This window comes from Triticum dicoccoides, chromosome 3B, assembly GCF_002162155.2.
Source record: "Triticum dicoccoides isolate Atlit2015 ecotype Zavitan chromosome 3B, WEW_v2.0, whole genome shotgun sequence".
NCBI lineage: Eukaryota > Viridiplantae > Streptophyta > Magnoliopsida > Poales > Poaceae > Triticum > Triticum dicoccoides.
The window spans coordinates 344,748,543-344,820,631 of record NC_041385.1 but is presented as its reverse complement, the minus strand read 5'-3'; the positions used below and the strand labels follow the sequence as shown (position 1 = coordinate 344,820,631).

Below are 72,089 nucleotides of genomic sequence, written 5' to 3'. Positions count from 1 at the left end.
CCCTGTACTGGGCTATATCACGACGCAGCTCGGATGAGCTTGGGCTGTTGTATTCGGCCTGGCCATATTTATCATGTCCAGCGTGACGGCTAGCGTCACGTGAAGCGGGGCGCCCATGCGATCTATAGATCGATCTTGTTTGCCTTGCCTTATTCTCCAATATGTTTCGCAGGTCTGTTGCGTCTCCCCGTACTCTGGTATGTTTTGAGCGGTGCCGGGGTGCGGCTTGGGTCGAGGGCCTGAAGGCCTCTCTATCGCGGCCACGGGGTGGCCGATCGGGCACATCATACGCCGGTGATGTAGGTTTAGTTGCTTCCTCCTCAAGTTGGGGTAGCAGCCTGCGCTTTGGGTATCTCTTGGAGGGGCGTTCGAGTTTATACTCTTCGGCCGCCAGGACTTCGGTCCATCTGTCGGCTAGCAAGTCTTGGTCAGCTCTAACTGCTGCTGTTTTTTCTTGAGGCTCCTTGCCGTGGCCATAAGCCTGCGTTTGAAACGCTCTTTTTCGACGGGATCCTCTGGCACGACGAATTCATCGTCGTCGGGGCTTGCCTCGTCTTCGGAGGGAGGCATATAGTTGTCGTCCTCAACCTCTCTGTCGGCCGCTCTCTCATGAGGGCTGGCTCCTTCGTCCTCCTGCATTGGATCCTGCTGGAGGGGGTTATCTTTGGCACTGTCCGGCGTGTTGTTATCTCCGGTGCCAGAATCGCTGTTTTTGCTTTGGCGGGACTTAGAGCGGCGCCGCTGACATCGGCGCTTGGGTTGCTTCTTGGAGGGGTCATCCTCCATTTTTTCCTCGCCATCCCCTGCTTTGGGGGTGTCCACCATGTATATGTCATATGATGAGGTGGCTTTCCAGTTCCCTATAGGTGCTGGTTCTTGGTCGTCTCCTTCATCGGCGTCCATACCGTCGATGTCTTCGGAGTCAAAGTCGAGCATGTCGGTTAAATCGTCGATAGTGGCTATGAGGTGGGTGGTGGGTGGGCCTCGAATTTCTTCGTCGTCCGCATCCCAACCATGCTGACCGTAATCCGGCCAGGGCTCTCCTGACAAAGAGAGAGACTATAGTGAATTCAGGATATCGCCAAGGGGCGAGTGCTAAAAGACGTCCGCGGCGGTGAATTCCATGATCGGAGCCCAATCGGGTTCAGTCGGAAGGGGTGCGGAAGATTCGGAGTCCGGAACGGAGTCCGGCACCTTGGAGTCACGGGCCTTGCAAAGGACTAGGCTGGTATTTGGCTCTATCGCCGTAGAGATTGCGGCTCCTGGGGCGGCGTCTAACCGTCTGTTCCTGGTTAGCGCAGTCGGCTCCGGGCTAATGGTCGGAGCGGACACCTGAGCGGCGCTCTGGGCGCTGTCCGGCGGCAGAGCTAGATCATGCCCATCGAAACAGTGCGGCACGCTCGGTCGTGGCTCGAATCCGTCGAAGATCAAGTCCCCGCGGATGTCGGCCGTGTAGTTTAAGCTTCCAAACCTGACCTGATGGCCAGGGGCATAGCTTTCGATCTGCTCCAGATGGCCAAGCGAGTTGGCCCGCAGTGCGAAGCCGCCGAATACGAAGATCTGTCCGGGGAGGAAAGTCTCACCCTGGATCGCGTCGTGATTGATGATCGAAGAAACCATCGGGCCTAAAGGTGATGACACAGAGGAACTCTCAATGAAAGCACCAATGTCGGTGTCAAAACCGGCGGATCTCGGGTAGGGGGTCCCGAACTGTGCGTCTAGGCGGATGGTAACAGGAGACAAGGGACACGATGTTTTTACCCAGGTTCGGGCCCTCTAGATGGAGGTAAAACCCTACTCCTTCTTGATTAATATTGATGATATGGGTAGTACAAGAGTGGATCTACCACGAGATCAGAGAGGCTAAACCATAGAAGCTAGCCTATGGTATGATTGTTGTTTGTCCTACGGACTAAAACTCTCCGGTTTATATAGACACCGAAGAGGGCTAGGATTACACAGAGTCGGTTACAATGGGAGGAGATCTTCATATCGTATCGCCAAGCTTGCCTTCCACGCCAAGGAAAGTCCCATCCAGACACGGGACGAAATCTTCAATCTTGTATCTTCATAGTCCGGGAGTCCGGCCAATGGTCATAGTCCGGCCATCCGGACACCCCCTAATCCAGGACTCCCTCACTCACCAAGTGGAATGATGAGATGGTGATGCAGTTCTACTCCACATAACATTTTTACCCAGATGGTAAAATTGTCTTGATGACTGAGAGTATCCGTAGTAGGTCCAAAATTTAAGAGGGGGGCAAAGTTTGTACTTTCCCCAAATTTCAAACAAGCGTGTCCCATCTGTTCAAAAAAGCCAAAAACAAGCGCGTCCCAGACCGAAACATGGTTCTCCCTTAGCTCCCCCCACCCCCGCCCACCCATATGATTCCCCATTCGTACTCCGTGGGCGCCAAAACTACCTCTCCACCAGCCGCAAAACCCCGGCGTCCTCCATCCGCCATCCCATCCCACCCATCAACCGCTGCCCTCCTCCATCACGCTGGAGCCGATACCCCGACATCGTCGTCCACCGCAACACCCTCCACGGCTATTAGTTGAAGCCGAGGCCGAGCCGTCCGTACCCGAGCCAGTTCAACCACGCCATCCTGCGCCTCACCGCTGCCGCTCCAACATCGCCACCGTCCACCGCACCGGAATTGTTCCTTCTACGCCGTCCTTTGCCGCCTCGGATCTTCTTTCCCTCCGCCGACATACGGCCACGGCAACACAATCAAGAATTTGGCCATGGGTTCATCCAAGGCTCCACCATCCTTCAAAATATTAGTTCCCCCGGCAAAAAGAAGAAGATCGACATGACATATGGAGGAGACCACATTGGCAACCGGAAATGGTATTCCTCTTCCCTTATTCGTGCAAATCTTACGTGTCTGCTTGCACGGTATTCATCTCACAGAAGACACTAGTTGACTGCTTCTTCTTGATACTAGATGTTCCTAGTAACTCGCGGTGCACAAGGTGTCTCCTCATATACTATTTCACCTTAGCTAGAGGTCCGTCGCCCCCTGGATTTCAATTCCTGGTCAGTTGATTCCCAATTAACAGAAGCATTCCCCGGTGTAACAGGAGCTAGTCCGCTTATTACACCGGGAAAGCAGCGCCTCGGTGTTTATCTTGCCGGCGCCCAATCTGGAGGTCGATCGGGATTAAAGGGATGGCCTCGGGGCGGTTCCAAGCACGGCGGTGGTGTGAGGTCGAGGGGAGGGTGGGGCGGCGGAGGCAGGGGTCTGGCCGGTGGTCGCTGGCGGTTTAAGAAAGATCGTCAACAGTGACTGGCGGGAGGTAGACGAAGGCCATTTGCCCGTTCCTTATAGGTCGGACGGTTCATAAAAAAATCGACTGACCTATTTAATTTCAGTCGACTGTTATCTTGATATGACCACATGTGGTGGTGTGCTGGAGGAGTACCTACATTTCCTGTGCTCATATATTACAAAATCATATGGATAGAATCTAATTTTGTTTGCCATGTGTCGGGGGTTGGGTACGACATATGCCAAAGGATGGCTTATCATGGTGGGAGCGAGTAGAACGTCGCCGGTGCCCGGAAGCGGGATGAGGCGAAGACATGCACGCCGGCGGATCTTACCCAACTTCAGGGCTCTCCGAGGATATAACACCCCTACTGCTGCTCTGCGGGGTCTCCGCATGATCACTATGGCAAAGTGACTACAAGGTTGCTCCTAGAGCTGTGTTCTGGAGGTAGGAGATGGCAAGGCTAGCTCCCTCCTTCCTATATGATCGGTCTAATACTAGAGAGGCTATCCCCCTTGCATGAGTGCCCCGGGGGGCTTATATAGGCCTGCCCCCCCCCCCAGGGATACAATGGTAATCCAGCTGGGCGCGGGTCCCAGCCGTCTGTCTCTCAGGCCGTCATCTTCTCCGCCGACTACCGGGGCCCGCCGACTGGCGGGCCTCGCAGACAGGCCTGGTACTGTAACGGTGCTCATGATGACGCTGGCTTGGTCATGAGGTCATGGCAACAATGCCACCGTCTGGCGGACGATCACTGTCACCATTCCCCGTCTTGTCTGATTAATGGCGTGCGGGGCCTGTGGGAGGGGTCGGTCGACTCCAGGGGGCCGACTCCCACGGGTCCGGCTTCGAGGCGCTCTTGCCGTCTTTTGTTCTCCCGCTGACAGGCGGTCCCGCCGTCTCCGGGCCGTACAGGTAGGCGTCGTGGGCACAGTGCGCCGCCCACTGAGGCTGAGGTCAGGGCCGGCATGGCAACAGTGCCGCGCCACGATGGAGATCTCCAACGATACGGCGCACTGTAGCCATGCCAGCCCCTCGTAGGCGGGGTAGAGACGGCCACGCAATGACCATACCCCGCCCCGCCATCGTGGCGAAGGCAGGAGAGGGTTGGAGTCGCGGGCCGACTCCCATAGTCGTCTTATCTTGAAGTCGTCAGCCAAGAGTCGGCTCATCTCGAAGTCGCCAGCCAAGAGTCGGCTTAACTTGAAGCCATCCCTGGGACTCAGCTGTGCGCGACAGTCGCCGCCGCCTCCCAGGAGGCGGCTCATCATTGTGGGGTCTTGAGGGGCGCAGTCGGCCCCGATGTTTCCAAAGGTTCTGGGGCTCGAGTTAGCCTACCCGTGGCCCATTACTCCGACAGTAGTCCCCGAAGCTGGTGAGGCGCCGCGGGAGACGCATCGGGGAGCCTCAACAGTTTCATCTCTCCGGGGTGGAATCTCGGCCTCGCTCGCCGTCTTCCTCTAGGCCGACTAGCTGGAGTCGGATTCGCAGAAGGCCGTCTTGCCTCTTAGAGGGTTTGAACATCGCGGCGGGGTCCAGGCGGCGTGCCTGATAAGCTTCCGGGCAGCCGCCCGTTGCGGGTCCGTCGCGTGGCGCCACGTGGCACGGTCAGTCTGCCCACCCACGCGCGCGACGGGACAGGATCTCAAGCGGGGCCCGCCACTACCGTGCCTCGGCACGCGAGCGGATTTGCTGCGGTCGTGCGGACGGTTGGGTTTCCCATGCCGTAACCTCACGCAGTTACTGCGTGTGGTAAATCGTGGGGGCGCGGGGGCAGGGGCGCAGTTAATCCCACGCCCGCCCCATCGGCTTCTCAGCCCTATGAGCCTATAAGTAGGTGGGAGGAAGGGAGCGGCGAAGCACGCGCGCCCATCTCCCCTACTCCCCTTGCTTCCTTCTTGCCTCTTCTTCCTCTTGCCGCCGCCGCACCGAGCTACGCCACGCTTGCGACGATGAGCTCTTCCTCCGCCGCCGCACCTGCTGCCGTGCGCTCTGGCGTGTGGGACGGCTCCGAGGTGGACAACCATGTCATCGAGTTCCTCCGCAAGACGCGTCGCCTCCCCGGCGCGGACCTAGTGCGAGCCCGTGCTGCGCCGGAGAGGGAAATCTTGCCGGCGCCGGAGGAGGGCGAGCGGGTCGTATTCTGCTCGCACCTCATGCGCGGCCTGGGGCTGCCGGCGAGCGGCTTCTTCCGCTTCTTGTTGGAGTTCCACGGGCTCCAGCCGCACCACCTCACCCCGAACACGGTGGTGCTGCTGGCTGCCTTCGCCACCTTGTGCGAAGGCTTCCTCGGTGTTCTCCCCACAATCGAACTGCGGGGAGAGTTCTTTCAGTCAAAGCTCGGCACGCACGTCGCCGGTGTGCCGGCCCATTGCGGGGCCTTTATCGCGATGCGGAGGTCGGTGGCTGACAATCCGTTCCCCGCCATCCCGCTGATCAAGTCGGTGAAGATGTGGCAGCGTTCTTACTTCTATGTGAAGAACGTCGCCGCAGACGGCGACTGGGTCAACCTGCCGCCTTTCGAAGCCGGCGCACTGGCTGGGAGGCTCCCCAATTGGTCCCACTGGGTCAAGACGCTGACTCCCGCTGGTGCCGCCGCCGTCGCGCGACTCCAAGTTCTGACGCAGTCGGAGGGCTTGACCGGGTCCGACTTGTTGGCCGCCTTCGTGGCGCGCCGAGTCCTCCCGCTTGAAGGCCTACCTCATCTGATCTGTCAGATGAGCGGCCACCGGGATCTGAGTCGGCTCTGCTCCAAGGACATGCCCCACGCGGAGGTGGCGGACATGGTGAACTATATCTCAAACTGCAACCTCGCGGCGACTTGGCAGTTCGGCAAGGAGCCGTACTCACGCGCCAACCCCCCGCTTGTCGTAAGTCGTCTTTCTTCTCCTTTTGTCTTCTTCGCAGCCAAATCCGACTTCTAATCTTTTTGGTTTTTTTGAGTCAGAACCCCCTCATCCAGCCTTCAGCCAGCACCGCGGGCTCGGCCCGCCAGTTCGTCCCCAATCGAGCGGAGAGCGACATCAACGACCCGGACTTGGGGGCCGCGGCGATGGAGGCCGATGCCGAAGGAGGAGGAGGAGGAGGCTTCAGGCCATCGGCCACCTTTGCCGACTGGCCTGATGACGATGCCAAGGGGTAAGTCGCCCCACGCCACCAATCAAGGGCCGGTTAGCTGAGCGCGAGTTCCGCCGCCGGCTTGGGTGGTCAAGGCGGCGTGAAGAGGCGCCGGGCCAGGCCAAGCTTTCTTGGTGGCCGGCCGAAGAAGCTCAAGCGGGCGGCCGCCATGACCCAGAGGGAGGAGGCGATCGCGAAGGCCAACCGCTTCCGCAAGGAGGTGAAGAAGCCGCCACTGGTCTCCGCGTAAGTGCCTCCGTTCTTGACTTGTTTGTTTTTGGTGGATTTTTGTCCAAAACTTTTACATGCTTTCTTCGCCTCAAGGCTCCCCTCACCTTCGAGAGGGTCGCCGCCGCCTCCGTCATGGGATCGGCAGAGACCTCCGCCAGTACTCGGCGGATAGATCCCGCCGCCGACCATCGAGAGGCGACGGAGCGGAACGCGTGGGAGAAGCGCGACGAGGACGAAGCCGCCCATCTGGAGAAGGCGGAGGCCGAGAAGGCGGCTGCCTCCGCCCAGAGGAAACTAGACGAGGCTGAAGCCGCCGTGGCGGCAAGGCGGCAAGCTGAGGAGGCGGCGCTCCTCCAGTCGGCATTGCTCGTCACCCCGCTAAACTCCGCGCAGCCTCCCCTGGAGTTCACGGGGCAGACTGGGGAAGCCGGCGGTGAGAACCCCGTCATGGAGAGGGAGAGCGGCGACGGCTCTATGTCAGACACAATCGTGCCGCCACCGCCGCCTCCGCCGCCGTCTGAGGGTGCGCAAGATAAACAGCCGGCAGGCCCGCCGGTGCCGCCGACTGAGGACAAGTCCGTGGCGAGGCTGCTCCTTCAGGTCGCCTCGCCAGTGCGCCGCCGCCTCGAGAAGGCGACTTCGGTGCCATGCCCGCTGGAGACCGGCGCCGCCAGCTCGGCCATCCCAGATGCCGAGGCGACGAGCGCCGCGCCCGTTGGGTGGGTGCGAGGAGGCGGCACGGGCCCACTGAACCAGGCGCTTCTGGACGTCCAGGCGAAGCTGCGAGCCGAAGGCGACGCCATCCAGAGCTGCACCAAGGCGCATCTGGTGTCGCGCGTAGCCGTCCGGGTATGCTTCATTTTTTACTTTGCTTTTCTTTGTTCTTCTCTGTGGCGGCGCCCAGCGCACCCACTGGGTGTAGTCCCCGAGTTTGGGGCCGGCTGCTGAGCAGGCGGCTCGGAACTCCTTCTGGCGAGTTCCGATACTTATCTTCGTCTAAAAATTCTTATTGCAGGAGTACCACAACCTCCGCATCACTGCCTTCAACTGCAATGTTGAGGAGATGAGCAAGCGGACTGCCGACATGTCAGAGAGTCGGAGTGAGTCCTCCTTCTTCTTCGTGGGGGCGCGCTGGCGCACCCGCGGGCTGTAGTCCCCGAGATTCGGGCCGACTGCTGCGCAGTCGGGCCGGATCTTCTCAGCGACTTTCTTGTTGATGACTTAATGTCTTTCTTTTTTATTCTTCAGAGGCCAACACCATTCTTCAGCAGCAGTTGGGCGAGGCCAACACCGCCTTGTGCGCCAAGGGGGAGGAGTGCGACAAGCTCACCGCGGAGCGTGATCTACTGGCTGCGCAGCTGGCGGAGCAAAAGGAGCTGCTGAAGAAGGCGCAGGAGGAGGCAGAGAAGAAAGAGGCTGCGCTCCTGGCCGAGTTCGAGAGCGAGCGCTCCTCCTGGACCGACAAGGAGGCGCAGCTGACTTCCGGTTTTCATGAGATTGAGGACATCGTCGACGGTAAGTTTCTTTACTTTCTTTGAGCCGCCGACTGCGGGTCGGGCGACTCCTGATTCTGACTTGCTTCTTTTTTGTCTTGGTAGACTTCTTCCCTGGCCACTCGCAGGCGGCCACTCAAGCCATCGAGGCAGATTGCAAGGTGTGGAGGGCAGATGGTGGGAGATTGCCGCCAACGCCCCCTGGACCCTTGACGAGCAGCTTCTGAGCATCGAGGCTCGTCTGTGACCGGCCCATCGGATGCTGCGCCGGCTTCAGCGTGCCGGCGCCCAGGCCATTGCCGCCCTGTGGCCGGACATGCCGGTTTTGCACACTGCCAGTCGGACTGCCGACTGGCTGGAGGTCGCAACCGGTCGTCTTAAGGCTTGGAAGGGTTCCTCGGCCCGGGCTGGAGCGCGCCGGGCCTTGGAATTCGTCAAGGCGTGGTATCCAGGGCTGGACCTAGACCGTCTGGCCGCGTTCTGGTCAGAGGCCCAGGCGGAGCTGGTAGCTGTGGAAGATGCCCTCGTTACTTGTGCTGCGATGATCACCGACTACGCCAACACCAGCATCTTCGTCCCTGATCGGGCTGAAGACGGCAGGGAGGCGCCGCCGGAGTGGTTCGGGATGAACCCTTATTACGACGAGGACTCGGTGGAGGTGATTGCTTCCAGCGCTGAGGAGGAAGGCGAGGCGGAGGACGAAGGTGAGACGGAGGCGCCAGAAGACGGAACGGGCGACCAGCCTCAGCTCGACCGCGCCTCCAGCAACGAGCCGCGTCCGGAGAAGGCGGCTGCCGCCGGAGACGATCAAGCCAAGACTGCCCAGCCGGCCGCCCCGGCGCCTGACAACGCCATCTCCTCCGACCCTCCGAACCCGGATGCCGCCTCCTAGGCTGCCGTCTCTATCTTCATTTTATCTGCCTTAGTAGTCTTTGAAGAACTTTGTTAATTCGAACAATTCCACCAGCGGGGTGTATTTTGAACTTCTACTAGAAGATTCGGCCAAGGGCCTATGTTATGTAAATATATATCTGAGTTCTATCTTTCCTTGCTCATTGCTCTTTTGCCTTTTTCCTTTGCTGCCTTCCCTTAGTCGCCGCCTTGCCAGCCAGACAACCGCTCTGCGGACTGCCACTGGATCAAACGCTTGGCTACTATGGGAAGGTAAGTACTTGGCCATTTTAGAGTCTGCTCGTAGGAGAAGGCCGGCAACCAGTTGGACTTGCCGCCTTTCTATCGCTTGGTCAGAGGCTGCCCCTCCGGTTGTTGGTCTTCGACTGTCGCCACTTGCCGGCTGTTGGAAGCCGGCTGTGGGGCCTTGCGCTTGTGATCGCTTTGCTGCTGCCGCCGACTGGTGTCCCCAGCCGGAGTTCTTGGAGCCTGAGGGGCTACTTTGCCAGTCGCACTAACTTGAATCTCCGCCTTCATGGAGGAGTCGGCCGTGGCGTACTTGTCTGCTGTGACCAGCAGCTCGTCGAGGGTTTCTGGCTCGTCGCAGAGGAGCTTGTGCTTGAGGAGGGTGCCCTCTCTGCACCCGGCAGTAAAGTATTCGATAGCCTGCACCTCGTGCACGCCCTCGCAAGAGTTCCGAAGCTCGGCCCAGCGCGTGAGGTAGTCGCGAGTGGACTCGTCGGGGCCTTGCACGCACAAGGAGAGTTGGCGAGGCTTGGGAGGTCGCTTGTACATGCTCGTGAAGTTGCGGACGAAGGCCTCGGTGAAGTCGACCCAGCTGTTGATGCTGCGGGGCTTCAAGCTGTTCAACCATGTCCGGGCCATGCCCTGGAGCATGAGCGGAACATATCTTACGGCAACACGCTTGTTGCCGTTCGCTATATTGACGGCTGTGGAGTAATCAATCAGCCAGTCCTCCGGCTTCACGGTGCCGGTGTACTTGGGCGTGTCTCGGGGGAGCGTGAACGCTTTGGGAAAAGGCTCATCTCGTATGCGGGGTCCGAAACAGGGAGGACCCAACTCGTCTTCTTCTTCCAGTGCCAGGGATCGGTGGAGTCGGTCGATCCGGTGGCGGGCGTCATTCTCTCCGACTCCCTCTCGGCAGCCAAGGCGGTCACCGGGAGTCGGATGCTCTACGGGTGGTGGGGAGACTCGCCTTTCTCTGCGAGGAGGGGGAGGCAGATAGTTGTCCTGCCGTTCCACCGCTTTGGAGCAGCCGTCTTGGTCGTGCTCGATGGTGATGCGAGTCCGACTGTGGCTGACAGCCGGCTCCTTGTCTTTCTTTCCGCGGACTCCGCCAGTCGGTGTCCAAGACGTCGCGCCTTGATCTCGACGGGGTGGCGGGTCGTCGTTTTGTCACCGCGGCGCCTCTGTGCAGCAGCCGGCTTCGTTCTGCGCGGCAGCCACGTCGAGGAGCTGCTGAACTCGCTCCGTCATCAGGCGGCGCTCTTTGCCCTCGAAGTTGTCGAGCTCGTCCGCCGCCGCCTGGGCGACGCGGATGTTCTCCGCAGGCGTGGCATACACAGGGCGATCGGCCCCGAACAGATTGGCGATTGCCACGCCGCGTTGCCGGACCGCGCCTAGGCGGCTAGGCCCAGTCGGAGCCGACGAGCCACCCACGGCGCGATCCATCTCACGTTGGTAGGCTTATGACAAGCGTCGCATGCTTGCCAGCTTCTTCGCGCCCTCGATGAGCTGAAGGCAGCGCGCCTCCAGCGTCTCGGCGTCAGCGTCTCCCGGAATCGGTGCGGATAGGTCTCGCAGAGCCGCGTCGAGCGGGTCGTGAACACCTTCGTCGGAGCGCTCGCCGTGGTCAAGGACGAGAACCTCTGTGACGGTGCTTCCGCCGCTCCCTGCGCAAGGGAGCGGCTCGTCGTAGACCACCACATCGGTGGGGAACGCGTCGAGCGACGCGGTGTCGGAGTCGACCAGCATCGGGTCGGTGGAGCCTATGGACTCCAGGTCTACAGCAGGCTCGCTGGCGACGTGGAGTTGGTCGAGGAGGCCCGCGAGGAGGCTCTCGGGGCCACCCATGCCTGCGTCGGATGCAGGCTCGTCGGAGAGGCGAACCTCGTCGGAGAGGCGATCTCAGCGCCGTGCAGCGCGTCGGTGCAGACTCCGTCTGGCATGCCGGGCTGGCTGTGCTCGCCAGGGAGGAACATGGTTCCCGTCTAGAGCAGGTCTCCGGACGACGGTGCACCTCGCCCCACGGTGGGCGCCAAATGTCGGGGGTTGGGTATGACATATGCCAAAGGATGGCTTATCATGGTGGGAGCGAGTAGAACGTCGCTGGTGCCCGGAAGCGAGATGAGGCGAAGACATGCACGCCGGCGGATCTTACCCAGCTTCAGGGCTCTCCGAGGAGATAACACCCCTACTGCCGCTCTGCGGGGTCTCCGCATGATCACTATGGCAAAGTGACTACAAGGTTGCTCCTAGAGCTGTGTTCTGGAGGTAGGAGAGGGCAAGGCTAGCTCCCTCCTTCCTATATGATTGGTCTAATACTAGAGAGGCTATCCCCCTTGCATGGGTGCCCCGGGGGGCTTATATAGGCCTGCCCCCCCCCCCAGGGATACAATGGTAATCCGGCTACGCGCGGGTCCCAACCGTCTGTCTCTCAGGCCGTCGTCTTCTCCGCCGACTGGCGGGCCTCGCAGACAGACCTGGTACTGTAGCGGTGCTCATGATGATGCTGGCTTGGTCATGAGGTCATGGCAACAGTGCCGCCGTCTGGCAGACGATCACTGTCGCCATTCCCCGTCTTGTCTGATTAATGGCGTGAGGGGCCCGTGGGAGGGGCCGGCCGACTCCAGGGGGCCGACTCCCATGGGTCCGGCTTCGAGGCGCTCTTGCCGTCTTCTGTTCTCCCGCTGACAGGCGGTCCCGCCGTCTTCGGGCCGTACAGGTAGGCGTCGTGGTCACAGTGCGCCGCCCACTGAGGCTGAGGTCAGGGCCGGCATGGCAACAATGTCGCGCCACGATGGAGATCTCCAACGATACGGCGCACTGTAGCCATGCCAGCCCCTCATAGGCGGGGTAGAGACGGCCACGCAATGACCATACCCCGCCCCGCCATTGTGGCGAAGGAAGGAGAGGGTTGGAGTCGCGGGCCGACTCCCATAGTCGTCTTACCTTGAAGTCGCCAGCTAAGAGTCGGCTCGTCTCGAAGTCGCCAGCCAAGAGTCGGCTTAAATCGAAGCTGTTCCTGGGACTCGGCTGTGCGCGACAGTCGCCGCCGCCTCCCAGGAGGTGGCTCTTCATTGTGGGGTCTTGAGGGGCGCAGTCGGCCCCGATGTTTCGAAAGGTTCTGGGGCTCGGGTTAGCCTACCCGTGGCCCATTACTCCGACACCATGCAATGTTGTAGAGCTATCATATGTCTCCTGTCATTTTTTTTCAGCCACCTGCTATCTGCTATTTTTACAGTGCACTAGTTCTGCACACACTTCACCCTTACTCTCACTATTGTGTTTTTATGCAAGGGTATTTTAGACTCTACTGCCATGAGAGAAGCAAAAAAGAAAAGAGAGATGTCGCTCCAGCGTCGTACGCGGATAGGCCAGACATGTTTCACCCTTATAAAGGGTGCAATGTCAGCAGATGGAGACGGTAAACATAGCTCTGGAGTTGATGACCTCGCTCGCAATGAACCACCATCCCAGGTGCTTGCTTTAACTTAGCGGTGTCATATGTGGTTGCATGTTCCATATGGTGTCTAGCTTGTATTCGAAAGGCTGAAGTCGGTCCTTACTAAGATAAGGAAAGATATTTTTTACATGAACCACCATCCTGTGAGCACCAGAAGACAAATAGTTAGTCAGGGCACTGGCTGAGCCAGTGACAAGCTCAGCACAGATAGGCATCACCTGGAAGCCAACTAAAAAGCCACGATGGTGGCGAAGCATCCCGCCTCACACTAGGCTCTCGGGTCCTAGATGATCATGCACACCACTCCAGCAGGATGTCTAGCTTGTATTGCTTCCAATTTGGTTAAATTCCATCTGCTTAGCTTACACATTATACCTTTGAATATGACATGCCTTCCTGTTTTTGGTACATACTAATACATATGTCTATTAACCATGTTCTTACATCAAACTAATGTTCTTGTGTATACCTCATCAATCACTTATGATGAGGCAGTCAGGCCAGTGGACTACTGTGAGTAAAGATCCTCATTTAAAGAATGTAGCATCAGCCTCCCGACATGATTCTCGAGAAACAGCAAGGCTAGATGAAGATAGTGAACGTAGCTCTGTAGTTGATTACCGCATTTCCCCTACACTAGCATCGCAGGTGCTTGCTCTAACTTGGCAGCGTGATATGTGGTTGCATGTGGCATATGGTATCTAGATTGTAATTCTTCCAATTTGGTTAAATTGCATGTGCTATTCTGCTTATTTTATACATTATACCTATTAATGTGACATGCCTTCCTGTTAGTACATAGTACATCTGTCTATTAAGCATGTCCTTGCATAAAACTATTGTTTTTTTGTATCCCGCATCAATCAATATGACGAGACACCTTTAGTATATGCAGTGTGATATTAGTTGCATCTTTCATATGATTTATAGCATGCGCTGCTTCTAATTTGTTGAAATGTCATTTATGATGGGACGCTTTTAACTTAGCAGAGTCATATTGGTTGCATCTTTCATGTGGTGTCTAGCTTGCATTGCTTCTTATTTGTTGGAATGGTTTCTGCTTAGTTTACACAAACAGTTGTGAATATGCCATGTCGTCCTGTTTTTCATACATATTCCATCATGGTATCATGTGTTTGCCTTACATCAAAGTAGTGATTGCTAGTATCATGCATGAATGAGTTCTGAAGAGAGAATTTTATTGCCTTTTCTTGTCGGTTTTACTTGACAATTCAAAATCAATAAAGCGGAAGTAAGTTAGCAAGGCAGCAGATAAAGGTGCTCCTTCCAAACGGAGGGCCTCTACAGATTCTACTCCTCCACCCCCCCAAGATGATTTGCAAGACAACACATGCATAGACACTCAACGTTGTTATGTTGATGATGAGCATGTCTCCCCTAGTGCACCATCACAGGTGCTCCCTCTAACTTCGCATTGTTATATGTGGTTGCATGTTATGTATGATGTCTAGCTTGTATTGCTTCTAATTTTGTTGAATTCCATCTGCTTACTTTACACATTATACTTGTGAATAAGACACATGTTCCTGTTTCTAGAACATACAATATCTGTCTATCACACAATGTTCTTACATCAAAGTACTACTGTTGTGTAACCTGTAACAATCACTTATCATAAGACACGTTTGACTTGGAGTGTGATATAGGTTACATCTCGCATTCTTTTCTAGCTTGTACTACTTCTAATTTTTTGAAATGGCACTTATGATGAGACAGTTTTAACTTGGTAGAGTGATATTCGTTGCATCTTTCATATGGTGTCTAGCTTTCATTGCTTCTAATTTGTTGAGATGCCTTCTCCATAATTTACACATCATAAGCTATGAATATGCAATGGCGCTAATGACGAGAGACCCTTAACTTGGTAATGTGATGTCGTTTGCATCTTGCATATGATTTATTTCTTGTACTACTTCTAATTTGTTTAAACGCCACTTATGATGAGACACTGTTAACTTGACAAAGCGATATTTGTAGCATCTTTCATATGGTGTCTACCTTCCATTGCATTGCTTCTAATTTAGTGAAATGTCTTCTGCTTAGTTTACACATCATAGTTCTGGTTATCTCATGCCGTCCTGTTTTTCTTACATATTACATCCTCCTATCATGTGGTTGTCTAACATCAAAGTTCAGTTCGTCAGTATCACACATCAATTTGTTCTGAAGAACTAAATTGTTATTCATTTTTCTTGTCGGCTTGACTTAACATGACACAGACAAAGAGGAAGCAACACAGAATGACAGGGAATGGGAAGCGGAAGAATCCTTCAAATTCTGTTGGTACTGATGGTGCAATAGAATGTCAAAATCCAGCGGAAAATTCTACAAATAGGGTATCCTGTGCTACCCGAGCTGCAGAACAAGCCAAACAGAAACAAATAGCTGCCGCCAAACAAGAAGAGACAACCCTAGTTGTTGCAACACCTTCCACAGTACCACCAGCTGCACGAGTTACTCGTTGGTCAACTCAGCTAGCAGCACATTCCCAAGCTCCCTTGCCACCTGACACTACTTCCGAAGCACTCTTGACACAAAATGAGTTGGCAAGATCAGATGAACTTTGTGAGCTTCAACAGCAAGAAGGTAGTTGCTGGAGTCAAGTTATAGTTGCATGCTTCTTTATATGTAGTCTCAAAGTTTGATATACACTAACACTTCCTATGTTCGTTGTTGTACTAGCACCTAGGCGCAAGAGGAAACAAACATCAGGGATAATGCTCGATAGGTTAACTAAATCTAGAGGAGGAAAAATGGAGATCCATTTTGAGGCGGGTTTAAAAAGGCCACGTGATGCTATAGAGTCAGCCAAGTTAGTATTAGAGGCAATGGTTGCCGTTAGGTGTCATGTACGTATCCTCCCAACATAGATTCTGTATAGGAATGACAAAGACGAAACCCAGCTCAACACCTTCCTCGACCATTTATCTGTAAGTACGGTTATGTATGGAAACTAGTAATATCGTCTTGCTCTGTCCCATACTTTCTACGTTGCTGATAATGAGACTCCCATAATTTTCAACGGATGAGGTTCAAGTTGGATATCCAAGATGATGCAACCATCTTGCACCCATGTTTTCAAGTCTGCTCTGTGACAGTATCGGTATAACTTGAGGAAAACTCACTTTGAAGGCAAGGCTAACAGTGAACTTGCCCAAACATCTCCAGAGGAAAATATATCTGATGAAGACTGGGGAGGCCTTGTTAAACACTAGTCTGATCCGAAGTATCAGGTACATTATATATATGTGATCAGATCACATGTTGAAGTCCTATTTATGCATGTGCCACACAAATCTATCTTCTTGTAGGTGAACTGTTTAAAGAAAAAGGCCAACCATACGAAAGTGAAATTCCAACAGACGACAGGATCTCGTAGATATATTGCGCACTGTGAGGCTCTTGTAATTAGCTGTTGTTTCACTCTTTTTGCTATACCATATTATTAGATCTATATTGACTTGTTCCAAATGCAGAGGAAAGCCCGCAAGGACTAAACAGTACCTGAACCAAATGTTGTGGAAATCTTCAAGGACTGTCACACCAGCAATAAGAAGGGCACGACTACACCAGTCAAAGCCATTGTTGTAAGTCCTTAATCCTCATGCCTTTTAACTACTACTTACTCTGAATTGTGCCTTGAACTGCATGGTTTGCAGCCAATGTCTATTACTCTTTTCAATTTTATACACAATTGTCTTAGCGTATCATTCCACCTTACAAGGTTTAAAAGAGAGGAGTGATGTTCCTTTGATCTTGACCTGTAATCCAGTTTCGTGCTGGACTTGCCCACTGTAACGACCAGAACCTAATAAGATTCGATGTCTCTGTGCTCACTTTGCTAGTCCCTGGATCGACTCGCTAGCACACACAGTACATATGAAGATCAAATAACAAGTGCATCATTTACTATAACGTATGATCCAGAATTTATAAAGTATTACAAACTGAATAGCACATGACTAACTTATTCAATAATAATAGCGGAAAGGTAGCATAATAAACGATGAGTCCATCAATGCCCACTGGAGAACATGTTGAGTGAAGACTCGCGACCCTACTGTATCTCACTGATCATCTGAAAATCCTGCAACATGATAAGTTGCAGCCACAAAGGGTCAATACATTGAATGTATTGGCAAATCACACAATATGATATAGCAAACCTACATCCACAAGTAAAGTATGACAAACAAAACACTCAAATTAATTTAGAAAAGAAAGTCTTCACCTACCTGAACTCACAACCTTCTCTACTTTACTCGCCCAAGATAACCCAAAGATTCTAAATAAACATGACAAGAACTTCAGAAGTATCTCAAGTGCGCTCTGTCAATGGCACATTCTCTAGGAACAATAGAGCGCTCTGCCAAGGACCCGTCCACCTGATTTACCTTCCGAAAAATATACCTCGCCTCAAGTGCGCTCTGTCAATGGCGCATTCTCTAGGGACAATAGAGCGCTCTGTCTGTGACAGATTCACCTGGTTAATTATCCCGAGTCTACGGCTATAAACACTCACCACTTTCATGGATCACTCGACACATGCCCGCGTCTACCATATCAAGTTGATCACACCATCACATAACACAATCAATAACAAAACATGGCAACACTGAATACACATATCAGGCCAAGCATATATCATAGCATCAAAACCACACTTGCATAGCAGAATATAGGATGAGCAAAACCAAAAGTGCAAACTTGCCTTGAACTCTGTTGAAGTACTCTAACGATTAATTCTGATCAGCTTCACACTCCAGACAATCTATATGATAACGAAGGCATCGGTAAATAAACCGTACTCACATAACCCACAATAAAGTAAACATAAAATTATTCCAATAAAACTGAAATAACAGAACATATCAGTAGGTATATATTATCTACATGCTAATAGGATCACAATGCAAAAAGAATCAACTAATTTGGATCAACGGTTTAAAAGATATGGCCTCCGGAAGTTTGAATTGAAATTTGATCAAATTCAAATTTGAAAAGTGCAAACATGTGAAAGTTTTGCTCTACAGTATTCTCCTGGTCACTACGAGTACACAGGAAAAACAATCTATGAATTTGGAGTTACAGACTAAACGATATACCTAAATAAAAATTTGGTATGAAATCTACCCAAAATAAATTGTGCCAAAACTGATTTCTGGAAGAACTGTTGCAGTACAGTGGATGGGCCATGTGGCACTTTTTCAGTGGATGTTAACCTTTCGCTGCGGTGGCTAAAGAGCAGACGGCCACAACATAACAGATAACGGTTCGGCTAAAAACAACACATATCTAATCTTGGCCGTTTACAGAAGATCGGGCGGTTGTCGTTTGCTCACCGGAGAAGGAGGGCTTGGTGGCCACTAGAGTTGAGGAAGACAGCGTGGCGTGACTCGGACTTGGAGCGTACGCTCTCTAGAGAGGCCTCCCAAGCTCGGGGACAAAGGGACGATGTGCGGAGAGAGGCGGAGAACTCGAAACCATCCTCGGCAATGGCCGGGGTTTCTGCTAACCTCGGTGAGGTCCGACTGGAGCGGCGACGGTGGCTTCTGCTTCGGGCGGAGGTCCTAGTGCTCATTCTAGTGCTCCTCTGCGAGAACTAGTAGGTGAGGGAGCGAGAGGAGGTCAAGGCGAAAACAACCAAGGGTAAGGGGCGCTGGGAACCTCCTGCGTCGAGGGAACCGACCGGCGAAGGAGCTTCTGCGGCGGAACTCCGGCGAGATCTGGGCGCCATTCTAGGGCACGAGAGGTGGCGATTTTGGCAAAAATCGGTTGAGAAGAATGATAAGAATATTTATAAGAAGTCGTGCATGGACGAGAGGTGTAGAGTCGATCGAATCAAGCGAAGGAGGGAGCGGAGTCCGTGAAGAACACGTCCAGAGGAACGGGATGACCAGGGGAGCCCAGGTGTGAGCGGCAGAGAGATGAAAGAGAAAAAAATAGGAAAATGCTGCGGAGTGGGCTGAGGGTGTGCGGAAATGGGCCAGCCTGCTGTGTGCACACATGCCGGCCTACTGCTGCAGCTTGCGCTGACTGGGCGCGCGAGCGAGGGATAACGGCTGCTGTGCGCTGAGGCCCGATGTGCAGTAAAAGCTGGGAACTAATAACATTACCACCGAGAAGAATTAATGTGGCGCCAAAGATCAAGGATTGAGTGGCTGGCATCAGGAGACAAAAATAATAGATTTTTTCACTTGCGTGCAAGTATGAGAAGAAAAAGAATATGATTAAAGCCTTGGCAAACTCATTGGGAGTTCACGTTCAGGATCCGGTGGAGCTAAGGGACATGGTTACCGGTTTTTATAGAAACTTGTACACAATGGAGGGAGTGACTGACATGGACCGTGTGCTCCAACATGTTCCCAGGAAAGTAACGACGCACATGAACGAGATGCTAACGTCTCCGTACACAAAAGATGAGGTTAAGAAGGCACTTTTCCAGATGGGTCCTACAAAGTCACCGGGACCGGATGGCTTCCCAGCTCATTTTTATCAGAGGCACTGGGATATATGTGGTGACGAAGTGACGGAAGCTGTCTTTCGTATAATCAGAGGGGAGGAGAGTGCGGCGTGTGTTAATGACACAGTACTTGTGCTTATTCCTAAGGTGATGAACCCCACTCTCCTTACCCAATTCCGGCCTATCAGTTTATGCAATGTGATATACAAAATTGCCTCCAAAGTAGTTGCAAACAGGTTAAAAATTATCTTGCCTGGCATTATATCAAAGGAGCAGTCCGCTTTTGTTCCAGACCGGCTTATAACTGACAATATTATTTGTGCTTACGAGTGCTTATATTTTATGAAGAGGAGCAGGTCTAGGTCAAACAGCCACTGTGCTCTGAAACTGGACATGATGAAAGCATATGACAGAGTGGAATGGGAGTATCTCAAGGCAATGATGATCAAGCTTGGTTTTGCACAACAGTGGGTTGACATCATCATGAGTATGATCAGTTCAGACTTATTCTCAGTTTTATTTAATGGAGAGAAACTTGAGTCTTTTACACCATCACGAGGTATTCGACAGGGAGATCCGATATCCCCCTACCTCTTCTTGATCGCAGCAGAGGGCCTTTCGTGCCTACTTAAAACCAGTTCTCAGTCATCTGTGTTGGGTGGGATCAAGGTGGCAACTTCAGCTCCGGCTGTAAATCACCTCCTATTTGCGGATGATAGCCTGTTGTTGTTCAAATCGAGTAATGAGGGGGCTTTAGCGGTTTCAAACCTATTGGATGTTTATTGTAAGGCATCGGGGCAGAAGATCAACCATGATAAATCTTCGATATTTTTTAGTAAGGGTTGTCCACAACAACTGAGAGAGATCATCAAGGCAACTCTGAATGTTCAGAATGAGTCTCTGAATGAGCGCTACTTGGGAATGCCAACTGATGTCGGCCAGTCAAAGATGGAAACTTTTAAGTACCTTAGAGATCGGGTGTGGGAGAAGGTGAGGGGATGGATGGAGAAGCTCCTATCGGCAGGGGGAAAGGAGGTGCTAATTAAGGCCGTGGCACAAGCACTGCCGGTTTACTCCATGGCCTGTTTCAGGATCCCAAGGGGACTCTGTGAGAACATAACATCTATTATTCGCCAATTTTGGTGGGGAAGTAAGGCCGGAAAACGAAAACCAGCATGGGTGGCATGGGATACTATGACTCGACCGAAGCATCTTGGGGGACTCGGCTTTAGGGATATGGAGGTTTTTAATCTAGCTCTACTCACAAGACAGGCCTGGAGAGTTTTGACAGAACCTACATCGCTGAGTGCATGAATTTTGAAGGCATTATATTTCACCGGGACCTCCATTCTTGAGGCAGAGCTTGGGGGCCGACCCTCGCAAATCTAGAGAGCTATTATGGACGGGAGGGATATGTTGAAGCTGGGTATAATCCGGCGAATTGGCAACGGGCAAACAACTGAAGTTTGGAAGCAAAACTGGATTCCAAGACCAGGAATGATGAGACTGGTGTCGCCGTTAGTTCAGAATCCGCTGCGCCTTGTGTCGCAGCTTATCAATATTCAGGAGGCTTCATGCAATGAGCAGCTGGTCTGGACTGTCTTTTTACCTGTCTATGCAGAAGGAATATTGTCTATACCTCTATGCATGCGCAACATGGAAGACTTCTGGGCATGGAGCGGCGAGAAGAAGGGTATTTTTTCTGTAAAATCTGCTTATAGACTGGTTGTGCAAGCAAGGTTAGAGGGAGAGCAGGGAAGTGGTGGTACCGCATCAGCATCTGGCAACACGGGTAATGAATGGTCTAAGTCATGGAGGACGTACGTGCCATCGAAGGTGAAGTTGTTCTTGTGGCGTTTTGCACGCAGCTCTATCCCAACAGCGGAACTACTCCACCATAGAAACATGTCGACTACACCAACATGTGTGCTTTGCAGTGCCAGAGATTCATGGAGGCATGCTTTCCTTGAGTGCCCGATGGCAAGCAGCGTGTGGGCTCTATCTGACGATTCTCTTGTCGAAAATATGAGTCAGCATGATGGTGAGAATGCAAGGGAATGGATTTTCGCACTGAAGGATGCTCTCTCGCATGAACATTTTGTGTGTATGACCGTTACCTTGTGGGCAGTGTGGGCTGCTAGAAGGAAAGCTATATACGAAGATATCTTCCAGAGCCCGTTCTCAACACACTCTTTTATTAACTCTTTCCTGAGTGATCTTCAAGTGGTCAAGAACATGAGCAGTGCTGTGGTGCAGGACAGAATGGCGCGACCGACTCAGTGGTTGCAGCCGCCATTGGGCATATCCAAAATAAATGTTGATGCGGCCTGCATGGGAAGTTCAAGTGTTGGCGCGGTAGCAGCAGTGTGCAGGAGCAGGGAAGGTCTTTTTCTGGGTGCGTCCACTGTTGTGTTCAAGGGTATCTCCGACCCTACAACACTTGAAGCGGAGTCAGAGAATCGATGGCACTAGCTGAGGATCTCCAGTTGCAAGCAATTCACGTGGCGATGGACTGCATGGAAGTGGTGAACGATATCAAGCAGAAGAGTAGCCCGAGCTATGGGGCCATTATACATGAAATCATAGAGTACTCTAGTAGTTTTAATTCGTGTGCTTTTGTTCATGAGTTTAGGAGCTCGACTTTCGAAGCTCACAATCTAGCGAAGCATGCTTTGGGACTGGAGACCGGTCGCCATGTCTGGTTAGGCCACCCCGGTGATCTTTCTTTCGTCCCTGTAAACATTGTGACGGATTAATAAAAGCTTCGCGTGATTGTCTCAAAAAAAACTAATAACATTACTGTATATACAGAACATACATTTGACTAAACCAAAATACCTAGCGACTTCCCAAAAAAATACCACAACACACAGTAAAACATTATTACTACTATATAAAACAGTGAACATACAACACAAATACATTTTTGGAAAAAAATATTTTGCGCAAAACAAGCACATAAAAGAGCATTATAATAACAACTATAAAATAATTTTGAGTTTCTATAAAGCCAAAATAATTTGGGTAGACACCAGAATATATTCTTAGCGTTTTCCAAATTTAAACATATAAAGCTCCCTCGATTTGGTCCACTTCTAGACATCGGATACGCATTTGGGCCGTCAGATATTCACTTCGTGGTCAAATCCAATTTTCACCCACGGTCATTTTCATTGGCCTATGACCAGTGGGCTCATTTTGGCTGGGTGTGCCTTTCCCTTGTCCCCGAGGGATTTGCCAGTCCCCTCCGCCCGCGCCCCGTGCTCGACCTCGAGAACAAGAAAAAGGTCAAACCCTAGCCGCCAAACCCTCTCCTCCCCACTCCATCCTCTCCCACGCCGCCGCACCCTCTCCTCACACGCCTCAGCGCCCTCCCCTGCTCCCTGTGCCGCCGGCCCCATTCCTTCTCCCCGCGCTAGAACAGAGATGCGCCTCAGTAGGGGTAGAACACCTCGGCTCTCCCTAACCTCTCCTCTCCTTCCTATCTCTCACATCCTTCCCCTGATTTCTTTGCTTTCTCGATCTGCAGCAGCACCAGCAGCAGCGTCTCCATGGACGCGGTGGCATGACGGCTCCCAGGCACGGATCCCCTCCTCTGCCTCCATCCTCCACCTCTCCGGTCGCCCTGTTGCAACGGTGAGCTCTCCCTTTCCCCGACTACTCTCCTCTCTCACATCACATCAGATCGGATCGGACCCCTGATTTCTTTTTCTGTTCGATTCAGTCCGAAGCAGCAGCAGGCGACCTGCAGCAGCTCCTTCCTACCTTCCATGGACGAGCTCGATGGAGACATCGTCCAGCCTGACCACGGCCATGACTACCCCACGCACAAGGTCCCTTCCTGCTCCCCCACCTTCTTCCATGGATCAAGACGCTACATACACTGTTGCTGCTGTTTTTCAAATGAATGAATGAAACTTCCTTCCTTATTTCTACAGGAAGGTTGATTCATTTTAACATATAACAAATTCATTCCACCGAAGCCATCTGCTCCGTCCACCAACCCGCCCAGAAAGGTAGTTACAGTGAATTGATATTCGCACTGAGGCCGGAGGCGAGAGGCGAGGGCACGGAGGTCGGTGGCAAGTGCTCAAGAGAGAAGAGGAAGGCAGCGGCGCTGGGCGGCTGCGGTTTACACAAGAGCGAGGTGACCTGCCCAGAGAGGTAGTTACAGTGAATTGATGTTCATATGAACTTCAATGTTGTGGCGTTTTTATTAGATCTGAGTTGTAATCCTCAATTTTTTTAGGTTTGAGTAGCAATGCTCCTGCTCTACTAGCTATGACATTTTCCATGTTTTTTCTTCTAATATCGTATAGCGTCCATGCTTATGGGTTCAATGACAAGCTTTTTTCACCTTCCATCCTGTTTTAAGCTCTGTTGATGGATAATTTCTGCCATGTTTATGGAGGGGGAGGACGCCAACTACTAGGAGAATGATCAATTTAGCAAGTACATGCTGTAATTCTCTTATGATTATGGGTAGGTGCCTCCTTTATTTAGTTACTAGAATTGTTCACTATTGAATATGCAAATTCAGCATCCTTTATATAATGGGATCTTATGAACTTTTTTTGAAGATTGCTGAGAAGCGCAATCTTTTGATCTTCGAGAACCGCAAGTTTGCTACATTTAAAACACATTCATTATGCAAGACGAATGGTGAGAAATGTACTATTCCCTATCCTTCCATTCTATTTGCATATTCGTGCAGTATGCTTAGTTTTTTTCCTTTCAAGATGAATATTCTACACATGAGAGCAATATACTTGGTATTATGGATGCTCATATAATTCCTGGACCTGGAATTGTTGATGGCTTGAGGCTTAAAGTATGTTATGTGTTGCATACCTAATAAATATTAGCAAGTTAATGTTGCAGCTTGACAGATGCTGTGATAACTTCTCCTTTTTATGTTTGTTAATATCCACTTGGAACTAAGCAGCCATGATCTGGATTTCCTCTATGTAGCTATGAGATGCATGCAGTTTGTTATTGTGTATCGTGTGCTAAAACATTGATTATTTGACAACGGAGGTAGGAGATCGTTGTATAAGTCTTGTCACTATTTTCTATTTTATCCTAATTACTTCAGCAATTGTTTGTATCTCTTCCCTTTGACACGCGGAGATTTTTTGGGAGCTGCTTTATTTATTCCATTACTTTTGTTCTCGATTTTTCTGGAGTCCTATGCTTCACTCTTTTGCCCCCGATGGAAACAAGTACCTGTTTTTCAGTTGCTTCATTTTTGTGTTGCCTTGTGATTTTTTCTTCGAGTCTTCTTGATCATTCACATTTGATGTTTACATAATTAACCTCTACTCATATAACCTTTTCAGTCCTTGTTTAGTCATTATTTCCCCCTCTTTTTTCTGTATGTATATTCATAATGTTCATGCTTAGCTTCTGAAGTGAATACTAAGTTCTCCATTCACTAGATTTTATTGTTTCATGAACAAGGTCTGGTTTTAACCTTAGGTTCAGTTAAATGCATTTTGTTGCACACACTGTTTTTCGATCTATGTCGCTCTATAGGATCCATTTATTTTCCTCAGTTTTTTTTGTTCTTGTGCTATTTTACATAACTGGGACCATAACACACACTTTTTTGCATGTAGTCTATGTTCATCTACAAAAACCAAAGGAAGTAGCTTGTCGTTTGGATATCCCAAGCATCGACTGGCGAGACTATGGTTTGGCAAGCAGAGGTCCACTAGGACTGAGTGACGAACAAGCACATGAATGCATGCATCTTGTTCAAGCATGGATGGAAGAAATTTCTCCTGAAAACAGGACTTGAGGTTGGTATGGATGTACTTACATTCAAGATGACATGTAACATCATGAAAGTTGGCCTCCATGACCTCTGAGAGGTTCATAGGTCCTAATTGAGGTTGTCTTCAGTTCATTATTTTTATCGCTGCTATGTTAGCTCTTTTGTGAGGGTCCAATTTGGTGACCACCTTAGAAAGAACAAGTTTCAACTATTGCCAAAGCTATTAAATCAAAAGATTATTCTTACGTCAGGAGGTTTGCATCCAATCTTCTGAAGTTAATTTGTTAATATATGTGATCATGTACCATGTGGTCCATAGCAACTTTCTTATAATACATCTGGATCATGTCCTTAGAGTGTAGAGATGCAACATCATATACGTACAAGGAATGGTCGACGACCACTTTTACATTCATCTTTTTTGTTTGTGAATTCAGAGCTTCTATTATTACAACTGCACGCTCCAGTCATGCTGAATACATGGGAGCAGTACATTCAGTAGAAGGAGATACAGATTTAAGCTATGCTCGTAATTCAACTTTTGCCACACTCGTTCAGTAATCGGTACAACTCATTCTGCTTCAGGATAGAAGCTTCGAATGGCTAGCAGAACCAAGGCCGCCGGGACACTGTCACATTGAGGTAGTGCCATGGCCGTAGGTGCTGATGTCGCATGGGCAGCACCGCGGCCGCGGGATCGCTGTTGTGTAGTGCCACAGCCTCCGACTCGGTGTTGCGTGGTGGAAGAGCAGTGGTCAAGTTCGACGGCATTGAAGCGAGATGTGAGATCCCAGCGCTCCAAATGACGGATCGTGGCCGTCGGAGGGCCAACAGAGGACAAGGGATAACAACCGGTGGTGGAGGGCGAGTCTGAGAAATCATGAGCTTTTTCCTTCTATGAAAAGTGATAAAGTTGCAACATAGTTTGCTCAAAGGTGTGCATCAATGCAGATTGAGCGGCACAATCTGAGAAGAAAAATGCAAAATTAGAAACGTGCATCATGTGTATGTTGGCTGAGCGACGGTGTTGGGGGCTTGGTTGTGGCGCAGCCCTTCGGCGTGGGGCCCTCTTGCGTTGCCGCTATGGTTGCCTCGCATTGGACGGGAGGAGATAAGTAAATCCCCAATTAAACTGGCAACATCATTATGGAAGGGAAATGATTGGATAACAAACTTTATAGATTTAGTATCATATCATTCATTTGTGACAGCATGATCTTAATTGCGCATCTCTGAATATTTTAGGCCCTTGCTCTTGGAAGATTAGACTGATGTGGTGTTGCTTTATAAATAAATGACATGCTAACTTACGGGCTTGATTTAGGTGTGTAGGCAGAGGCAAAAAAAAAAAAAGAATGACAATCTCAGGTTTAGGCATGCACATGGCCATGCTCACAAAATAAGTAGGCACAGATGCACTATTGTGATTTTCAGCAAGAGAAAGAGAAGTAAAGTTAATTGTTCAGATTTTAAGCTACACTTGAACCTTGCCCTAATAACTACAACTTGTTCGAATTTTAAGCTACACTTGAACCTTGTCCTAATAACTACAACTTGTTCAAATTTTAAGCTACACTTGAACCTTGTCCTAATAACTTCAACTGTTGTGATGTTGCTCTATTATATAAGTGCCTTGCTTAAATGCTTGGTCAGGTCGAATCTATAACAAAGAGAAGGCTAGCTGAACCATGCTAGAAATAACATTAACGTGTTAAGCTTCAGATAAGCAAAATATCTTGCGATAAGCTTCTACGGGAATTACCTGAGTCTGAGAAGAAAGCACAAATGTAGCTATCTTATGTTCTGCATGCAGGCAATGCTTGCGTGATAAACATATTGTCAGTATAGCATGATTTAACACATGGGCTTTCTACTACCAATATCGAAAATGTCCTTGCAAATTGAAACTATTTTCATCGACAATATGGCTTTAGCGGGTCTCTGCGCCATTTGGCGCAACGGGTCAACTAGTATAACTAATAGGGGAGAAGTCGTATTATCTCCACTCCAAATATATTGCCTTGAGTTGGAAAACACTTTAACTATTCAGAAAATTTAAATAAGCATAGAAATCATGATAAAAAGAATGATCCTATTAACATTCCAAATTTTAAAAATCTAGGATGTTACAAATCTACCCCCTTTAAAATGAATCTCGTCCTCAAGATTCGAGTTGGCTAGCAAAGTTTAAAGCTGTGTACTTGATATAATCCATACTCAAAACTTTCGAGGCTTACTCATTGCATATTTCCAAATCTCCCTTGACACGACTAAATATGATGCATCAATGCTGAAAGAACGGACACAATACTTGATCTTAATTAAGAATCTTACCAAAGACTGATGCATTATCTGGTCTTCCTACCCTCATGTGATTCACATGTCCACTTTCGAAGTGACCTATCTCCTTATCTCCAGAATCCCCATTGTCATAATTCATTTTCTTTAGCTCAAGACAGTTTGTTGAATAGTGTCCTGGGTTCTTGCATCTGTAACAAAGTAACTGGCTTAGATCCTTCTTTGTGGGTGTCGAAAGGTCGTGGTCGTTGTTGCCATTCCTCTGACCATTATGGTTGTGTCCATTGTTGTTGTGGTGATTATGCACATCATGGTTATGACCATTATAAATGTCCACTCCAGAATCATAGTACTTAGAAGATGCTGACGAATTATGGTGCTTCCGGGGTCCTCCGGGGTTGAACTCTGTGTCCCTTGCCTTCCTGTTGCGGTTCTCCACCCGTTGAAACTTTCCTTCAAGTACAATAGCCTTATCAATAAGCTCCTGAAAGTTGTTGAATGTTGCCACTGTCAACTGGATACTCAACTCATCATCCAGTCCTTCCAGAAACTTCTCCTGTCTAGCTGCATTAGTGCTAACATCGTTAGGAGCATAGCGTGCAAGATTATTAAATTCCTCCACATATGCATTCACAGTGCGACCTCCCTAACGCAAGCTGCGGAACTCCATCTTCTTCAGACTCATGGCACCAGAAGACACATGTGCGGCGCAAAAACCTGCCCGAAACTGCTCCCAAGTGATAGTAGCAATAGGATAAGTGACCAAGTAATTGTCCCACCATGCTGCAGCTGGTCCTTCTAACAAATGTGAGGCAAACCTCACTCTCTCTGCATCAGTGCAACCAATTGTCTCCAAATTCCTATTAACTGAGCGAAGCCAATCATCAGCCACAATAGGTTCAGGGGTGCTAGAAAACCTCTGAGGATTCAACCTCAAGAAATGAGTAAGTGCATCAACTGGGGGTGGTGGTGGATTATTGTTGTTGTTGTTGTTGTTGTTGTTGTTGTTCTGGTTCTGGTTCTGAACAAGTAACTGGATCAACTGAGTCTGTCCCTGAAGCAGCTGCTGCATGTATAGTGGTATGTCATTGTTGTTGTTGTCTCCTGAACCACTGCCTCTAGAGTTACGCCTCGGTGGCATCTAATGGGTAAGCAGGGGTAAGATATAGACAGAAGTAGGTCTACGGGGGGAAAACACTACCCTTGTGCTCATGCAAGCAACTAAAACTCCAACAATATCAAAAACAAACACTAAATTCACACAATTCACACAAGTCACCAAAGCCATCCTAAAGCAATCACATCAAAAGAGCACATGTGATCAACCAAAGCACCCAATTGCATAATACAAACAATCCACGAAATATGACAACACAAAAGCAATGACCAACCAAACATATGATATATCACACAACACAAGCAAAACCTACAGGTAGGGTCATATCCACAAGAGATATGATCTCATCATACTACCGCAAATCATTTATCGAACACAACTTAGGAATGGTGGTCTGCCAACTAAACTCCTTAAATAACACTAATATAATTCCAGGGGTCATCTATATTTGAAATGTAAAGGTATGAGTACAAGAGTATGAACTAACAAGTATACAACAACTTGTAAAGTTTATCACTCCTATGGCTTTTCTAATCCATTTTCTAGGGTCACGACCTACAGTCAACACACTGCTCTGATACCATCTATAATGACCCGAACCTAATAAGATTCGATGTCTCTGTGCTCATTGTGCTAGTCCCTGGATTGACTCGCTAGCACACACAGTACATATGAATATCAAATAACTAGTGCATCATTTACTATAACGTATGATCCATAATTTATAAAGTATTACAGACTAAATAGCGCATGACTAACTTATTCAATAATAACAGTGAAAAGGTAGCATAATAAACGATGAGTCCATCAATGCCCACTGGAGAACATGTTGAGTGAAGACTCGCGACCCTACTGTATCTCACTGATCATCTGAAAATCCTACAACATGATAAGTTGCAGCCACAAAGGGTCAATACATTAAATGTATTGGCAAATCACACAATATGATATAGCAAACCTACATCCACAAAAACTGTTGAATCTATAAATTTGGGTTGAATACTCTACCCTCAAAAACTGTTGCAATCTCATATACTTGTGGGTTGTCAATCGCTACCACTTCATCACCACCACCTCCTTCTTCATCAACCAAAGAAAATTGAGTATCGGGTATGGGCACTCCCCTTGGCTTGTGCCAAGCTTGGGGGAGGTGCCCCGGTATCATATCACCTCCACTATCTTTTGCCTTTACTTATCTTAGTTCGATCCATAGTTATCTTTTTCTTTAGATAAATACAAGTTTAGTTCGATCCTTTCTTTTGAAAGTTTGCTTAGTGATCTATCCTTGTAATCGTGTGCGATATATATAATAAAGTTTAGTTTGAGTTTTACTATCTTTACTTTCTTGTTTAAATATAAAGAAAGGAAATAAGTGAAAAGGATAATATGCTAATCTTATGGTAAGTAATGACATCACATAAGGAAAAGTATAAGTAGAAAAATTTATTGGAGATTGACAAACATAGCATTGGTAAATGACGCAATTCATGAAAGAATTAATAATGGAAGAGAAGATTCACATGCAAATACACTATCTTGGAAATCTTTTGTGATTGTGAGCCCCCATCAAAATATTATATGCCAAAATTGTTGACGTTGAACAAGGAAGACAATGTAATGATTTATGTTTGTTCATATTCACATAGAAGTTATATTGCCATGGATCCTTCAACATGTGGTGCTTTTCCCCCATCTTTGCTAGCCAAAAATTCCGCACTAAGTAGAGATACTACTTGTGCATCCAAAAACCCTTAAACCCAAATCTTATTTTCAAGAGTCCACCATACCTACCTAAGGATTGAGTAAGATCCTTCAAGTAAGTTATCATCAGTGCAATAAGGCAATACAAATTTATTTAGAAAGTGTTAGATCATTTAGTGTAGGAGAAAATTGAGTGTTGTACGAACTAGTGGTGGCAAAGAATAAAAGCGACAGACTGCATAATAAAGGTTGCTATCACAAGGGGCAATATAACGTGACATTCTTTTGCGCTAGCATACAACCAAAAAGTGCATGGCAACCTCTGCTTCCCTTGCGAAGGGCCTATCTTTTACTTTTATGTATTTACTTTCATGCAAGAGTCAAAGTTTTTCTCATTATTCCTTTTTATTTTTTCTCTGTTGGCAAGCATCATGTGGTGAGGAAAGATCTAGGTGTTGGGGAACGCGGTAATTTCAAAAAAATTCCTACGATCATGCAAGATCTATCTATGTGATGCATAGCAATGAGAGGGGGAGTGTATCTTCATACCCTTGAAGATTCGCTAAGCGGAAGCGTTTATCAACGTGGTTGATGTAGTCGTACACCTTCACGATCCGTCCCGATCAAGTACCGAACGTACGACACCTCCATGTTCAGCACATGTTCAGCTCGATGACGTCCTCGCCTTCTTGATCCAGCAAGACAGGCGAAGTAGTAGATGAGTTCCGGCAGCACGACGGCGTGGTGATGGTGTTGGTGATGAACAATCTCCGCAGGGCTTCGACTAAGCACTAGGAAACTATGACGGAGGATAAACTAGAGGGGACAGGGTTGCCGGCACACGGTTTGGTGTTTCTTGATGTGTCCTTCATGCTAGTCCTGCCCCTCTATTTATATGTTGAGCCCTGGGGTCGAAACTTGGAGCAAATGCCTCCTCAAAGTCGGTTTTGCCCGATAGGCAAGAGTCCCACCCGGACTCTAGGACCAAACGAAAAATCCTTGGCGTCTGGCCCAGACGCCATGGGCCTCGGCGTCTGGCCCAGGGCCAGACGCCAAGGTCTCCGGCGTTTGGCCCACTGGCCTCCGCAAAAGTCCTTTTGCACCGACTTATCGCCCCGTGGGCCTGACCCCTTGGCCTAACCATATCATCCAATATATGAATCTTTACTTCTGGACCATTCCGGAGCTCCTCTCATGTTCGTGATCTCATCCGGGACTTCGAACAACATTCGGTCACCAACATACATAACTCCTATAATACTATATCGTCAATGAACGTTAAGCGTGCGCCTACGGGTTCGAGAACTATGTAGACATGACCGAGACACTTTTCTGGTCAATAACCAAGAGTGGAACCTAGATGCCCATATTGGTTCCTATATATTCTACAAAGATCTTTATCAGTCGAACCTTATGACAACATACGTTATTCCCTTCGTCATCGGTATGTTACTTACCCGAGATTCGATCGTCGGTATCTTCATACCTAGTTCAATCTCGTTACCGGCAAGTCTCTTTACTCGTTCTATAATACTTCATCCCACAACTAACTCATTAGTTACAATTTGCAAGGCTTATAGTGATGAGTATTATTGAGAGGGCCCAGAGATACCTCTCCGAAACACGGAGTGACAAATCCTAATCTCGATATATGCCAACCCAACAAACACCTTCGGAGACACCTGTAGAGCACCTTTATAATCACCCTTTTACGTTGTGACATTTGGTAGCACACAAAATGTTCCTCCAGTATTCAGGAGTTGCATAATCTCATAGTCTGAGGAACTTGTATAAGTCATGAAGAAAGCAATATCAATCAAACTGACACGGTCATAATGCTAAGCTAACAGATGGGTCATGTCCATCACATCATTCTCCTAATGATGTGATCCCGTTCATCAAATGACAACACATGTCTATGGTTAGGAAACATAACCATCTTTCGTTAACGAGCTAGTCAAGTAGAGGCATACTAGGGACTATATGTTTTGTCTATGTATTCACACATGTACTAAGTTTCCGGTTAATATAATTCTAGCATGAATAATAAACATTTATCATGAATTAAGGAAATAAATAATAACTTTATTATTGCCTCTAGGGCATATTACCTTCATAGGCACATATATCCAGTTGGATATGGGTGGCATGAGTTATTATTGCTAACATCACCCTTGAGGTGAGTATGTTGGGAGGCAAAACTATAAGCCCCTATATTTCTATGTGTCCGGTTGAAATGTTTTGCTCATGTATATGCGGTGAGTGTTAGCAATCATAGAAGACTGTATGATGGTTGAGTATGTGGACTTGCCAAAAGGGCTCCTATACGTGACCCTTCCTGAAAAGATGATGAACTGTAGTTGCAAAGTTGACTGGGAACATAGTTGTTGGTTTTCAATAGAGTTTATGATTTATACTTCGATGTTGTGATGAATTGTTACTTGTTGCAGACTAAGGCATAGCCTAGTGGTGGGAAGGGGTTGATGCCTTCCTACCCACCCAGGTTCAAGGCATGGTACTTGCAATTTGGGTTTGTTGCACCAATTTTACTGTAGGGGGTTCCCTTACAGTCTTTCTGTCAAAAAAAATTTGTTACTTGTTCATGAGAAGTCTATGGCGAAATTTCTATGATAAAAGTTTTATGTTAAATTATGTTGTTGTTATAATAAGTTACATGATGCTTCTCTGTGCATATTTTGTTTTTATAGACACCTCTCTCTCTAAGCATGTGGACATGTTTTCGATTTTAGTTTTCGCTTGAGGACAAGTAAGGTCTGAGCTTGGGGGAGTTGATACGTCCATTTTGCATCATGTTTACCGACTGTTATTTATATTGTTTTTATGGATAATAATGCTTTTGGAGTAATTTGAATGCCTTTTCTATCATAATATGCAAGGTTTACACAAGGAGGGAGAATCCCGACACCTGGAAATCTGGACCTGAAAAAGCTATGTCAGGATACCTATTCTGCACAAATGAGCGGAAACTTCACGATGATTTTTATGGAATAAATAAGAAATACTGGAGCAAATAACTACCGGAGGGGGGCCACCTAGTGAGCACAAGACACCAGGGCACGCAAGAGCCCCCAGGCACGCCCTGGTGGCTTGTGCTCAGCCCAGCCCACCTCCGGTGCCCCTCTTCTAGTATTTAAGTCATTTTGACCTAGAAAAAATAAGGAGAGTACTTTCGGGACGAAGCGCTGCCGTCTCGAGGTGGAACTTGGGCAGGAGCACTTTTGCCCTCCGGTGGAGCGATTCCGCCGGCGGAACTTCCCCGGGGAAATCACTGTCATCATCATCACCAAAAACTCTCCCATCTTGGGGAGGGCAATCTCCATCAACATCTTCAACAACACCATCTCCTCTCAAACCTTAGGTCATCTCTTGTGTTCAATCTTTGTACCGGAACTATACATTGGTGCTTGTGGGTGACTAGTAGTGTTGATTACATCTTGTAATTGATTACTATATGGTTTATTTGGTGGAAGATTATATTTTCAGATCCATTATGCTATTTAATACCCCTCTAATCTTGAGCATGATTATCATTTGTGAGTAGTTACTTTTGTTCTTGAGGTCGCGGGAGAAATCTTGTTGCAAGTAATCATGTGAATTTTATATGTGTTCGATATTTTGATAGTATGTACATTGTGATTCCCTTAGTGGTGTCATGTGAACGTCGACTACATGACACTTCACCATACTTGGGCCTAAGGGAATGAATTGTGGAGTAGTTATTAGATGATGGGTTGCGAGAGTGACAGAAGCTTAAACCCTAGTTTATGCGCTATTCTGTAAGTGGCTGATTTGGATCCAAAAGTTTAATGCTATGGTTAGAATTTATTCTTAATACTTTTCTCATAGTTGCGGATGCTTGCGAGGGGGTTAATCATAAGTAGGAGGATTGTTCAAGTAAGAACAACAGCTAAGCACCGGTCCACCCACATATCAAATTATCAAAGTAGCGAACACAAATCAAACCAACATGACGAAAGTGACTAGATGAAATTCCCGTGTACCCTCAAGAACACTTTGCTTATTATAAGAGACCGGTTTGGCATGTCATTTGCCTCAAAAGGATTGGGCTACCTTGCTGCACTTTTACTACTGTTACCATTACTTGCTCGTTGCAAATTAACTCATTACTTATAATTTCAATGCTTGCAGACATTACCTTGCTGAAAACCGCTTGTCATTTCCTTCTGCTCCTCATTAGGTTCGACACTCTTACTTATCGAAAGGACTACGATTGATCCCCTATACTTGTGGGTCATCAGTTATATTGTCATAGATCCTTCAACATGTGGTGCTTGCTCCCCATGTTTGCTAGCCAAAAATTCCGCACTAAGTAGAGATACTACTTGTGCATCCAAAAACCCTTAAACCAAAATCTTATTTTCAAGAGTCCACCATACCTACCTATGTATTGAGTAAGATCCTTCAAGTAAGTTGTCATTGGTGCAATATGGTAATAAAAATTGATTCTAAAAGTGTTAGATCATTTAGTATAAAATAAAATTGAGCGTTGTACGAACTTGTGATGGCAAAGAATAAAAGCGACATACTGCATAATAAAGGTTGCTATCACAAGGGGCAATATAACATGACGTTCTTTTGCATTAAGGGATTGAGCATACAACCAAAAAGCGCATGGCAACCTCTGCTTCCCTCTGCGAAGGGCCTACTTTTTAGTTTTATGTATTTACTTTCATGCAAGAGTCAAAGTTTTTCTCTCTATTCCTTTTTATATTTCTCTTTTGGCAAGCATCATGTGGCGAGGAAAGATCTAGGCACATATATCCAGTTGGGTATGGCTAGCATGAGTTATTATTGTTGACATCACCCTCTAGGTGAGTATGTTGGGAGGCAAAACTATAAGGCCCTATCTTTCTATGTGTCCAGTTGAAATGTTTTGCTCATGTGTATGCAGCGAGTGTTAACAATCATAGCAGACTATATGATGAATGAGTATGTGGACTTGCCAAAAAGGCTCCGATACGTGACCCTTCCTGAAAACATGATGAATTGTAGTTGCAAAGTTGACTGAGAACATAGTTTGTTGGTTTTCAATAGAGTTTATGCTTTATACTTCGTTGTTGTGATGAATTTTTACTTGTTCATGAGAAGTCTATGATAAAAGTTCTATGATAAAAGTTTTATGTTAATGTTTATTGATGTGATAATAAGTTACATCATGCTACTATGTTTGTATTTTGTTTTTATCGACACCTCTCTCTCTAAACATGTGGACATGTTTTTCGATTTTGGTTTTCGCTTGAGGACAAACGAGGTATGAGCTTGGGGGAGTTGATACGTCCATTTTGCATCATGTTTACCTACTGTTATTTATATTGTTTTTATGCATAATAATGCTTTTTGGAGTAATTCTAATGCCTTTTCTCTCATAATATGCAAGGTTCACACAAAGAGGGAGAATTACGGCATCTGGAAATCTGAACCTCAAAAACCTACGTCAGGCCACCTATTCTGCACAACTCCAAATGAGCTGAAACTTCACGAGGAATTTTTATGGAATAAATAAGAAATAATGGAGCAAACAACTATTGGAGGGGGGCCACCTAGTGAGTACAAGACACCAGGGCGCGCCAGGGCCCCCAGGCGCGCCCTGGTGGGTTGTGCTCAGCCCAGCCCACCTCCGGTGCCCCTCTTATGGTATTTAAGTCATTTTGACCTAGAAAAAAAAGAGAGGACTTTCAGGACGAAGCGCCGCCGTCTTGAGGCGGAACTTGGGCAGGAGCACTTTTGCACTCCGGCGGAGCGATTCCGCCAAGGGAACTTCCCTCCCGGAGGGGGAAATCATCGTCATCATCATCACCAACAACTCTCCCATCTTAGGGAGGGCAATCTCCATCAACATCTGCAACAACACCATCGCCTCTCAAACCCTAGTTCATCTCTTGTGTTCAATCTTTGTACTGGAATTATAGATTGGTGCTTGTGGGTGACTAGTAGTGTTGATTACATCTTGTAGTTGATTACTATATGGTTTATTTGGTGGAAGACTATATGTTCAGATCTATTATGCTATTTAATACCCCTATGATCTTGAGCATGATTACCATTTGTGACTAGTTACTTTTGTTCTTGAGGTCACTGGAGAAATCTTGTTGCAAGTAATCTTGTGAATTTTATATGTGTTTGATAATTTGATAGTATGTATGTTGTGATTCCCTTAGCGGTGTCATGTGAACATTGACTACATGACACTTCACCATATTTGGGCCTAAGGGAATGCATTGTGGAGTAGTTATTAGATGATGGGTTGCGAGAGTGATAGAAGCTTAAACCCTAGTTTATGCGCTATTCCGCAAGGGGCTGATTTGGACCCAAAAGTTTAATGCTATGGTTAGAATTTATTCTTAATACTTTTCTCATAGTTGCGGATGCTTGCGAGGGGGTTAATCATAACCAGGAGGTTTGTTCAAGTAAGAACATTATCTAAGCACCGGTCCACCCACATATCAAATTATCAAAGTAGCGAACACAAACCAAACCAACATGATGAAAGTGACTAGATGAAATTCCCGTGTACCCTCAAGAACACTTTGCTTATCATAAGAGACCGTTTTGGACTGTACTTTGCCTCAAAAGGATTGGGCTACCTTGATGCACTTTTGTTACCATTACCGTTACTAGCTCGTTACAAATTATCTTGCTATCAAACTACTCGCTACTTATAATTTCAGTGCTTGCAAACATTACCTTGCTGAAAATCGCTTGTCATTTCCTTCTGTTCCTTGTTGGGTTCGACACTCTTACTTATCGAAAGGACTACGATTGATCCCCTATACTTGTGGGTCATTAGGGTGCACCACCCCTTGTGGGCTGGTGTGCTCCCCTCTTATGGCCCATATGGCCCATATCTTCTTTCCGGGGTTCCGGTAACCCCTCCGGTACTCCGATATGTACCCGGTACCTTCCGGAACACTTTCGGTGTCCGAATACTCTCATCCTATATATCAATATTTACCTCTCAACCATTTCGAGACTCCTCATCATGTCTGTGATATCATCCAAGACTCCGAACAACATTCGGTCACCAAATCACATAACTCATATAATACAATATCATCATCGAACGTTAAGCGTGCGGACCCGACGGGTTCGAGAACTATGTAGACATGACCGAGGCACCTCTCCGATCAATAACCAATAGCGGAACCTAGATGCTCATACTGGCTCCCACATATTCTACGAAGATCATTATCGATCGAACCGTTATGACAACATACATTATTCCCTTTGTCATCGGTATGTTACTTGCCCGAGATTCGATCGTCGGTATCTTCATACCTAGTTCAATCTCATTACTGGCAAGTATCTTTACTTGTTTCGTAATACATCATCCTGCAACTAAATCATTAGTCACTTTGCTTGCAAAGCTTCTTATGATGTGTATTAGCGAGAGGGCCCAGAGATACCTCTCCGATACTTGGAGTGACAAATCCTAATCTCGATCTATGCCAATCCAACAAACACCTTCGGAGATACCTGTAGAGCATCTTTATAATCACCTAGTTACACTGTGACGTTTGATAGCACAAGGCATTCCTCTGGTATCCGGGAGTTGCATAATCGCATAGTCGGAGGAATATGTATTTGACATGAAGAAAGCAGTAGCAATAAAACTAAACGATCATAATGCTAAGCTAATGAATGGGTCTTGTCCATCACATCATTCTCCTAATGATGTGATCCCGTTTATCAAATGACAACACATGTCTATGGTTAGGAAACTTAACCATCTTTGATCAATGAGCTAGTCTAGTAGAAGCTTACTAGGGACATGGTATTTTGTCTATGTATCCGCACATGTATCAAGTTTCCGTTAATACAATTCTAGCATGAATAATAAACATTTATCATGAAGTAAGGAAATAAAATAAAATAACAACTTTATTATTGCCTCCCGGGCATATTTCCTTCAAAAAACCCTCCAGGAGCTCCAGAGGATCATGCCTAGAGAGACACATAGCTCTATACCTTTTCAAGATTTTTGGTACTTGTTGCCAAAGGGGGAGAAATTGTATAGATCATTAGGCTTCGAGAGAGAGGGAGAGAAAGAGAGAGCGTGTCTCGCTTTTTGCTATTTTGTTTTATTGAGTTTTTGCTACTATGTTTGTTTGATCTGTGCTACTTGATCGTTTGATGCTTGCGTGATACTACATTTGTTCCTATGTGGTTGATCATACTCTACTTAATGTGTGCTCAATGCTTATATCTACAATTATTTGTGTATGATCATTCACTTATGTCTTTGGTGATGCGTGCATGTTATTTCACTCTTATCATTTTGTGCGCTCCACCAAGATGTATGTGACATGAAAGAGTGACCCATGATCCTAATCGATTGTGCAGTTGCGTTCAAATGCAAATTTTTAATAATGCACAAATTTAGGGGGAGCTCTTGCTTATCACATACTTCTTAAAGTGATGATGTATTTCATTCATTTAATCATTTGTCGAAGCTTTGATCTATATGTTGTCATCAATTACCAAAAAGGGGGAGATTAAAAGTGCAACTAATCCCGGGGTGGTTTTGACAATTCAAAACAACATATAGCTCATTGAACTAATACCCATTCAATATAATTATTTCAGGATATTCAATGATTCACATGGCATGATATAGAGATGTGGACCCCTTAAAATGCTAAGGAAAAAGTTTGGCAAAAGCTCAAGACTCTTGATTTCTATTTTAGTGATCCAAGATCAGATTGAGTCCATAGGAAAGTCAATACTATTAATAGGGGATGAGGTTTGCTTAATGGTCTACTTGCTCAAAGTGCTTAGTGATATTGCTCCAAAACCTCAGCCACTTTCTCTATCCAAATATGTCCAAAACCAAAACTCCAACGCGCCCCCACCGATTCTTTCTATCCGGAGCCACTGAGTTCATTTGATATAGCCACTGCGAGAAACCTAATGATTCGGTCACACTGATACGAATCTCGGTCCCATCGAGATGGCCTTGCCAACTCATTGTTACTTGTTGCAGTTATTTCGGTCTCACCGAGAATTGCAATCGGTCTCACCGAGATGGCTTGCCAATTCTCTTTTGCCATATTGCTTCACTTCAGTCCCACCGAGTTGATGCAATTGGAGCCACCGAGATGAGGCTTGCCCTAAGCCCTAGCACATCGGTCCCACTGAATTGTTCCAGTCGGTCCCAGCGATATTCCCAACATACATATTTTTAAACAGATCGGTGCCATCGAGTTTAACTAATTGATGCCACCGAGATGAGTCAAATGTGTGTAACGGCTGGATTTTGTGTGGAGGCTATATATACCCGTCCACCCCCTTCTACATTTGTGAGAGCCATCAGAACGTGCTTACACTTCCACCATTCATTTTTTGAGAGAGAACCACCTACTCATGTGTTGAGATCGAGATATTCCATTCCTACCATTTGAACCTTGATTTCTAGCCTTTCCCAAGTTGCTTTCCACTCAAATCCCTCTTCCACCATAGCCAATATGTGTGAGAGAGTTGAGTGTTGGGGAGACTATCATTTGAAGCACAAGAGCAAGGAGTTCATCATCAACACACCGTCTATTGCCTTTTGGAGAGTGGTGTCTCCTAGATTGGTTATGTGTAGCCTAGGAGCCTCCGTCGTGATGTGGAGTTGAACCAAAATTTTTGTAAGGGCAAGGAGATCGCCTAATTAGTGAAGATCTACCCGAGTGAGGCAAGTTCTTCCCGGGCTAAGGCCATTGTGGGATAGACAAGGTTGCTTCTTCGTGGACCCTTCGTGGGTGGAGCCCTTCGTGAACTCGCACAACTGTTACCCTTCGTGGGTTGAAGTCTCCATCAACGTGGATGTACGATAGCACCACCTATCGGAACCACGCCAAAAATCTCTGTGTCTCCATTTCGCTTGCCTTCTCCAAACCCTTCCCTTTACCTTCATATGCAATGTTTTACATTCCGCTGCTATACTCTTAGAGTTGCATGTGTATGTTGATTGCTTGACTTGTGCTAATTGCTAAATCTGCCTAGAACTAAAATTGGGAAAAGGAAAGATTTTTATTTGGTCAAGTAGTCTAATCACCCCTCTCTAGACATACTTTCGATCCTACACCTTGCCATCGGGAAGGCTGCCACTGCCTGTGCACAAGTCTGGGATAAGGACCCAAATCTTAGTACACCGGCACTTTGTCCCCATTGACCCGGAGGAGGCGCTTCTCCACGAGGTGATACAGAGGTTGCTGACCATGATGGAGACCGAAGCGTGGCGCCTTTGGCGCAAGAACGTGAAAGGCGCTCCACCTCGGTCTTGAGGCGTCCAAGCGCCTCGCCCGAGAGAAGGAGACCGCTGCTTCCAAGGGCGCCCGCCATGTGAAGGAGCAGCAGTGCCACCTCCGCCGCCTCTCCAGGTACATTTTATCCACATAGGAGAGCAGCACCACCACGGACGACGACGCCCTTCCCGCCACCGACGCATACATGAAGGAGATGGACCGTCGCGCCGCCCATCGCATGGGCAAGGACCCAACCAAGAAGTGGTGAACCCCGCCCGCTTGCCATGCTTGTTTAGATTTTAGTTGTTTTTATGTTCGTTTCATGTTTAATTTGAACTAGCTTAGCCCTTTTGGATGAACAAATTGCATGTTCGATGTCCGCAACTAATAATTTATGTTATGTCTATGATCTATGTACTATGCATGGGTTGGTATGAAATAGGGTATCCGTATTTGGAGTTTGTAGTGGCGGAGCCAGAAAAATATGACAAAGGGGACTGAGTTTAAAGCTTACTGGGACGGGTCAATCCATCAAAAATACCATTTTAGCAGAAAAAATTAACTATTACTACTCATATTAGGCCTAAATCAGTGATGTTGCTTACGGATGCAGGGCGGCACCCAATCCACCCCCGCTCCGTAGTATAAAAAGATCAGATTAATTCTAAGTTTCTGTAGAGATTTGGGTTAGTTTTGAACTAATTCCAGCTTTTGCGAGCTTATGCGAGACACCGCGTTGCATCCCTAGATGTTAGGGGGTGCCACAACCCAGACTGGCACCCCTGTCTCCACTACTGGTAGTTTCTGGTTGTGGAGAAAATTTGGGTACTGATGCGGAGCATCCCACGTTCATCCCCACGTACACTCCGACTACTCTCCATGCCCCAAGGATACATAAGATGAGACCTTGACTATGCGCCATTGGACACAAGGTGAACCCTTTCCTAAATGCTTCCCCTTTCCATTCGTGTGAGACATGGTTGCTACCTCATGCAAAGACACTACATGTGCTTAGGTACCAAGAAGACCCTCTCAGAGATGCTCGGGATCATGGACAAGTCCTCAAGTACACGGATGAAGGAGCGCGACGGAAGGAACCGGAGAAGTCCCCAGGACCCGGACATCCGGCCCCAAGCCCCGGACATCTGACCCCTGGAGCATCTACTACAGCCGCAGCCCAGCCGAAGCTACAGGCCCCGGACATCCGGCCCAGGCCCCGGACATCCGGCGCACGACGAGCGGTCGGACATCCGGCTCTACCGCCGGAAATCCGGCGCCCCATCACAGAAGCTGGACCGCGCCAGCCCGGACATCCGGCCTCCCAGCCCGGAAATCCGGCCCGTCCCGAAGCACCGGACATCCGGCCCCTAGCCCGAACATCCAGCACCTGTCTGCGCACAAAGAACGGGCCAAGGGCCCATGTATCCCTTTCCCACTTACCCCTTCATGGCTTAGACTATAAATAGACCACCCCCTCCTCCTAGTTAGGGTTAGTATAGGTTTAGCTCATTTGAGATAGAGCTTTGCTCATCCATACGGATCTCCTCCTCGTGAGAGACCGCGACCTCTTCGGAGAAGATCCACCTGGATTCAAGACACCTTTACGGGAAGATCCCTCACGGATTCAAGACCTCCTCCAGGAGATGAACTACCGCCACTTGTATCATCCTTTGTTGGATTTGGACCATGTATCTCTTTGTGTTTCTTGGATCTAGCATATGTGTGACTGGATCTTGGTGGTTCGAGTGATTCTCTTGTGTTTTCCCTCGTGTTCCCCTTGTTTTCCCCTCGTGTTCTTCGTGTTCTTGGTAGGATTCCCTCCAAACGTGAAAGATCGGGCGTCTAGGGTTCTACCCTATATCATCTTGGATCATATCAAGGTTGATCACGAATTTGGATCCCCTACCCCCTTGCTTTCTAGCCTAATTTTGTTGTGTTCTTCCTCAATTTCGAGAATCCCCACCAAAAATAGCCCCAATTTTTTTGTGATTTGTTGGTGAGATGATGTTTTGTTGATTTTGATCCGTGGATTCATTGTGTTACTAGTGGATCTATCTTTCCCCCAAGTTTCGCCACTTTCCATCCATGAAACTCTCCAATTTTGCGCCCGAAATCATCAATTTCCGCCCCAAATCGAGTTTCGAAGTCCAAATCCCAATCTGGAATCGTCGTGCTGGACTTTCGAGCCACAGGCTGGACATCCAGGCCCCAAGCCGGACATCCGGCTCCTGGAGCAGAAAATCCGCACGGTTATGGACATCAGCTCCCGGACATCCGGCCCCCACCCCCGGATGTCCGACTCCTGGCATTTCAGCTTTTCCCGTTTCATTGTTTTGACCATTATTAATTCATCCGGAGTCCAATTTTGACGTTCTTTAGCTCGTTTTGAAGCTATTGACATGCCCCATCCCACACAAATAACACCAACATCATTTGACTCCATCAGATTTTTGAAACTTTGGCATCTTTGCCTAGGGCTTCCACCATATCCTCAGCTATACCACCACCGACTTCCGCAACCTAACCCACTTTGTTCCATATAGCATTAGTGGTTGTTTGAGTTGCGATTCAAGTCTCCTAAGGTGTTTCGTCTATGTAGGGACGGTTGCTTCTTCATCAACCACCACCATCACTTCCGCATAACCTTGCCCGCCATACATTTCGCCACCCCAACTTAACCCAATTTTGTTTGAGCTTGTTTGAGTTGCGGCGTGTGTCTCCTAAGGTGTTTCGGTTACTTAGGGACGACAACTTCAACTCCGACATGTGTACAGCCCATCACTCCACTTCTGCATTGCCAAGTGCAAACCACCATCGCTTTCCGCTACCACCATTTGACTTTTGTCCTTGAGATTTTGAGTTGTGGTTTTTTCGTTTTCTAAGGTGTTTCGGCTAATTAGGAACGGTTCTACATCAAGAACACCGCCTCTCATCATCGCCACGGACGGTAACCTCGACGACATCATTGTACATTATACTTGCAATTGCATTGATACCCCCTAGCCCATTTTGCGTCACTTGCCTATCGAGACTAGCCATTTGAGTATTGCCGACAACGTTACTTGTGCACATTAGTGATCATTAATCTACACCACCCATTGCATATATACCATATCATATTGGTATCATCTTGCTATCATATCATATCTTGTGTCACAATTTTGTTCCCGCATATACACTATTGCTATCTTGGTTTGTGCATTGTACAAAAGTGGCCATCCAAAAAAAGAAATAAAGCTTTTAAGCAAAAGAAAGAGAGCAAAGAAGCTTGTAAGCAAGTGCCATAGCATCATACCACATTGCATATAAGATTGTCCTATCCAATCATCTTGGATCATCTTGAGAGAAACACCGGGAACCATACATACACAGCATACTTGGGATAGAAAATTTATCCATTTTGCATCTTATAGGTTGTGCACAAGTTTCGTATCCGCTTATTGAGCAATCGTGCTAGCGTCTCTCTTGAGTTGTGCAACACGAGTGTTTTCCGTAGATTCCACATTTTGTGCTTATTCCTTGGTTGCACGACCCCATTTATCTATCCGTGTGTGTGTTTCCGTGTGCCACCCATTGCCATTGGTCTACTTGTTTTGCTTGCGAATTTGTGAATCTCTTTCAACATTATTGACTCTTGCTAACATTTTGCATCAAATTTTTTGTGCCACTATCCTCACCAAGCTCCACAATAAGCCTTACTTGTGTAGGTGTGAGAAATCGATGAGATCGGTACCAATGGTGCTATTTCCTTGTTACATCATTGAGTGATCATTGATCCATTTTCAACATCGGTCAAGGTACATTTGGTATAGTTCTCTCCTTTCTTCCACTCATATTTTCTCAAGTTTTGTGATGGATAGGAAAGGCATTTCACCTCCGGTCTTCGACAACAATGACGGCGCGAACAACTACACCACCAAAGCGTCCATCTTCGATCTACAACGACAAATACAAGACACACAATCAAGATTGCGAGAGCGCATCGAGAACATCTTCATCAACTTTCGTCACTCCGAAGCAAGGAGAAGGGACTAAATCGACAACAAGTTTTCCGCACAAAAGGTGGAGCAAGATGCAAGGATGGAGGAGATTCGGGCCTTAATCAAGTCTACCTCCCCTTCGTCATCTTCAAGGCGGCGACGACCAAGTCGATCATCTTCGGAGCGCCCAAGCGATGCAAGCGCAATTCGTCCACGTCCACATCTACATGGCGACCACCATCAAGTTCGTGATCCACATCATCATGAAGGGCAAGTCACCTCCAAGCAACATGTGCACGACGACGACGAACGACATCTACTACAAGCTCAAGCACGACAATGACATTGTCATCATGAAGATGCTCCACAAGCGCAAATGTTTAAGTCCCAACAAGCCCTACTTCACACCAAGGCCAAGCTTCAAGAGCACAAAAGAAGACCGCGAGACGACCACCACCAAGACAGTGCGACGGCTACAACAACCACTTTGGCATCTTCGCCAAGTGATATCAAGGCATCTCCGCCTTTGGACGTACGGCATCTTCGCCTACTTCCCACGTGTACACCTACATCGACTTCATCAACTCCAAGGCGACTACCTACGAGCGAGGGCGACACTTCCATCTTCGGAAGCCCCTCAAGGAAGATGGCCGAGCATGGGAAATTCCCTTCAGTCATGGAGACGAGCTACAAGGTGCCACATCATATGGGCCTCCAACGCTAAGACGGTGACAAGAAGGTCGAGCAAGGGCCATCCCCTTCGACCACGGTGATAGGAGTTGAGCATGGAGACATTTGCACCTACATCTCTCCGACACCCACATATGTCGAGATGCTCCATTTGTCATGTGAGGAGAGCCACCACCCCATGAGTGAGATGAGTAACTCCACCATATATGACATTGAGAGCATTTCCTATGAGAGGATGAGTGTGACCACCACTAGCCCCACACATGAGAGCATGCCACACATCCTATGTGAGGTTAAGCGCCATTTGAGTGACTCCACCAACCATATGAGTGAGAGCATCCTTGAGGGAGTGAGTGAGCCACAACACTTAGTGAGTGAGGTAGTTGACACGAAACGTGAGGCCACTATAATTTCTAACAACTTAACCTCTACTCCGAGTGTGTTTTCTTCTTTGGTGCTAGTTCTCCTACATGACGACATGCCTACCCTCGACGAGTCCATCCCTCCAATGGACAAACCGATGGCCATGGTAGACGATGATGCACCCCCACATGGTTCCATCAAGATGAAGTTGACAACGAGTGGATCTTCGACACGATGATACCTTACCTACAACACATCAGCGACGCTCCAAAGGTAACATAGGTGATGGTGCTTCTCTTGTCCCACTAGTGGACTCTCTTGACATCGATTGCTTGCATGATGTTGACCCACCTATTCCCATGCTTCATGCTAGTGCGACTTATTCATGTCTTGACTTACCAATTTACGATGAATATGATGATGAGCATGTTGAGTTGCCTAGTTGTGATGCTATGCTTCATAGGATATCATGTGAAAATTCTATTGGTCACTTCGTGTTTGATAATCCTTTAAACTTGTCATATGATATGAGTGAGATCTCCCATGTTGCATCATTACAATCTCAACATAGTAACTATGCATGCCCCATTAAAATAAATCCTATTTGCACTTATGGCATAGATGACGAGATGATGGTCATTGGCTTTTGCTTCTCTAATGATGATATTGCCATGCTTCCTTTACATGATTTGCGCAATTCACCTACTATGTCATGCCATGATCACATTATTCCAAATATGCATTGTTTTGGATGTTGTCAATATTCTCCATGTGATGTTTCTACTAATGCTCATGAGGAGACCCCCATAGTTTCCTCATACATATTAGGAGATTTTGATGCATTCCATACTCTGCATGATTCCCATGATAGTGTACACCATATGCATTCCATGAATAACAATGCTCTAGATATTGCTCGTGATGCATTACACAATTTGAGTCTCCATTATGCTATACATAATAACAAACCTCTCATGATGGATGACATGTTTCTACATCACACATCTCATTTATTTTAGCATTGGATATTTTGTGCTAACCAACACAAGCACGTGCGCATCATGATGGATGATGTGTACATATACCATGCACACACAATTTTCCCTTTGTCTTTGTTTTGTGTAGGTACTCACATATACTCGTCAACCTGTCAATCCCAAGAGTTGACGAAACGAGCTCCTGAGAGAAACGATGACTTGGGATCCCGTGGACTATCCTTACCGCCGTTCTCTTCGCGCAACGACTACGCGCATCTCTTTTACTTGTCTATCACACGGCTATGGGCTATTTTCCACTTGTCACCTTATGCCCATACTATCATGTTCACTTTGCATGTTATGCCTCTTTACATGATGTTGCCATGCAATTGTGACCCTTGCTTGCATCTACCCTTGATTCACCATTATGCTATTTCTATGTGTATTTGCATGCTTGGTGGAGATACTTGTTGTTATTACCATGATTTCTTTGTGTCCATGATATTGATGTTTGTTGTGTTGGGAGAGTCATGATGTTCCATTGCTATTTATATATGGCCTCTCGCCAATACATTGATGATATTTTGCTCATATCTTGCTTTCATGCTTGTGATATGTCATGTGCATTATTCATGACCACTATTTGCACACATGACATGCTTGCCATGATTCCTTCTAGTACGTTGCATCTTCGCACTACTAGCTTGCTTGACTTGATCGCTATGACTGCTTGCTATGTTGCATCACCCATGTTCCACTCTTACTCGCTTTCTTGGGTTGATGACATATATGCTCATGCTCTCACATGATATATCTTGATCATTGTCTCTTGTGTCCATTAGTTGCCTCTTTCATATCCACTTGTATTGAGTGCAACCATACTATGCTTATTGATCTTGGAGACTTTGACACCTTACTTGTGATGCATGCTTGTTTGATTGAGCCTATGTTATTTGGTTGTTCTCGCATCATATGCCTCCATACTATGAAATGCTCCCTTGTACTTTCTTATGATGAGCATGATGCATACACTTGTTGGCTATCTTACCACACGAATGATAGGCTTTGCACTTCCGCTAACCTCATTTGCTTTTCCGACTGTTTGTCATGTTCTTTTGTTTTGAAGGATTCACAAGGCAGTACGATCATGAGACATTTTGGTTATGAGAAGGCATACATGATGTGCAACTCCATCATCCTTGACAAACTCCTAAAGGTGACCTCCTTCCATTTGAGCCATCCTCACGTATGCATATTGGATGGGTCATTCTTTCATTGTTGTCTCCTTCTTCTTGTCTACATGATATCTATTGGATGGAGACACGACATTGGAGATGGACCTCTATGGACCTTCAAGTTGAGGAGCGCTCGGACTTATTGATGAGGACATCAATACCATTGTTACACCCACGGCCCTTGCTTTCTATACATACTGGACCAATTACTAGAGCTTGCGCACGCCAATTAAATTACTAGGTACTTTCGTTTCTTGGTAATGATTCTAATGTTCATGAGAATATGATGCTGCCTAAATTGGATACATTTGTTTTGCTTACAAATGAAGGGCCTAGCTTGGAGAAGGATGAACATTGGAGCAAGACCAAGCATGGAGATGATGGCATGCGCAAGGGGAACAAGAACGGAGTTACAAGTGATGATTTCAGGACTTTGAAGCCACCATAATGAGTGCATGAAGGCTTGGCTGAAATATACAAGATGCCACTTTATAAATTTCGTCCCAAGCCTATTCTAGGTGCCGCGTCACCTTTTTATTAGGCCAGGCCCATGTAATTTCGAAATACATAAGTATAGGCTATTTTTAGAGTTCGTATGTGTGGGGAAACAAGAGATGGGGTTGGTTTCGGGCCCCTCCACTAACGGCCATGAAATTCCCCCCTCTTCCTCCATATATGCAGCCCTTAGGGTACCGTTTAGATTTGGGGTTTTGTTTAGATTAAAAGTTCATCATAGCTGCAACTTCGTGTACTTCATTTGTGTTCAACAACCAGACAAAGGCGTCTCAGAACCCCACCTTCATTAATAAAGCTTTCCTCTTATATTCACAATATCCAGATTACAATCTCAGTTTCTTGCTTGTTCTTCGTTTGCTCGCAGGAAAACAGACCCTCGTGGTCAGGTTGATCGTGCTCTGGCGTGGTCAATAACCCCTTGGAAGTTGGTTTAGCGATTGCTAAGGCGCGACGTCTCACACATTTGTAGTCAGATTGTCAAGGTCGACTCCCATAGAAAACGATAGCCACCAGCTCATCGAAACATCGGGACACCTTTGCCTCTATCAAGTGGTATCAGATTTCCAGGTTGCTTGGTGAGATTTTACAGTTTTTCATAGTTTAGATCGAGTCTGTTCTTCATACCTACAGTCCACGAAAAAGCCAAAAAAAATATTAGGGTTAGTTCTTCATATCCGAACCAATCCGAGCCTTTGCATAATCTTTTTAGTGTTTTGCTTTGTTGAATTTGCAATTGCATCATCGTGTCAAGTTGCTGGTCTTAGCATCTAGTTCTCTAGAGTTTCGAGTTTTGTTCACACATAGTCACGTCGCCGCTGCCATATATCACCACCGCATCATCATCATTGCTGCTGCCATATACCACCACGGCACCAACTTCATCGCCGCTGCCATATACCGCCACCACATATTCACCGCCAATCCGAGTCCACCTGCAACATATATCCGCCACCTGTCTGAGTTCCACCAGATTCATCTCCGCCACCAGTCTGAGTTCCACTAGATTCATCTCCGCCACCAGTCCTAGTCCGAGTCCAGTATTTTGTTACTCTGTTTTGGATTTCGAGATCCCACCATACTCCGAGTCGTGACAGAGTAGGACTCCCGAATTGTTGTGCTACCCATACAAGAAAAATAGTTCCAGTTAAAAAAAACTAAGTCTGAAAAATTCTGGCTAGGCAGTTTTTAGACCATTTGTAGACTTTTTCGAATTTTTTTGTTGCGGAGCAAAAAAAAGATGAAAAAAGTGCAAAAAAAGTGAAAAAAGAGAAAAAATTCAGAGTGTGCTCCTCCCTTGATTACCTGTCGCGCCATGATTTTGTTAGTGTTCTAGGCTCGCGTCTCTAGTACGGTCTAGCCTAGCACCAGCACAGTACCGTCGTTGAGCATTTATTCAACTTTGCATCTCTGAATTGATTATTGCTGACTCTTTTTGCTACCATATTATAAGCCTTCCCAGCTCCACATACATCTACGTCGTGCGTTTGACTCTCCCTGGTAATCGCTCTATCCAAGCTTTGAGAGTTTTGACTACAACGGTTGCCGATCACCACCTGCTGCTGGGTAAGAACTGGTAAGAATTTGAGATTCGCTTGAAGGATTTGTGACACACCTCCATCACCGCCGCTTCCTAGTAGTCTGTAGGATCATATTATTTTGTGTCTCTATTGCTGCTAACCATGGCAGGATCATAAGCCGGTGAGACTGATTGGGAGAACATGACGAACAAACAGCTACATGATAAATTTCAGCAAATGATGAGTGGACAGGTGCAAGATGTGCTAAACCGATTTGAAGAGGCCATGGAGAAAATAGATGGCATTGAGAAGTCGTTCGAGACAAAGCTGGATAACAAGTTTAATGAATTGCTCAAGCGTCTTCCCCAACCACCACCAGTTGCACCTGTCGCACCTCTACAACAACAACAACAACAACAACAACAACAACAACATCTCCAACGCCGCCTTCCAAATCAGGTGGGATGAGCACAACGCGTTCCAATTGAGACTGGTCAAAATTCTGGTGCCGCTGCACCTACTGTTGATGATTTTTGGCTCCTGCTATAGCAACTGCTGGTGCCGAGGAGGATGATGATTATGCGGGCGATTATGAGGATGAGGTTGATCAAAATCAAAACTACGTGCAGCCACCAGCACCACCACCGGCAGGTCGACCTCAGGTATATATTCGCAACGGTAGGCCTGCACCACCACCTCGGGTACGAGATAATGACCATATTCCTAAACTGAAATTGAATATTCCACCATTTGAGGGTAGATATGTTCCTGATATATATCTTACAAGGGAGTTAGAAACTGAACAACATTTTACATGTTTACAATATCCCGAGGAGAGACGGGTTGCTGCTGCTGTTTGTGCTTTCACTAGTTTTGCATGTGTATGGTGGTCTGAACATTGTAGATTATATCCTATTCCAGCTACTTGGGCTGCTTTGGAAACTGCTATGTGTACTCATTGGGTTCCACCATATTATCATCGTGAATTGCTTCAAAACTTGCAGTCTTCAAGACAAGGAAAAAATTCTGTAGAAGAATATTATCAGGAATTACAAACTGGCATGATTAGATGTGATATTGTTGAGGAGAATGAAGCTATGCTTGCACGTTTTATGGGTGGATTAAATAGGGAGATTCAGACCATTCTAGAGTACAAGGAGTATACTAATATCACTTGTTTATTCCATCTTGCTTGTAAAGCTGAACATGAAGTGCAAGATCGACAGGCATTGGCGCGAACTAACTTTTCTGTAGGTCGACCTTCATCATGGACACCGCGTGCATCTTCTACATCCAGTACATCATCACCTCCATCAGGTGCCACCTACAGTCGTGATACAAGAAAGCAGGCACAACCACCACTATTTTCCAAGAGCGCACCTGCCGAGCCTCCACAGAGCTCTTCTTCTTCCATGGCATCAACAGGGCAGACAAGTGATATTATTTGTCTTCGTTGTAAGGGAAGAGGTCATTATGCGAGAGAATGCAAATCTCAGCGTGTGATGATTGCTACTGAGGATGGTGGGTATGAGCCCGCTAGTGACTATGATGAGGAGACTTTGGTTCTTATTATAAGTAAAGAACACGGTGGAGATGATTCTGATCACGAGACGCAATACATGGCTCCTGAAGACGCTGACAGGTATGAATGTTTAGCTGCTCAACGTGTTTTGAGTGTGTAGGTTACACAAGTCGAGCAAAATCAGAGGCATCATTTGTTCCATACAAAGGGAGTTGTGAAGGAACGTTCTGTTCGCGTCATTATAGATGGAGGGAGCTGCAACAATTTGGCTAGCATGGAGATGGTGGAGAAGCAATCTCTCACCACAAGACCACATCCACATCCTTACTACATCAAATGGTTCAACAACAATGGCAAGGTTAAGGTAACACGTACTGTTCGTGTGCATTTTAGTATCTCTACATATGTTGATTATGTTGATTGTGATGTGGTACCTATGCAAGCATGTTCCTTATTACTTGGTCGACCATGGCAATTTGATAAAAATTCTGTACACCATGGTAGAAACAATCAGTATACTCTTGTTTATAAAGATAAAAAATATTACTTTGCTTCCGACTCCTGATTCAATTTTGAAAGATGATATTAATAGAGCCAATAAAGCAAAATAGGAGAAGAATAAGAGTGAAAATCAGATAGTGGCAAAAGAATTTGAGCAACAAATGAAGCCTAATAATAAACCATCTAGTGTTGCTTCTGAAATTAAATTGAAAAGTGCATGTTTACTTGCCACCAAATATGATATTGATGAGCTAGATTTCAGCAAATCTGTTTGCTATGCTTTTGTGTGCAAAGAGGCATTATTTTCATTCGAGGACGTGCCTTCCTCTTTGCCTCCTGCTGTCACTAACATTTTGCAGGAGTTCACTGACGTCTTTCCACAAGACGTGCCACCGGGATTACCGCCTATTCGAGGGATTGAGCATCAGATTGACTTAATTCCCGGTGCTTCACTGCCAAACCGTGCGCCATACCGTACAAATCCAGAGGAGACGAAGGAGATTATGCGTCAAGTACATGAGCTTCTCGACAAAGGTTATATACGTGAATCCCTTAGTCCTTGTGCTGTTCCTATTATTCTAGTGTCGAAAAAGGATGGTAGATCGCGTATGTGTGTTGATTGTAGAGGCACTAATAATATTACTATTCGTTATCGTCATCCTATTCCTATGCTAGATGATATGCTTGATGAATTGAGTGGCTCTACAATATTCTCCAAAGTTGATTTGCGTAGTGGATACCATCAAATTCGTATGAAATTGGGGGATGAATGGAAAACAACATTTAAAACTAAGTTTGGATTATATGAGTGGTTAGTCATGCCTTTTGGGTTAACTAATGCACCTAGTACTTTCATGAGATTAATGAACAAAGTTTTACATGCTTTCATTGGACGATTTGTGGTAGTCTATTTTGATGATATACTGATTTATAACAAATCTTTGGAGGAACATTTGGAACATTTACGTGTTGTTTTCATTGCTCTACGTGATGCACGTTTGTTTGGTAACCTTGGGAAGTGCACCTTTTGCACCAACCGAGTATCTTTTCTTGGTTATGTTGTTACTCCACAGGGAATTGAAGTTCATAAAGCCAAGATTGAAGCTATTTAGAGTTGGCCGCAGCCCAAAACGGTCACACAAGTGAGGAGTTTTCTTGGCCTCGCTGGATTCTATAGGCGTTTTGTGAGAGATTTCAGCACCATTGCTGCACCTCTCAATGAGCTTACAAATAAAGATGTGCCTTTTGTTTGGGGTACCGCACGGGAAGAAGCCTTCACGGTATTGAAAGATAAGTTGACACATGCTCCTTTACTCCAACTTCCTGATTTTAATAAAACTTTTGAGCTTGAATGTGATGCTAGTGGAATTGGATTAGGAGGTGCGTTATTACAAGATGACAAACCTGTTGCATACTTTTCTGAAAAAATGAGTGGCCCTAGTCTGAATTATTCTACTTATGATAAAGAATTATATGCTCTTGTTCGGACTTTAGAAACATGGCAGCATTATTTATGGCCCAAAGAATTTGTTATACATTCTGATCATGAATCTTTGAAACATATTAAAAGTCAAGCTAAACTGAATCATAGACATGCTAAATGGGTCGAATTCATTGAGACTTTCCCTTATGTCATTAAACACAAGAAGGGTAAAGAAAATGTTATTGCTGATGCATTGTCTCGTCGCTATACTATGCTTTCACAACTTGACTTCAAAAAATTTGGTTTGGAGACCATCAAAGATCAATATGTGCATGATGCTGATTTTAAAGATGTTTTGCAGAATTGTGAAGAAGGGAGAACATGGAACAAGTTCGTTGTTAATGATGGATTTGTGTTCCGTGCTAACAAGCTATGCATTCCAGCTAGCTCTATTCGTATTTTATTGTTGCAGGAGGCGCATGGAGGAGGATTAATGGAACACTTTGGCGTGAAGAAGACGGAGGATGTACTTGCTACACATTTCTTTTGGCTAACGATGAGACAGGATGTTGAGAGTTTTATTGCTCGCTGCACTACATGTCAAAAAGCTAAGTCACGACTCAATCCTCATGGTTTATATATGCCTTTGCCTGTACCTAGTGTTCCTTGGGAGGATATATCTATGGACTTTGTTTTAGGTTTACCTCGAACAAAGAAGGGGAGGGATAGCATATTTGTTGTCGTGGATAGATTCTCGAAAATGGCACACTTTATACCACGTCATAAAAGTGATGATGCTGTTAATGTTGCTAATTTGTTCTTTCGTGAAATTATTCGCTTGCATGGTGTGCCAAATACTATTGTTTCAGATCGTGATACTAAATTTCTTAGCCACTTTTGGGGATGTTTATGGGCTAAGTTGGGGACTAAACTGCTTTTTAGTACTACTTGTCACCCCCAAACTGATGGACAAACTGAAGTAGTCAATAGAACATTGTCCATTATGCTTAGGGCTAAGAAAATGTGGGAGGAATGCTTGCCTCATATTGAATTTCCTTATAATCGGTCATTGCATTCTACTACTAAGACGTGCCCTTTTGAAGTTGTGTATGGTTTCCTACCTCGTGCACCTATTGATTTGTTGCCTCTTCCATCTTCGGAGAAGGTTAATTTTGATGCTAAACAATGTGCCGAATTGATTTTAAAAATGCATGAGTTAACTAAGGAAAACATTGAGCGTAGGAATGCTAAATATAAACTTGCTGGAGATAAGGGTAGAAAACATGTTGTGTTTGCACCTGGAGATCTTGTTTGGTTACATTTGCGTAAGGATAGATTTCCTGATTTGCGCAAATCAAAGCTAATGCCACGTGCTGACGGACCTTTTAAGGTGTTAGATAAAATAAATGATAATGCATATAAACTTGAGCTGCCTGCAGATTTTGGGTTTAGTCCCACTTTTAACATTGCAGATTTGAAGCCTTATTTGGGAGAGGAAGATGAACTTCCGTCGAGGACGACTTCATTTCAAGAAGGATGGGATGATGAGGACATCAATACCATTGTTACACCCGCAACCCCTGCTGCTATACACATTGGACCAATTACTAGAGTTCGCGCACGCCAATTAAATTACTAGGTATTTTCGTTTCTTGGTAATGATTCTAATGTTCATGAGAATATGATGCTGCCTAAATTGGATACATTTGTTTTGCTTACAAATGAAGGGCCTAGCTTGGAGAAGGATGAACATTGGAGCAAGACCAAGCATGTAGATGATGGCATGCGCAAGGGGAACAACAACGGAGTTACAAGTGATGATTTCAGGACTTTGAAGCCACCATAATGAGTGCATGAAGCCTTGGCCGAAATATACAAGATGCCACTTTATAAATTTCGTCCAGAGGCTATTCTAGGTGCTGTGTCACCTTTTTATTGAGCCAGGCCCATGTAATTTTGAAATACATAAGTATAGACTATTTTTAGAGTCCATATGTGTGGGGAAACAAGAGATAGGGTTGGTTTCGGACCCCTCCACTAAGGGCCACGAAATTCCCCCCCCCTTCCTCCATATATACAGCCCTTAGGGCACCGTTTAGACTTTGGGTTTTGCTTAGATTAAAAGTTCACCATAGCTGCAACTTCGCATACTTCGTTTGTGTTCAACGACCAGACAAAGGCGTCTCAGAACCCCTCCTTCATTAATAAAGCTTTCCTCTTATATTCGCAATATCCAGATTGCAATCTCAGTTTCTTGCTTGTTCTTTGTTTGCTCGCAGGAAAACAGACCCTCGTGGTCAGGTTGATCGTGCTCCGGCGTGGTCAATAACCCCTCGGAAGTTGGTTTAGCGATTGTTAAGGCGCGACGTCTCGCGCGTTCGTAGTCGGATCGTCAAGGTCGACTCCCAGAAAAAACGATAGCCACCATCTTATCGAAACATCGGGACACCTTTGCCTCTATCACTTATTGGATGCACCTTCGGACTTCCACTCATGCAACGCCATCGAGCATTGGTACATCAACACTCCTTTGGCACATTGCACCCACACCTCCATATTTGTTGATTGTGCTCCCACATGTCATGCTCGATGGACATATCATACTCACCGCAAGTTTGCACCCTATGCATGGATTGACTCACATTATGATTACCTTGTTGCATCTTATTTTTCCATATCATCCATGATATATGAGCTTGTGCATTTTCTTAGCAAAATTGTTGTGATCTTTCTAGATGGCATATACATCCATAATGATTACATTGCCCCCTATCAATTGCATGATCACATACTCACATTGAGCACCAATTACCATGTTCATGCTTTTGATGCACCATCCCTCTATGACATCATTTTGCACCATGGTTGCATTCATCATATTCGCAACACCTTTGTGCATGCCTCGAATGAATTTGACAACATGAATGCTTTACATAGCATTTTACATCATTTGGATAAGCATATCTTGCCTTTTCATGAACACATATCATCCATGATATATGATATATGAGCTTTACATGCCTCGAATGAATTTGACAACATGAATGCTTTACCTGTCATTTTACATCATTTGGATAAGCATATCGTGCCTTTTCATGAACAATTCCATTGGACGACCTCACGCTTAATTGATAGACATTTTGTGTAGGCTAACCATTGTATCTCCGAGTGTCGCTTGTGTTTGCTCATTTTGCATGTACCACATACTGGAGACACCTTGGAGTACTTGGATTGCGTCATGCCTTCAACTCCGTCCAACTACAAGTCCATCCACGACAACCGTTTCCATGGTGATGAGGATCACGATCCGAGGTCGGATCTTTCCCCGGGAGGGGGGGGGGATATGACGCGGAGCATCCCACGTTCATCCCCATTTACACTCCGACTACTCTCCAAGCCCCAAGGATACATAAGATGAGACCTCGACTGTGCGCCATTGGACACAAGGTGAATCCGTTCCTAAATGCTTCCCCTTTCCATTCGTGTGAGACATGGTTGCTACCTCATGCAAAGACACTACATGTGCTTAGGTACCAAGAAGACCCTCTCGAAGATGCTCGGGATCATGGACAAGTCCTCAAGTACACGGATGAAGGAGCGCGACAGAAGGAACCGGAGAAGTCCCCAGGACCCAAACATCCGGCCCCTGGAGCATCTACTATAGCCGCAGCCCAACCGAAGCTACAGGCCCCAGACATCCTGCCCAGGCCCCGGACATCCGGCGCACGGCGAGCGGCCGGACATCCGGCTTGACCCCCGGAAATCCGGCGCCCCATTACAGAAGCTGGACCCCGCCAGCCCGGACATCCGGCCTCCCAGCCCAGAAATCCGGCCCGTCCCGAAGCCCCGGACATCTGGCCCCTAGCCCGGACATCCGACGCCTGTCTGCGCACAGAGAATGGGCCCATGTATCCCTTTCCCACTTACCCCTTTGTGGCTTAGACTATAAATAGACCACCTCCTCCTCCTAGTTAGGGTTAGCATAGGTTTAGCTCATATAGAGCTTTGCTCATCCATACAGATCTCCTCCTCGTGAGAGACCGCGACCTCTTCGGAGAAGATACGCCTGGATTCAAGACCCCTTTACGGGAAGATCCCTCGCGGATTCAAGACCTCCTCCCGGAGATGAACTACCGCCACTTGTATCGTCCTTTGTTGGATTCGGACCGTGTATCTCTTTGTGTTTCTTGGATCTAGCACATGTGTGATCGGATCTCGTTGGTTGAGTGATTCTCTTGTGTTTTCCCTCGTGTTCCCCTCGTTTTCCCCTCGTGTTCTTCGTGCTCTTGGTAGGATTCTCTCCAAACGTGAAAGATCGGGCGTCTAGGGTTCTACCCTACATCAGATGCCCTGCAGGTAGTGCGACGAACACGGCCGCGGGTGTACAAGGCACGTGATCGTGGTTGTATCAGCCGTGGCATCCCGCCTCAACCAAGCTGGCGGGTGGACCTGACAATAACTATACCTGAGCATACCTCGGGCCTGGCCGGGCCAAAAAAAGCCTGGTGCTGAAAACCTAGGCCCAAGCCCGGCCCGACTCGATCGTCAGGCCTACTAAATCAGACCCGAGCCTGGCCCGAGCCCAAAAATCCCGATACGGCTCGACCCGTCTACGGCTAAAAATCAGTATTACACAAGCACGAGCCTGGCCCGACCTGCCCGATGGGCTCGATTTCCAGGCCCGAGCCTGCCCCGATGGCACGCTCGGGCTCAACCCGGTCTGGGATTTTCGGGCCGTCCGAGCCGGGCTGCCCTTGGCCAGGTATAGCAATAATGTCGCCCCCAGGCGCAGCTTCGAGCTGTGAAATCTGAGGATTGCCCCTTCCCATCACAACCTATAGCTGGCCAAATGGGTCATGCTAACTGGGCCGACCCGATAGCACGCTACAACGACACGACAAGGCCCGGACTAAACGGGCCAGGTTCGGCACGTGGCACGCCATGGGCCATGCCTGGGCTTGGAGGCTGAGCACGTGAGCCGGCACGACACAACCCTTTTATTATTTTTATTATTTTCGAGATTTTTTATATATACATGACCTAAATTAGAGTCTAATAGGCCTAAAATACAACCCAATAGGCTAAAAAAGGTGTCCCAGCGGGCACGGCACGGCCCGACTATTAAACGTGCCACAACGGGCCGTGCCGTTTGCCCAGGTCTGCCCCAACTCAACCTGGCAGTCGGGTCGGATTTGGTCGGGTCGACCACTCCCGGACCCATGCCCGAATCCCTTATCGGGTCCGTCGCCCGCCCACGACCCTGCCCATGGGTCAAAGTTCAGACCCATGCCCGAACCCATCGGGTAACCTGACCCACTCGGGTACCCATCGGGTCCAAGTAATTAATAAAAATTGAATTAATTTCACACTTTCTTAGTGTGTTCAAATATACTAATTTCGTTCATTTCCAACACGAAGGTGTAAAAAAAAATTCTTTTAAAAATCGCCAGACTAGAACGCACGAGCAAGCTCTGCACCGAGGTGGTTCTTATATAGGCGTCCATTCTTTCTCACCGCGCTTCCACTTTAGAGATGGTACTAATACCCAAGACAATACCTTCGCTGCTACTGGCATCGTAGCACTAGTAGGCTAGCGACAGCCAGTGGCCAGCCGATTACGTGACGATGGGCCAGACGCTTCTCATGTGTTTTCCTGGCCCAATAGCTGTATTGTTGGACTGCCAAGAGAAAAACTACTACGTTCAAGTACTACTACTTGTCTACCGCTAAAACAAAGTACTCCTACTTGTCTAATGCATGTGTTTGCGGTTCTATATAGCTAGAATATGCACCATATCTTGATTATATCTATTAAAATTTATGATTATGAATATTAATCGGGTAGCCCATCGGATTACCTATGGGCAGAGATAAAGACTCATATCCTACCCATAATTAATGGAATTGTCCATAAATTTTATCCATGGGCGAAGATAAAGACCCATACCTTACCCATTCGGCGGGTGCCCATGGGCGGCCGTACCCATGGTCAAATTGCCCCCATCCCTCCCCGTCTGCCTCCTCCAGTCCTCCTTTGGCCTGCCCTTTATAAAAGCCAACAACTACCCCGCGGCGCACCGTTGCTTCCTCTCCCTTTCCATTACCTTCCTTGTCCTTTCCTCCAATCGAATTGGTTCTCCAAATCTTAGGGTTAGGGTTTCGTCTATTCCGTACCTTCCTCCCATATTAGCGCGTCTGGTCCCTGAGCTTGCTTTGCGCGTGGGATGATGGGCACTGCCGTGGACCTAGGACGGAGGCAGGGCGGCAGCCGCTTCTACGACGCTGGCAGGGCTCGACGAGGGCACCATCATGGCCTTCCCAAGTCGAGGTGCGCGGCCGCCGCCGTTACCCAGGAGAAGGCGCCGGAGGAGTCCTCCCGGTTGCCAGCGTCCCCCGTAGGAGTTGCAGGCAACCTCAAGAGGTTCGTGGCAGCAGTTACGCTGTCCGTGCCGGCGGAGTACCCCTCCGAGGTTCGCCTATTGACCCCCGCCACACCGTAGGATTGGATCGTTATACTTGTGAGGGTGCGACTGTTCCTGAATCACTGGTGGATTTGGCGATGCAGAGAGGAGAGTGGAGGGGTTGCGGCGTGGATGCCAACCGGGAGAGGCCCTACTTCGTTCTTGACGACCTATGGGAGGCGTACAAGGAGTGGAGTGCGTATGGTGCCGGGGTGCCGCTCGTTCTTGACGGGTGCGACGGGGTCGTGCAGTACTATGTGCCTTACTTGTCCGCCATCGAGCTCTATGGAGACTCATCAGTCCTGCAGTCATCTTCCAACCCAAGGTTGTTCGTGTTTCTTCTAATACACGCTGCTAAAAGCTTATTTTTGTTTTGATTTGAGTGCTACGGGTCCAAGTAGAAAGTGTAAATGGCATCGATTTCTTTTCTGCTAGAAGTAATTGAGTTCGAGTTAACTTAATGACTTACATATTAGTAGTACGTACAAAGAAGCACACTTAATCTCCAATAGTTCTGTGATGTGTGTATGCGTAGATGTTATCCATGGAGCCATAAGATCACTGTCCTCATTTCCTATTGTACGTATTTATCTTTAGTTCTCCAATACGCTGCCAGTTCTTATGGTTGCCTATGGGTGCTTAGGATGATTGCCATTTCTTATTTACATTTCTATGTACTTACTAGTTATTTCCTGACGTCAAGTTGGCCTAGCCTATTGTACGAGCCTGAACATGTTTCTTTTGTGTGTGTGTGTGGGGGGGGGGGTTCATCCTTTATCAACGAATGAATATAGTATGAATTCAGAACTTCAAGTGGTTTTTATCTGGTGGTATGTATTCTTATGTTACAATGAGACTTCTACCCGTCTCAAAAGCATATTTTGTGCTTGGATTAATTCAGCAAATATATTTGTGTTCAAAGGGAAATAAGAAGTAACTACAAATCAGATTGATGTTTTGTTGTTTATGTCAACGCTAGCGCCTGTCTTGTCATTTCTAGCATTTTTTAGCAGTACCATAGAAGATAGCTCAAGCTGCTTATGCACCTCTTCCTCGTTATAACAGTTATGTAAGTTTTTATAGTCATCAGATTCCATATAGCCATTTCTTATTTCTGTTTTCCGTTTTTAGAGTAGGATCTGTGGCTCTAATTAAAGCCTTTGTACAATTCACCTGTGCTCATGATGAAACAAGACATAATCATCTGCAAGGGGTTTATGATTTAAGGGGATTATTTTTGAGGTGGGGGCGTTTTCTAAAGCATAAAAAAAGTACAATGCAAAACAAGAATAATTTGAAAGATCTCTGTAAACCTACTGCAACTACTAAGTAACTCAAAATGTTTAGTCATATCTGCAATTCATAACATGAAAATAGTATTAAAATCACTCAGTATTGTTTGACTACCAAAATTCACATCACAAATTCGCAATGTACCAAAGCACAATTCAGAATTTCAATCAATTACACCTTTCCCCTTGCCTTTGCTAGCCCCTTATCATTCATGTCCATTTGATCTTCTACCTTTCACCTTCACCGGCAACGCTTCCGTGCCACCCACCGCTGGCCAAACGACACTGCTGTGCACTGCTCCCTCTGTGTACGCCATGCTGATGTTGACGTTGCGCTTCAGCCGCCGCCTGTGTGCCGCAGCCGCTAGGGTTCATCCATACTGCTTCATAGTGCGTGTGTTCGCTCAGCTGACAAGCTTTGTCTGCTTCGGTACTTGCTAATCAGTGGTAGCAGCAGTAGTTCATGGGCTCACAACCCAAATCATAAGGTCAACCTGCACCAGGCGACCTGGCCCGACCACATTCTTCTTTTATCGTCCCCAGTGAGAATGACGACTCAACGAGTCAATGACTCGACCTCTACATACATGTAGCTATTCTTTTGCATCAATTCAAAGTCGGGCGGCCGCCTCACCTTGCCCTATGGAGTTCTCTTCCCATATTTACGTGCACACCTGTTTCCATTTATAAATCTATTTTACCTTTGTCATTTATTGTCCTGTGATAACAAGTATTGTGCCAGTTATTGATTTTTCTCAAGAATATTCCATCGTGGCATGCAATTCTTAACTATGTGTGCATCAACCTTTTGAAGCAGACATATGATGGACGACAGTGATGAAGATTTCCATGATTCCAGCAGTGATGGTAGCAGTGATTATGAACATGTAAGGGTCAAACACTTTGCTCAGGAAGGCTTCTCAAGGGATGTTGGTGAATCTGGAGTTACTCATGGCCGCTTGCTCTTTCAGTACCTCGAGTTTGATTCTCCATTTTGCCGTGAACCTTTGACTGATAAGGCAAGAAGTTACAACTTTGTGTAGTTTTCATGGTATTTTCCTGTTCTGACAAATTTGTTGTTCAGATTTCTAGCCTTTCAGCCAGATTTCCAGGATTGAGGACCCTTAGGAGTTGTGATTTATCAGCACGGAGTTGGATGAGCATCGCTTGGTATGTTCTCTCTATATATACAAAATTGGTGCTGGATGGATGATTGCAGCAACTAATAGGTTACATTCCTTATGCATTGTGTAGGTACCCAATTTATCGTATCCCTACTGGACCAACATTAAAAGATTTAGATGCCTGCTTTCTCACTTTCCATCAGCTTTCAAATTGCCCGCAAGGAGGTAATTAGATTTGACCTTTGTTCCTCGGATCATAGGTTGAATTAGCTCGTAATGCTTGCTTCACTAGCATCGTCCTGTACTGTTTCAGATAGATGCCCCCAACACTCAGTTTCCCTCCTAAACCTGCCCCATCACTATGCATGTTTATTGTAAATTCAGTTATCATGTTCATGATCAGATTAAGTAGACATGTGAAGTCTGAAAGAATTCTATATCTAAATATCCTTTATCCTTTCTCTTTCTTCTAGTCCTCGTTCTTAAAAGTGAGCAAGTGTCAGGAGTCAAGTTCAAGTGTAGCACTTATCTTTGTTATAGCGAACTTTGTTAGTCTTACTCTGAAGTGTTTGTAGATTCACAATCATTAATCAAGTGTGAGTTGTAGCTAACATGTACTTAGGATAAGTTTGATTATCGCCCAATGAACATGGGGAGTCTTACTTTTGGCTATAGTGCTTATTTTTCTGATTGTTGGGCATGTACATACATTTAGCATGTTTTCAGTGCACTGGGGAAAGAAATGAATAGGGGACATAAAACAGCTATCCTGGCAACTCACATTTTCAGTCGGTGCCTAGCTGCCTTGGCAACTCACATCTGTGACCAGCTAGAATCTGTAAACCCAATTAATAGCAAAAAATAGGTTTTGATTTTGACAAACCTCGATGCTAGGAATTCTTGAGCTATGAAATGACTATATGGTAGTTGTATCACTGCTTTAACAAGTTCTAATGTTTTGGATGCACTGAGGTTTACCTACTGTGAGTTGTCATTTATAGAAAGAAAAAGAGAGCTTTATGTTTTTATTGCTTTTCTCTATATATAGTTTCCAGTGCATGTCTATGCCCTCTTCTATGTTAGTTAACCTTGTTAGTGAGCAATGAGATAATGGAACCTAAATGCAGTCATCCTGTGCTGCCTACCTGCCTAAATGTCGCCATCTGAATTTTATCTGCATTCCTGTGTCCAGATAATCTGTGGGCTCCTGATAGCACACCAAACATACCACTCCCAGTTTTTGGTTTGGCTTCCTACAAGTTTAGCAACTCAGTCTGGTCCTCAACTGATGGTGATTGGAAACTGGCTAGCTGCTTAAGGCAAGCTGCTGCCGATTGGCTGAGAGACAGCCGTGCCGGCCATCCAGATTATCAGTTCTTTGTCTCCCATGGTGCATACAACAGGTAGTGACACCAAATCTGTGCTTTCTGCAGAGCTCATGAAAGAATGTCCGAAGAGTGTCTTGTGAACATGATTAAGTTCTGATGCATGTTACCACAAGATTTGAAGCTTGGATGGTGAGAAGTAACCTGTCCTGCTTTGTAAATTGCACTAATAGGTAGATTTCGACCGTCATGTTTTTGTACTTGTAGTCGTTGGTCTGTGGGAAGCTGGGACGAGAATGAAAAAAAGGAAAAAGAAAAGAGAAATGAAAAAAGGTGGTGAAAAAGCTTGCACTTCAGATGTAGTTTGAGCTGTTCAACTTATGTAATACAAATAGTATGGGGACAAATTTTGATGAAAACACCCCTCATTGTCTGTACACATATCAAGTGTTGCTGGCATTGGAGTATGTGTTGAAGAAAACTTATACTTCCTCCCAAAATAAGTGTCAATTTTGTACTAAAGTTAGTATAAAGTTGACACTTATTTTAGACGGAGGGAGTAGTTAGCATATGTTGTCATAGTGTACATGTAAACCCGTGAACTGACGTGTGTGATAGATTGTGTTCCTAGTTCATGATATTACCATGGTCTCAAACCACGAGTATCTGTGTAAGCTAAGTTCATGTCCTGGCAACTGGAAGACTACTAAAATCAGGCTAAAGCTAAAGCTGCAAGCACTCAAAATGAGTGTTTAAAAGGTAGAGACAAATAAATACTCCCTCCGTCCCAAAATTCTTGTCTTAGATTTGTCTAGATATGGATGTATCTACCGTATCAAGTCACGTTTTAGTATTAGATACATCCATATCTAGACAAATCTAAGACAAGAATTTTGGGACGGAGGGAGTAGTAAAAACTATCGAAAATCCGTATCCGTGCATGAGCTGAGATGCTCAGTTATGGAATTTTTTTTTATATGAGACCAGGTCTCACGGTTAGCAGGTGAGACCTGCCCTGATAGATGACACGTGACATTCATAAATCACAAAGCATCTAATCTCCCCCCTCTGATTTTAGGTTGGGAGGAGGGGGAGGTGGGATAGATGCTTTGTGATTTGTGAATGTCACGTGTCATTCATCAGGATGGGTCTCACCTGCTAACCCGTGAGACCTGATCTCATAGAATTCTTTTCCCTCAGTTATTACCTTCCATCTGTTCGCTTTGACAAGGGCACCCTGTCTAATATAGTTTTAGTATTCTTGTCAATAAGTGAGTATGCCCCACCACACAATAACTACACAGATACCACACTATTGATTTGAGTGATTAATCTCTATGTATTTGCATTTTGCAGCACTAGTAAGCATGCACGTGCAACGCACGTTTCGACTAAAATTAATGCCAGACATGAGAATTCAAATGCATAGGAAAATAAGTTTTGCTCTCCATTACTTTTTACAAGTGTACTTCTTATTTCAAAAGTAAAATTTTCTTTCATTGAAAAAATGTAATCCACAAATAAAGGACAGTCCCGTGACATGTCCTCAGCTGCAAAATTATGTTTTAAACTATGTGTCAAGACTAAATGTATCTTATTAGATGTAACAATATGTTTGGTTCAAGGGCGACAAAAAAAATACAACCATTAACTTTGCTTACACAGTTATCATTAAACTCCACTCTTTCTTAATGGATTGATCCCTAAGAATAGAAGCTAGACCCTTTGACTATTACCTGATGTCGAGAAGCAAACACAAAACCAGTAATCTCTAGATCTTAGATTTTGTCTAGGTTGAGTGTTAATGCTCACATAATGAAAGATTTGATCCCAACAAAATGCCTATGACGCTACATCTCACCAAGACATGTTCATCAACAACCAAAGACCAAAAGGCCAAGGCAATTTATTGATATGTAAAAAGAAGGTTATGTAGAACCATCATAATATACATGCTTACCACGCTATTGCCACATAAGAGTGGATGACTGAAAGTGTATCCAATAGAATAGACAGTTATGAAAAATTTAAAAAATAGGTCCCAATTCTCTAGCTGTCTTAACCTTGAAGTAATGTACATAATCAGGAATCCAATGATCATATTTGAGTTCTCAATATCATACTTCTTATCATCATCCCACCACCCAATATTGGCTATGCATAAGAGTAAACAACATCACCAGATTTACCGGCTATGAATTGCTTCCATCGTGTAACAATGTAGCCTCCCGCCAGCATGATATATGCACTTGAATAGTTGGAACGGGAAGAGAGAGAAAATCAAATCAGAACCCCAACGATGGTAAGAAACGATAATATTAAGTCAATCTATTTCTAGCTTGGAGTGGTGCTGTGCTATTGCCACAAGGGCCAATACTCCGTACCAAACATAATTGAAGTCATCCCTTGTCTTCGTGAGAGTGTTTGCGAAAACCTATAACAGATCATATACCTCATGATATAATTTAGCAACAAATCAGTTCTCTCTCCATTCCTAAATATAAGTGTTTTTAGAGTTCTAATATGGACTACATACGGAGCAAAATGAGTGATTCTACACTATAAGTATGTCTATATACATCCATACGTAGTCCATATTGGAATCTCCAAAAAGACTTATACTTAGAAATTGAGGGATTATAAGGCATTGCATGTCAAACAGGTAGTGTCGACCATCATCCATTCAATCCTAAATTTTTACACAAACCAAACTACTTGCTTTTTAAACAACTGAAAATATAACCAAAATTGTAGATGAACATGCAAAATTCAGTAATTAATCTTAACTGGACCTCTGCAGCTTGTATATAAAACAAAGAGACAGAAGGTTGAGACGCACATGTACACGATCTGCAAAGATCAGTAGAGGTTTTTAGCTACTGGAGCCCCTGAGTGTGATGGCGATAGCATGGGACAAGAATATTTAGGAGCTTCTTACCTGCATATCCGCATATTATATATACACCTAACTGACATCGAAAAACCACTAATTTGAAGTCTAGCTCTAAGTATGACATCAGCACCAGGTACAAATATCTCTAAGCTCCATATTACCTCAGATATACTTGCAATTCCTACTGGAAACACTATCTGATTTTTCAGAAATCAGTATGGGCAATTCAAGACTGGTTCACCTTTGTCTGGAGAGAAAATTCAGAAAAGCAGAACGACCAGGAATTTTGATATGAAAAGTAGGGAGGAGGGGAACTATCAGCTGGGCATAGACAACGTCGGATTACTGGGCGATGGAGGGCTACCAATTAAGCAAAAAATCTGGGCGTGCATATGGGTGATGTAATCGCACAATCGTAGTTACCTCTGATTAATAATTCAATAATGAAGGTCAATTGAATAATTTCTGAAATTATTGTGTTGAAAACGTAGAGAGAATATAGACTGAATTGGAGAACTTACCGTCATAAAGAACATCCATATTCAGTTAAACAGTAGATCATTGTACATTATGAACTAAATTGCATGCAATCTAATTATTAGACATTATCAGGCTGTGTCATTAACTCATTAATGGCCTTGTAGCAAACCTATTAGTTTTTTTTTTACAAAATTCAGTTATGCATGCTTGATCATTATCGGACCAACAAACACTAATACCATGAACATTGACACGCACACGGATCAAATGGAATAGGAGGAACTGACCGTTGGGGAAAGCAAAACCGCCGAGTGGGCGTACATAAATTCTCAATAAACTGTATCAACAAAGTTAGCTCCATTTTGCGGGGATGGAAAATCAAGGAGTAATATAAAGTGGAAAATATATTATAACTTAATTAAAGTTTCCATGTTTGCTTTGAGAGGCTTGAAATTACTACATGAATCAGAGAAGAAAATGGGATGCCACCATTCCTGTGACACATCTATCAAAATAGAATGGCAAAAGTACATGTCAGATGTCAGACAATAATCCCAATATCCAATAACACAATATACTATGACGCAAACACATGATGCAGCGTTGGCAATGTGCATCCCAGATCCTGCATGGACATATGCTTAGAAATCAGGATACTGCCATATTTGCAGCGTGCACCGGGATAATCCACAAGGCTATTTCGCAAATTACCAGTTCGGTTAAGCAATTAACAACGACAAAACATGGGGCTTATCTGAACCTATTACTATCAATCCATAAAAACTGAACAACTAAATTTAGTTTGAAGCTTATCTGAAGCTCATCTAAGCTAAAGACTAACATGAGGTCCTCTTCTTTACCAATCTATAGTAACATTTCTTGAGCAGTAGCTAACAGTTCTTATCATAATTGAACCAATATAAAGCATATAACAACAGTAACAGAAAGTGTACAGGTGTACTTGTAAGCAGTAAGTAGCAAGCAAGAAAAACAAGCAACCTTCTTACCTGGAGCACCTCAACGATGGTGTGGGTGAGGGCGGCGGCGACATGCTCGGTGTAGTGGCCCTGCAAGAGGATCCTGTCTAAAAGCTCGCCGCCCTTGCAGAGCTCCATGACGTGGTGCACGACATTCTCGTCATCGTGGGCGCCGTTGAGGGTGATGACGTTTAGGTGCGGCGCCATGATTTCCACCTCCTGGCACACGTCCTCCACGTCCACAGGCATGCGCTTGGAGATGGACTTCCACGCACCCATGGCGGCTTCCGTGCAGAGGTATGTGACGCCGAAGGGTTGGACCTGGGCTTCCGCCGCCCCAAACGTCGACGGACCGACACAGCGGTTGCCCAAGGCGAGCCGAGGGGCTGGCTACGGCTGTGTAGTGGGCTGATTTGAGGCCTAATGACCGACGGCGGGAGCTAGATTCAGCGAAGGAGGCGACGGCTCAGGAAAAACAAAGGATGGGCGTGCGCGCAGGCAGGGGGAGTGGCGACGTACCTAGGTCGCCGCCGTGGCGGACGGAGGAGCAGTCGGAGTGCTTCGCAGCGAGGTCGGCGAAGGAGGCCCGGCCGGCGAGGATCTGGTTGTGGAGCTCGCCGAGGAGCGCGGCGGCATCGGCGGGCGTTGTGGCGGAAAAGACCCGACCCTCAGGGTCCTTCGAGGATGCCTTGCGCCAGGACCTTCTTGCTCCTCGTCCCCTGCTTCTGCCGGCCCCTCCTGCTCCTCCTCCTCCTCTACTGCCGACGCCATCTCTCCCTTCCTCCGTGGCTCGCCTCTCCGGTTGCTTTGAGTGGTTAGCTCTGTTTGCTCGCGCCCATGGGGCAGCAGAGGAGGAGCGGCCGACGGTGGATGGCGGCGGTGATCTGCACTCACATCTGATGGGGCAGCAGAGGAGGAGCCGCAAAGTTTGTGAGGGAAACAGAAAATTAGGAAACATTAATCTCCACTAATTGAGGAGGAAAGGGGGGCGCGGGGCGCGGGGCAGTCTGCTGCGCGTCTGCGGCAGAACATTTAATCTGGATCGTTTATTTGCATGGCGGACGCTTGATGTAATATGAACTGTTAGATGAGATTTAGTTGGGTTGATCTAACGTCTCTGGTAATAGAATAGAAGTATAGATATAGATACATCCAACCGATGCCCCCTCAACACTGACCTGCTGGAAAAAGAGGTCGCGGCTGTTTCCCCTTCTCATCTCTTCCACCGCCCCCTTTTGAGAGTCGCTTATCCCCGGCCGGGCCGATCTGATGCCTCGTTCGTCGGCGATGCTGGCTGGCGATGGTTGAGGAGAGGTGCCTGGTTCTTCCATATGTATATTAGAGTAGCAGTAGACTTAGTTAGACTTGGCGTTATGCCATGGTGTGGCCTCATGCCAGTCGGGATACCTGCTGCTAGACCTTGTGAGCAGAGTCTGGTGGTGGTCGTCGTTGTCTCCTACCTCGCCTCCATGGTGGAGGGGACTGGTGGACATTGGATCTGGCAGTATCCCTCCCAATAAGCTCAGTCTGTCCAGCATCTAGGAGCCACGGTGGTTCCTTCCTCTGTTTCTTGCCGTCGTGGTGATGGTAGCAGAAAGGTGGAGAGATCTCGCCTCGGCCTCCTCGTGGTGCTGGGCCTCGCCGGATCCGAGCTTCCGGCGTAGGTGGTGTTATCCCCGCATCTGGGAAAGGGCTTCCGCTATCTCGTTGGAAGCTGGTGATGGGGATCCTGAGCTTATTCGATGGTGGATCTGAAGGAGCTACGACACCGGTCTCCTCCAACAATCCATCGATTCCTCTGGTCGAAGGGCGGCCATACTTGTTCCTCCCAGCCACGATGCCAGAAGGAAGGCAGTGCTGTGCCAAATTGGAGTCTGTGGCTTGCTACAGAGGTCTCGCCGGACCAAGTGGTCTGTCCCAGGCGTCGGCGATGATTGTATCCACTGCGGCACAGCGTGGACCCGATCGCGTTTTCAGTTTTATGTTTGGGGTCCTTTCTATAAGATGCAGGGATTTGTTTTTATTTTCAGCTTCTTTAGTGTCCTTGTTGTAAGCTATAATGTCTCTTCGTCATAATCAATGAAGTGCTGGGTCCTTCTGGGCCCTTGTAGTGTTCAAAAAAAAAATAATCCAACCGACGAGCGCCCGGCTGTTTTTTAGGGAATATGCCGTTGCTTTATTTAACCAAAGCTCGGAATGTCATCCGAGATTACATCCAAGATATAGTCTGGGGGGACCAGTTCATACATAAACCCTCCCCAACACCAACTCGCGCTAGCTTATGTGCGGCGACATTTGCATATCTACTAACCCAGGAAACTCTAAACTCCACACGCGAGGCAAGCATCAGTTTTATCTCCCTAATCCACGGACCGGCCACCGACAAGTCCTCTTGCTCCTGCGTAATTCTTTGCACTATTGACGGATTGTCAAGCTCGACATGCACCCTTTCGAGGTTCAGCTCCAGCGCCATCTGCAAAGCCCGCTCACAAGCTAAAATTTTAGTAGCCTCAGGGTCAGAAATATGTGGGAAATGGTAGCAGCTCCCAGCAATGAAGGCACCATTGTGATCACGCATCACAGTTCCACCACCGTTGCCACCAGATTTTGAGACCGCACCATCCGAGTTGATCTTGATCCACCCCTCGTCCGGCACCTCCCACTCCGTCTAGTCCTTTCAGCAGGAGTCCGAACCCTTTGCTGATGAATGCCGCGCCACTCCTGAACGTGATGCATCACATTGTCCTTTATTTCATGCGCTGGAGGTATCTGCTTCCCATCACGAGCCTCGTTGCGAGCCAGCCAAAGCCCATAGGCAGCTTGCATGATCAACTCTATCTCCTCATCCTTGGCTCCAGTGAGCCAATCAAGAAGCCATCTGTGCAGATCCCTGTGTGACACCAAACAGTCCGACGGAGTGGCCACAAAATAGCCCGATTCGGACTCCACCAGTTTCCAGAACAGCCGAGAATGGGGGCAAGACCAGAATCTATGCTGAATGGTTTCCTCCCGCCCACAAGCTGGACAGAAAACACCACCCTTGATATGCCGACGATGAAGCTCCGAGCCCACGGCGAGACCATTCCGCAACAAACGCCAGAAGTGGATCTTAACCATCCCAGGAACGTTTGTGTCCCGGAGTGCGAAGAAGGCCTTATGCTTATCAACCGAAGACGACGAGTCAGGCTGTCCCGACCTCCTCTTATTCATTGACATCCTTAAGTGAAAGGCCGAGCGGACGCTGAAAATGCCATTTTTTGTGAAGTTCCAGGCCAAGAAATCCTCCGTGCCCGGCCCTCCCACCGCGATTTTCTTAATATCAAAGGCATCCGAGGTAGAGAACATCTCATCAACCCTCTCGACATTCCAGGTCATTCCATCCGAGTTCAACAAGTCAGCAACCTTCGTGACCCCCTGGAGATACTGCTGACCCAGTGGCCGCATGTATCCATTCCTCGGAATCCAGTTTTCATGGTGAATGTTGGGAGCCGTCACCAATTCTCCAAACTAAACCTTCCTACAGCAGATCTCTTCAATGCAGGATGCTCCGAAAAATTTATGAAGCATTTGAGGGGCAGGTAGATGCAAGGATGGATGATGAGGACATCAATACCATTGTTACACCCACATCTCCTGCTGCTATACATACTGGACCAATTGCTAGAGCTCGCGTACGCCAATTAAATTACCAGGTACTTTCGTTTCTTGGTAATGATTCTAATGTTCATGAGAATATGATGTTGCCTAAATTGGATACATTTATTTTGCTTACAAATGAAGGGCCTAGCTTGGAGAAGGATGAACATTGGAGTAAGACCAAGCATGGAGATGATGGCATGCGCAAGGGGAACAAGAACGGAGTTACAAGTGATGATTTCAGGACTTTGAAGCCACCATAATGAGTGAATATACAAGATGCCACTTTATAAATTTTGTCTCGAGCCTATTCTAGGTGCCGCATCACCTTTTTATTGGGCCAGGCCCATGTAATTTCGAAATACATAAGTATAGGCTATTTTTAGAGTCCGTATGTGTGGGGAAACAAGAGATAGGGTTGGTTTCGTACCCCTCCACTAAGGGCCATGAAATTCCCCCTCTTCTTCCATATATACAGCCCTTAGGGCACCGTTTAGACTTTGGGTTTTGTTTAGATTAAAAGTTCGCCATAGCTGCAACTTCGCGTACTTCGTTTGTGTTCAACAACTAGACCAAGACGTCACAGAACCCCATCTTGATCAATAAAGCTTTCATCTTATATTCGCAATATCCAGATTGCAATCTCAGTTTCTTGCTTGTTCTTCGTTTGCTCGCAGGAAATAGACCCTCGTGGTCAGGTTGATCGTGCTCCAGCGTGGTCAATAACCTCTCGGAGTTGGTTTAGCGATTGCTAAGGCGCGACGTCCTCGCACGTACGTAGTTGGATCGTCAAAGTCTACTCCTCCGAAACGATAATCA

At 46.5% G+C, this 72,089-nt stretch overlaps 2 protein-coding genes and 1 long non-coding RNA gene across 7 annotated transcripts; 2 read left to right on the top strand and 1 right to left on the bottom strand.

Annotated features, from left to right (window-relative positions):
- Positions 1-22,440: 22,440 nt before the first annotated feature.
- LOC119276034 lies at positions 22,441-26,293 on the top strand. Of its 4 annotated transcripts, none has more exons than XR_005136214.1 (8): positions 22,444-22,640; positions 22,728-22,834; positions 22,923-23,031; positions 23,137-23,362; positions 23,610-23,680; positions 23,779-23,860; positions 24,817-24,999; positions 25,560-26,293. It is a non-coding gene; the product is annotated as an uncharacterized LOC119276034 (long non-coding RNA). The 4 variants fall into 4 exon arrangements; XR_005136212.1 differs by having other exon boundaries at positions 23,574-23,680; XR_005136213.1 differs by having other exon boundaries at positions 22,441-22,640; positions 23,137-23,680; positions 23,779-23,869.
- A 32,833-nt stretch (positions 26,294-59,126) lies between these two features.
- Positions 59,127-63,855, top strand: LOC119276033. The gene is made up of 6 exons (XM_037556987.1): positions 59,127-59,552; positions 59,648-59,868; positions 61,653-61,854; positions 61,920-62,005; positions 62,090-62,184; positions 63,152-63,855. Exons 1-6 carry the CDS (start codon positions 59,307-59,309, stop codon positions 63,364-63,366), a joined length of 1,065 nt encoding a protein of 354 aa, XP_037412884.1. The 5' UTR covers positions 59,127-59,306; the 3' UTR covers positions 63,367-63,855.
- Positions 63,856-65,158: 1,303 nt separating this feature from the next.
- Positions 65,159-68,612, bottom strand: LOC119276032 (calcium-dependent protein kinase 8-like). Of its 2 annotated transcripts, XM_037556986.1 has the most exons (3): positions 68,154-68,607; positions 67,665-68,054; positions 65,159-67,282 (listed from the first exon to the last, which is right to left on the bottom strand). In XM_037556986.1, exons 2-3 carry the CDS (start codon positions 67,911-67,913, stop codon positions 67,235-67,237), a joined length of 297 nt encoding a protein of 98 aa, XP_037412883.1. In that variant the 5' UTR covers positions 67,914-68,054; positions 68,154-68,607; the 3' UTR covers positions 65,159-67,234. The 2 variants fall into 2 exon arrangements, 1 of the variants encoding a protein (XP_037412883.1); XR_005136210.1 differs by having other exon boundaries at positions 65,159-68,074; positions 68,154-68,612.
- Positions 68,613-72,089: the final 3,477 nt, after the last annotated feature.

Excerpts from the sequence above, each read along its gene's own strand:
- LOC119276033 (XM_037556987.1), top strand. The coding sequence starts at position 59,307 with ATGATGGGCACTGCCGTGGACCTAGGACGGAGGCAGGGCGGCAGCCGC. Across the intron at positions 59,869-61,652 it reads CAGTCATCTTCCAACCCAAG|ACATATGATGGACGACAGTG; the intron begins GTTGTTCGTGTT and ends CTTTTGAAGCAG. Across the intron at positions 61,855-61,919 it reads GTGAACCTTTGACTGATAAG|ATTTCTAGCCTTTCAGCCAG; the intron begins GCAAGAAGTTAC and ends TTTGTTGTTCAG.
- LOC119276032 (XM_037556986.1), bottom strand. The coding sequence starts at position 67,913 with ATGGGTGCGTGGAAGTCCATCTCCAAGCGCATGCCTGTGGACGTGGAG. Across the intron at positions 67,283-67,664 it reads CCATCGTTGAGGTGCTCCAG|GATCTGGGATGCACATTGCC; the intron begins GTAAGAAGGTTG and ends ATGTCCATGCAG.